The following is a 72,089-nucleotide window of genomic DNA, read 5'->3' as shown; positions in this document are numbered from 1 at the left end:
CAAACACAGTTTCAAATGCTTCTATCTATCTCTACCAAAACTAGTTAAATGTGTGGCCTAATAAAATCGGGTCGACAAAGTCGTTTTTAATTAAAGCAATTGGCCATATCGCGCAAAATAATTTAGTTACATGCAAAAATAGTGAGCTCATGGCTGGGTCTCAGTTTCCCCAGACCATCATCTAACTCCTAAAAACCAGGTTACGACTTATTTATATTATTACGATTGTTTTTATTCGGTAGATAAAAATCATCTTATCTATCGGAGTTGTATAAATCCTTTCCCTCAACTCCTAGGTTCTCAGTATCTGAAAGTGACTTTGATGTTATTTAATTCAATTCAGGACTTACCAGGAAGCTAAAAGTTGTTAAAATTCAGTTCCCAGTTTCTTCCCAAGACTCTTCAGGACTCCGTCGAAGAGCGGCCTTGTTGTGGTCAAGAAAGGGTAGTAAAATCCTCCCAATACCCCTCCGAGTTTTCAGGATCTACTCCGTAACGATTGTAGCTGTACAATCGTTACAATTTGGAAATCCTCCAATGTAATGTTAATCTTTGTCACTATAGCTTGTACGTTTATTTTTCTTTGTCGAAAATCTTTGTTGTTGTTTTTAGCGACGTTTTTCGCGCTTTTTCATAACTGTGAAAATTCAAGGTCGTGACCTGTCTTTTTTTTCGAACGAATTTTTAAAAATGGCCTAATCACTGCAAATTTAATCTTCCCGTTTCTTTCAATTGAACTATTAACACCGTTAACTATTCGAAACTACCAATTTACTCACTCAGCTGCTGCCAATAACAATTCGTTAGAACTTACAAAAAGCATGAAAAGAACTTTTATCTGAATCATATCTACTCACTGCGAGCTACAAATGGCATCATACTACTTCGATATAGCCCTCTAACATTATTCATTAATCTGCACATTGAGAATATGAAACTAACGATACAATTCAAATACCTTTTCTGACTTTTAGTGCCATCATCTCGGTTTAAAACTTCTTCTAATAGGTTTGAAAAGTGTTGGGAGGCAGGACAGTCCTGCCAACCAACAAACTGAAATAGACCTACTAGGCTTCCTCCCTTCGGAAACTTAATTATTATTGGTACTGAATAATATAACTAAAAATTTCGGTGGCCAGAAGAAACAATGAAGTAATCTCCCTCTACAAAAGATTACTCAAAACATTTATGTCACCATAAAGCGAGCAATCATCTTAGTTGATTAAAACAATCATGCAGAGTAGAATCTTTTGATATGTTTTTCACTCAAGCCTCTCTGAATAAATAGTGAGTCTCTCTAAAAACAATAACTAAAATCGCAATGTAAATTTATAAATGCAAGAAATCTTAAATTCAAAAGTACCTAAAATTTTTTTTCCTTCAGTTTTAATTTCAAGCTTAGTTATTTGGTTTCTCATTTGACTTTTTCTCGCACAAAATCAATTCTAAGTTTCAATTTCCCCATCTTTGTTACTCCTTCGTTCTTTCCTTTCTTTTATTTTTGTCGTTTAGAAATTCTAAAACTTCTAAATTCTTCTAGTTTTTCTAGTTCTTGCATCTTGTGATTCCGCTTTCTGTCACTGCTCTTTCTCTTTCTCCTCCTGTGACATCGACTCCGCTTTCTCGGTTTTAGTGTCTTGCAACATACCGGTAGCCATTATGACGTTGTTGGAGGCAGTCCTCCAACACCTCTGCTCTTCCACCCTTTGTTTGCGACAAGGTAGAGGTCCATATTAGTTTGCCTATTCCTAAAAGCTGTTGTGGCGGCCCAACGTCACATTCCTAGTCGTTCCGATCGCTCCTTATATTCCTGCCTCGTTTTCTTTCCTTTATATATGTTTTACAATACCATACTACTTCAGCTATGTTTTAGTAATCAGTGTCTGATATATATCCTCTTTTAGCCAAATTATAATTGCCAAAATATGCCAAATTTTTTTTTCTTTTTAAAAAAAAACATCTCAAAACTCAGCAATAACTCCTAAATCTCATGTAATTCAAGTTAAATCTTAAAAAAAGCTAAACATATTTTGAAAATCGAAATTGTGAAAAGAAAGCGAACCCTAAAAGTCTTCTATATTACCAAATAAATGAGAAAAATCTAATTGAAAGTTAATTCATAAAATTAAACAACTATTCCGAAATAAAAATTTCTGGACTTCCGAGAAATTATATGATCTACACTCATTCTGATAATTTCTGATTACGAACTTCTGGTTACTACTTAAACTCTAACTCTGCACTTTCCAGTGCATAAGTTATTTGATTGACTATTTAAACTAGTCTAGCCATAATTAAGTCTAGCCATAAATTAGCAATTGAGGAGTTTGACAAGTTAATAGGAATTCTCTATACAAAGTTTATGCAGATCTGTACGACCAGAAGGAGGTCTTTGACAGATTATCAACATCATTAATCAAACAGGGGGAAGTCCGAGTGGAACTTCGGGCAGATTCAGGAATCAAGCACCCAAAACGTCAGTACCAGGACCCCAATTATACGTGAGTTTGAGCCCTTCAAAATTTCCGACGATACTCAAAACTTCCCCTATATGAATGCAAAAATTTATACCTGAAACATTGGCGATATGCAAAAAACCACCAATTTTGAATAACGTAGAGACAAAAAGTACAAAAACAAGTACAAAAACAAAAATATGGACTTGTAAAAAGAACAATAGTTTTACATACGGATTTAAATCTGGTTATCAGGTGCTGAAATTAAATACGTCTTAAATTCCGTAAATCGGATCCATCCTTATCAACGGTCATGCAGTAATTTCAATAACCTTGCTGTGCCTCTAAACCCTTCATATATTTTTATTTAGAGTTACTATCGCTAAAGTTAATTAAGAAGAATTTGGTATAAGTCTGGTAGTTTTGTTTTGGAGTTCCCAAAAATGTCATTGTTAACAAATAACCCCTTAACTAGCTTCTTTGTGCTTATGCTCATCGATTGCAACAAAGTAATCAATTTTTGAAAATTGAACAAATTCGAAAAAAGTATTAACTTTAATTTTCCATGGGTTGCCTATTTTTTTCCCATTAGGTTAAACTGGGTGCCTCTGCAGCACACTATACCTTCATCATTCTTATTACAAAACTTATTTTTTACTAATGTTAATATTTCTTGTATTATTTTTATTGTCAAAATTACTTTTATGCTGTGGCGACATCAAACCAAATCCAGGTCCAATTGTGCAATTTAATGACATAACGGAGAGACTAAACGATTACAATAATAACATAAAATTCTACACCTAAACTACAGAAAATTCAGCAAAAAAAGATCAATTATAAAAAAAAACTATTTAAAAAAATGTGGATTAAACACAATTTATGGGTTCTCTGGGACATGGTTTTAAGAAACTAATGATAACAGTTTATGGACTCTAGATAGAGATCATTTTGTCTCCTTTCAATGTGATAGGATCAGCAATCACAAGCGAAAGAACAAAACGAGGCGACTCATGATACTCAGTCCTAAAATCTAACACCATATACTACGCACAGATCTAAAATTAGTTCATCAAAAGTATGACAGCATCTGAGTAGAAGTTAAAACATCCAAGAACAAAACTGGAAGATCATCACATTAAAATATTTCCTACAATCCAAACAAATCTAACAAAACAGAGTTTGTCGATGAACTTGCTCTGTCAGTTGACTCCGCACAATCCTATAAAAAAAACTTTGTTCTCATGGACGACTACAACCTTAGCTAATTGCATGCTGAAGAAAAAGAATCCTTGGATACAGTTTTAATGCTCTATGATTTAGAAAATGTCATTAAATCAATACCAACTCATTCAAAAACACTGAGTGAATATATTATCACAGATCTAAACTCAACCGAATTGCAGAAAAATGTTTTTAATTTCACTCCACCAATTATAACCGTTCACTTAGCTACAATTTTTGTATCTGATCTGGAGTTAGTTGATAAAACTGTGCCGTTTAAGCGCACCTTCTACGATAGATCAAAATTTTCAGAAGAAGAATTTAAAACTGCCCTTACAAGGATTAATTGGGATTCTTTCTAGAGGCAAAAAAACCCTGAAAAAAAGTTCAACGTTTTAAATTCCAATATAGTAAGCTCTCTGAAAAGTTTCGAGAGAAATAGTCTACATTCGTAATGACAAACCAAAAATCAACGATCATAGACGATAGTTTCATATCGAATTCAATTGATCCTAAAACAACTAAGCGACAGAAATGGAGTATAATGAATGACACAAGAAACTCAAAAAAATCAGCAAACAAAATCACACTACTAGAAAAGTCATTTGGTGAAGCGCTAACAAACAACTCCAGAACGACAAATTTTTTGAATTACATTTTTTCTAGACTCGGAATTTTTTTGACGAAAAAATAGTAAAAACGTAATTGATTTAACCCTCAAAAACACAAAGACTAAAAGGAACTCAAACAAAATTTTGTCTCCGGTTTGTAGGTGAATTTCAATGTAAAAAATAAATAACAAATTCAAACGCAAGTAAACCATCCGGACCTTCTGAACTTCCAGCCTGGGCTCTGAACGATGGGTGCAATTAAATATATCCAACCCTTACATTGCTTACAATTGAATTCATTACAATTTTTTTCCAACTAGACTCAAAAGAGCGATTGCTACCACAACATAATTAAAAGATGACCGAAAAATAGCAGAGAACTATAAACCAATCTCCATAATAGGTACACTCTCTATAGTTTTTGAGAAACTTCATATTTGGTTTTAGAAGCTCATATTCAACAAAAAACGCCATTTTTTTTGCACTCAGTTCTTCCGCAAATCAATGGATAAAAAAGTATATGTTGCCGTATCTTAAAGAATAACTTGAATGATTTATGATTCTCTGAATCAGTAAACGAAATGATTCATAGCTTTATAAGTTATAGACAGCAGAAAACTGTAGAGATTATTACTGAATCCATTTAGATCTCACTTCATCAACACGCATCTCAAAGTAAATTATTGGGACCCCTAGTTTTCAACCAATACATAAAAACTTGAACAAAAAATTAACTGAATCTTGCAAAGTGGTACAAAATAAAGTTGATACACTACTATTTTGTGACTATATTGACATCAAAAATGCTCTACAGCTACTGCAAGAATCCTGTCAAATTTTTTGTCCGTTCTTCGCAAAAACATTCTCTAAAACTCAAGACAAAGAAAACTGAGTTGATAATATTCAGCGAAAAACATCAAGCCAGAAACCACAATTCAAAGTTCAGTATGAAATTAGATGATAACAAAGTAGAAATAAAGCAAGAAGAAAATTTAAAAATTTATTGAGAAAAATGGCTTGCATAATCAAAACATTACAACCGATAAAAACAACCACTGACAAACAAAAGCCGATTCTTATTACTGAACGCTTTAGTCATAAGCCATCTGCACTACCCAGCAATACTATTATGCAGTTTGACATCCAATCTAAATATTTCGCTTAAAAGCAACTGAGTTGGCCAATCAAGACCTACTGTGACAGAAGAAAAATTGATTCTTCATCCGATCTTAAGCTGGAACTCGAGGTACTTCCGGTTTCTTTGTTTCTCGGTTGGAAAATAGTTTGCCACCTATGGAAAATCAAACAAAAATTAATAACGGCATACACAAAAATCAATTACGTGAACAACACAATTGACGAGAACAAATTACCTAAAGAACTACACTATCAAGCAAGATTCAGCAGGTATTATGTCGAAAACTGTTTTCTCAGAATACCAGTTCTTATTTGGAACCAAATTCAAATATGAACAGCAGCAGTTTTACTTATAAGACTATGAAAGTTGTTTTCAGAAATATTTTCTATTCCATTTTCGTGAAGATCTTTTTATGGAAAAACAACATTGAAAGATTTTAATGTTGATGGATGATAAATTTGTAACCATTATTTTATTGCTTTGTAAATATTATATTATATAATATGATTCATTTTTTTAGTAACTGGTTTTAGAGTTTCATTTTCAACAATGAACGCCATTGTTTATGGTACTGAGTTCTTCCGTAGATCAATCGATGAAAAAAAAATGTTGCCGTATCTTATTTAGATCTATCAAAAGCTTTCAATTCTATCAAACACGAACATTTAAAGAACAAATTGAATAATTGGGTCTTCTCTGAATCAGCAATTGAAATATTTCATAGCTTTATAATTAAAAAAAAGCTGAAAACTGTACAAAATAAAACTGAATTCAATTCGATCTCACTTCACCACGGCGTATCTCAAGGTACAAACTTGAACCTATACATGAAGGACTTGAACAAAAGTTTAACTGAATCTTGCAAAGTGGTACAATATGCAGATGATACATTTTTATTTGGTGATGACAATGACATCAAAAAAACTCTACAACTACTGCAAAAATCCAGTCAGAGTTTGTCTCTGGACGTCACAAAACATTGAGCAAAATATTTAGCAAAAAAACATCAAAGCAGAAATCACATTCCAAAGTCCAGTATTTTATTAGATGATACCAAAATAGAAGAAAAAGCCAGAAGTTAAATATTTAGGGGTAATTCTAGATCAACTTTTAAAATTTCAGGGAGAATTTAAAAAAATGTTAAGAAAAATGGCTGGCGGGATCAAAAATTTACAATCGATAAAAAACCACTGACAATCAAAAACCGATTACTATTATTGAACGCTTTACTCATAAGCCATCTGCACTACCCAGCAATCTAATACATCCAATCTAATATTGTCGCTTGAAAAACAACTGAGTTGGGCAATAAAGACCTGCTGCGACAGAAAAAACTTTGATACTTCATCCGATCTTAAACTGGAGTACGAGGTACTTCCGGTTTCCTTGTTTCTCGATTGGACAAAGTACTCCCGGCGTGCACAAAAAATAAGTACGTGAAAAACACAATTGACGACAACGAATGAACTAAGAAACAAACTTTCAAGTAAGATTCAGCTGTGACATTCGACCAAAATGGAGCCAAAATGCATGGCAACATCCAATTTTGTTGGAGCATCCGAGTGGGAAAATTGGCAGTTCCGATAGATTAACAGTGCTATTGTGCAATTTGACGAAATAAGGGAGGTTAATCTGAGGTGACGAACTAATTTTCAAAAATTCCTTGAAATTTCGCGAACACAGAAAACCGCGAAAATCAGAACCGACCAATTTTCGCTAAAGAACAGCAACATTGACTCTCGATAGTGAAGACATACTTGAATGTCATATTGAAATTATGATCAAGACTGTCTGAATTGTAACGAATGTACAGCTACAATTGTTACCGAGCAATTACCGAGAATCAGCAAGGGTATTGGTAGGGTTCCACTCATCAGAAGGACAACAAGACCGCGTTTCGTCCGGTTTCCAGTATCCGAAAGGGTCTCGGGCAGAATACTGAAACTTCCTTTTAACAACTTTTAGCTTCCGGATATGTCCTGAATTGAGTTAACTAATATTAAAAGTCTTTCTCCGATGGATATGTTGATTTTTATCTACTGAACAAAAACAATAGTAATATAATAAATAAGTAGTAGCCTAATTTTTAGGAGTGGCCTCGTGGTCTGGGGATCCTGAGACCCAGCCATGAGCTCAGTCTTTTGCATGCAACTAATTTAATCTGCGCGCTCTGGCCGATAGCCTAAAAACAGTAATGATTTTGTCGACCTGATGATTAAGAACCAGACATAGAACTGGCTTTGGTAGAGACTGTTAAAAGCATATGAAGTTGTGTTAAGACGCTAGCCAGTCGTTTCATAACCTAGCTTCGTTTACCGTCAATATGTACTTCCGGGCGAATGTTACAAGCAGTCATTATATCGAAAAAAAAATTTTTTTCTCCAGGAAATCAGTTCTTTTTTGGAAATTCAAAATGCTAATTCAAACATAGACAGAAGCAGCTTAACTTACAAGGTTATGAAACATGAATTAAAGGAATATTTTTGCATCTATTTCTCGTGAAGATCCTGCTTTGGCAACCTATGGAAAAACAACCTGGAAACAATTTAAATTTATTTGATGGTAAAGTTCTAAACATTAATTTATGATTTTGTAATAAATAAATAACCCAGTAAAGTTGTGTGACTTATACTTGCTTAATAATATTGATTATCATTTTGCAATTAAAGTGTTCATTTTATTTTATTTATTTGAATTGCCACCTAGGCAACAATTGGTTCGCGGAACTTTCTCGCTTGAAAACCTAATAACATCAGGCACTAAATGCCTAAGATATAAAAACCGGAAGACATACATTGCTCACAACGGATTCAGCAACAATAATCTCATTCTCACTAATCTTTTCGTGGTAAAAGCTCAGTAAACCAATAAGTAAACAATCGAAGATTACTATTCGAAATGGCATTTTTGTCCATTCTGGTCGAATGTCACACAAGTCGGTACCTATGTTTTTTGCGAACTGGATATTTTCGGCTATCTCAGACAAACGGCTGTCTGCTTATGTTTGTCGGATCAGTTTCCGCAGAAAGGATAGAAGGTCTTGCTTCTGTCTAGATTTGTTGAAGTTTTTTTTATATTTTTGATTTGTATTTTTCGTTTGCTTTTAGCGATAGTCATTCATTTTGTATCGCAAGTGATACGAAGCTCAGCTTCCCTTGTGCTAAAAATCTTCAAAGAAGCCTTTTTAATTAAAAAGCACTTTTCTAAAGCAGACAATTTATTGTTCGTATGTTTTTGTAATTATGGGTACACAAAATTTTTCTATAAAAAAACATTCAAAGTTTGAGTGCAATTTAAAAAATGTATCAATTAATGCATATCTCTCATCTTAGTTCGGTGATCGGAGCCTTCTGCTACATTAACAGCAATTGGCTATATTTGCTCTCTCTTTTTTCATGTAGTGGAAAATACCTATAAATAAAAAGCAATCGCTAAGAAGAAATGATTTTCGACGGAGCCAATTTTTGACAGCGAAATTGCAGACTTGATTTTACGACTCGAACCAACGGACGTAAAAAAATTCAACGCGTTCCAAGATAGATTTGTCTCCCAATAGTTGAATGTCATCCCGTGCAAAAATTTAAGGCTAAAACTGTCAAACCAACAACTCAGAATTGCGATCGGACTTCGATTAGGCTCAAAAATATGCGAACGGCATAAATGCGTGTGCGGAAAAGACGTTACCGAGGATGGTTGTGTGACATTCGACCAGAATGTGAAAAATGCAATCTCTGCAGAATCCGAATTTTTAGCAGCGAGCCTTCCGGATTGGTGATTATTAAGAATTAAGAACAGAACAACATTAGCTGCGCTAACAACAACTACGAAATCGAGATTGGAAAACGACAACGAGTTACAGAGTAACAGAGAACACTCCGAGTTGCAACTATTGTGCCGCTACAATAGTTGCAAGGCCGTTGCGAACAACGGTGAAGGTTGAAAGACGGCCTTCCGGATTAAGAAGAAATCAGGATTAACAAGCTTGATCCAGCGGATTCATCAATCCGGAAGGGTAAAGGAACTGAAACTTTTATCCTGTTACATAAACTTTTAGCTCCTATCATGTCCTGACTTGAATTTAATTAACATCTAGATTCATTTTGATGAGAATGAGAAGCTAGGAGTTGGGGGAAAGGGTTGATCCATCTTCGATGGAGATGATGATTTTTATCTACTGAACAAAAACAATAGTAATATAATAAGTAGTAGCCCTGTTTTTAGGAGTGACCTCGTGGTCTGGGGATACTGAGACCCAGCCATGAGCTCACTATTTCTGCATGTAATCTAGTTAATTTGAGTGTTTTGACCGAAGCCGAAAGCAGTAACGTTTTTGTCGACCCGATGTTAGAAAGACCACCGAAAAGTACTGGCTTGGTAGAGACGGTGAAAAGCATGCAAAGCTCTGTTTAGACGTTAGCCAGTCGTCTTAAGACTTAGTTTTGTCTTCCGTCGATATGTATCTTCCGGGCGAATGTTACATAGATGTTTTTATGGCGCTCCTGGGTGTTTTTCTTTTTAACATCATGACCGGCGGAACCGTTAACGAGCACTCCGCGCCGAGCGGATGCTCACATTAACGCCCTTAATAGGCCTAAACCGCCGGGGCGGAAGGGTAGTTCGGAACGCGGAAGCCTTCCGGATTGCCGTGAATAGCTTTTTAACTTAGTTAAGACCGAAAATTGCATCGGAGAACGTATCCGGAGGGGTATAGGTTGAAAGTAGGAAATCTCCGAAAAGCTACTTTTACAAAACCGGAGGGTTCCCAATCCGGAGGGGTTAAAATTTTTTTCAAGTTAGGAGGGTTCCGAATCCGGAGGGGTCTAATAGTTGCTAATTCGGAGGGGTCCAAATCCGGAGGGGTCTTATATTAACTAACTCAGAGGGGTCCCAATCCGGAGGGGTCTAGATTCTGCCAGTCCGGAAGGGTCCTATTTGTGCCAATCCGGAGGGGTATTATTTTATTAAAGGACTTAGGTAAACGAAAGAAAGACTAAAAAGTGAGAGGTATTAGGTTATTAGCACACAGGCTAGCTATCAGTGACTGCACTGGTAACTTGCCTTCCAATAAGAACCAGATCAAAACAAAACAGGTCCGAACTCGGATATTCGCGACACTAAGTCTAAATTAAAAAGAGCGTGATTCATTGGTGTGGATTGTAACATAATACGTTTTTGGGAAAAGTGACTGCCCTGAGGATTTTAGTAGGTCTAGCTCGGGCAGTCCGAAGGCAGATAGGTAACACAGTACTCGGTGGGTGCAATAGACGCCCACTTGAGAAAATTACTGCCTTCAAAGTTTTGTCTGTTTGGTGCAGCACCGAGCAGGGAAAGCTTTTTCTTTAAAAGACAGGTTCGACTATTGTACTGCGACCGACTAAGAGTACATTACACATACGTTTTTTTCATAGAGGTATTCATAGTTTGACATTAAATATATATATATTTTTTATTTTTTATTTTAAATCAACATAAACTGTGCTTGATTGGGTAGTGAGTACACTATCTTTTAAATTGACTGATAACATCATATTGTGCTAGTTTTCAAATCTTACCACCGATAATCGGTTAGTGTGAATAAATTTTATACAAACTGTACTCTGATAACATACAGGGATTCGTGGTCACTATTTAATAGAATCTTGTGAAACTTATTATGTTGTGTCATTATTATTGTCAACAAAAATATAAGGTCTCTAGCAATCGAGTTAAGTGTATAGGCATTAAAAAGTGACAAATAGAGAATGAGTCTAGACAAGTCAAGGATACCAAAACGAGGTAATAGCTCTAGGAAATTCATACCTGAAAAGCAAAGAAAAACGATGACCGATCCTTTTGTGGATTGGATCAAGCGATCCCGGTCCGACAAAGGGGAGACGGTTTCAGGCAGAATGGTTGAAACGAGAAGTCAGAAGACCTCAGAAGAGCGTAAAGAACTGTTAGAAGTGGAGGTCAATACGGACCATGCCTTGAACGACGACCAGGAAGTACAGGGACTGGAAGGGAGAGGCAGAAGGCTGGCGAGTGAATCTACTCCGGTAGAACAAGGCCATGATTTTGCCACTTCCACCGGGACATTGGATCGAGAAGAGATGTCGGAACTGTCCGACATCTCAACTGAAGTAGCGGCGACGAGAATATCTCCGACAGACAACACTATGATGGCAGGCGGAACTGGGAAACAAACAACGTCATCATCGTTCTCAGAAAGAATGAAGAACACCTTCGGAAACATCTTTCCATTCACCATGGGAGGAGGCGCAGGGAACGAAGTTGAAACCCAGGAGGAAGAGGATGAAGAGGAGCAAGGGGACTTTGGATCTCATGTCAGCCTCAATAATTCAATCCAGGAGAATGAGGCATACGTCGGAAGAGAGACTGGAACCATGGACAAATTTGGTGTAGTGACAACGATAAGCAAAGAGGCAAACACACCGGGCCAGTCAAAAGACTTCGCGATTATGACGAGTTCAGAGCCACAAACTGGAGAGAGTAGAACCAGAGGGCTAGGCAACGCGTTAGCGGATCCTGAAATAGATAATGGGAAGACGTCGAGACAGAGAGTCAAGGCCCGGATCTCGACCAGCACGAAGCTACCTGGGACCGACAGGGTTACACCGCCACTAGTGACGCCACTCATGGATAACGGGGCAGCACTAGAAGAAGCCTTAAACAACATAGTGGACAGTTTAGGGGAACAAAATGAACAGATGTCAATAAGAATGGGTGAACTAGAAAGGGCAGTTCACATTGAAAGAGAAAGTCTGCGGGAAGAAATAAACCGCAATAGACAAGAAGTTGGCAGGAGCAAAAAACGCTTGAAAGAAAGAACGGACGAACATATGGCGAGGAACTTGTCGCGAATGACAAGAGAGGCGGAACAGCGAGAGTTACGCTTAAGAGACGACATGGAGAAGTTAAGAATTCAACAAGAGCAGTCTCTTGGGACTCTTGACACAGAGATAGACGCGATGATGGAGAGGCGAACTCAGGCTATCATGGATAGGTTGGACGGGCTACTAAGCAGCAAGAGTGGACCAAAAGAAGGAGAACCGAACTCCGGAGGTCCCAGCAGGGAACCGAGGGTGAACTTCAATGAACATCAAAAGAGGAAGACGTATGGATCCACAAGAGGCAGGGGCAGTTCATCAGGCTATGCCACAAGGGGTAATGGAGCATGGGGCCCGAACATTAGAGCAAGTTCAACGGGGAACAGACGAACCTCTAACGAACGACCAACGCAAGGCACACATGCGACTGGGAGAAATGATTCCGGCAACAGGGGGCATGCAAGCCCGAGGAGGAGTCATGTGGGCCAAGCAGGAAACACTCACGGTGATTCGGATTGCAGGGATGCACCGCACACAGAGCCTTCGACGAGGTGTGAGGACACTCAAGCGGGACACTCAAGGGATGCTACGGCAATGACCACAGCATTTGAACCCCTAAACAGGTCTTTGGAGACATTCCTGACAAGGTTATCTAGAACCAATGAACGCAGTGAGAAGTCCAGAAGAGTCTTTAAGAAACCAAGATGCTACAAAGACGAATCTGATGGCTGTATTGATACCTGGATAGAGGTAATGAAGTTGCATTTTGAGGAAGAGGACTTGTCGGAGAGTCAGGAATGCAGTGCGCTCACCAGCATCTTGGAAGGGACAGCCCTGAACTGTGTCATGGCCAAGAAGCAATACCAACGTGACACTGCTGAGAAAATCTTCGAAATCTTGTTAAACCGTTTCGGATCAGTGGTGCAGGGGCACCAGGCGATGATGCGCTTCGAGAAACGGAGGCAACGAGAAGATGAAACGATAGACAAGTTTCTCGATGATTTGGAAATGCTGAGGAGACGCAGCCAACCGGACGAGTCAAACCGAAGGATGAACTTGGCCGTAGCCTCGAAATTTATCGATGGTGTGAAGAATGATGAACTTCGTACGATGCTAGCAACGCATTACACACCACTATCAACCAATGCGCCAACACCGGAGGAGTTCAGGCTCAAATCAAAAGAGTATCTTTTGTTGAAACCTCCTTCGAGATCTGGATATTACAAGAACAATTATGGCAATTTTAACAACGGACCAGCAAACCAAGGGAACAATTGGTACAAACCGAGGGATGATATGGACAAGAGACGCTCTTGTGCTAATTGCAGTTCAACGGACCATCATGTGTCAGCATGCCCAGCTTACAAACAAGGCATGAAAGCAATAGGCTTTAGCCTCGAGGACGAAGATGCGTCAGAGTTGGACCATGAGGATTTCATGAGAGGAGTAATTGCGAAATTCGGCTCGAGGTGTTTCTTTTGCAACTTGAAGGTCATTTTAAATCAGATTGTCCGCAATTCTGGGATGCAGTGGCAGACATCAAGCATCCAAGACATGAAGAAGCTTTGTCAGGAGTGAAAGCCAGCAAGGCTCGACTTTTGAGTGAAGCGGAGGCACGCAGAAAGGATAAACCTTAAGAGCTGGCGGCAAAGAAGATGCAAGCGGTAACAGAGGAGGCACGTGAGCCGGAACCAGCAACTGCGGCTGACGATTTCAAGATTGATTATAAGGCAGCCGCAAGGGATGCTCTGAATAGAGTACAGCAGGAATTGGTGACCAAAGAGATCGAACAAAAAGTGAAACTTGAACTGGAAAATGAGAAGCTTCAGGAGCAACTCAATACCTTCGAAGCAACGGAGCTCGAAGAAACGAAAGCACCAAGCAGTTTAGACATGAAACTTAAAGTGATCTCCGGTAAGAGGTTCGGCATGGTGCCGCAAGGAAATAAGATACAGTCGATAATCTCAGTGGCTGGACACCAGGTAATAAGAAATCTGAGTGAACCATCCGAGTTCACTTTAATGCATTTGGACACATATGCGGATTATCTGAGGCAGGTGGAGCCACGCACCGAGTCGAGAGCTGTGCGAGCACTACTAACGACGGGTGGCCCTCGCATGAAGAAAATTCATGGACGCTACCTGGAAGTCTATGGGCCGTATCAAATAATGCTGAACGTGGATGGAATCAGTATCTACACCAGGACTTATGTAACAACAGATGATGACCAAATGGGGCAGATCTATTTGGGAGAAGAGTAACTCAAGGTCCGCAGGATAGGCCATGACGCCATGATGGAACAAGACGCAGTACACATTGGGTATGAAGCAGATGTGACAGCACATCTGCTCGACACCAACGGAACAAAAATCGGAGTCACAGGGCTTCTGGACACAGGAGCGGTAGTGAGTGTGATTCCGATAAAAACTTGGGAAAGAATAGGCTTCACGCGGGAAAATCTAATTCCTACGAATCTCCGACTGGCCGCCGCCAATCGAGGAGCTATCTACGTAGCCGGAAGAACACCAATAACGGTCCTTCACATGGGAGGACGAGATCTTTGGATGAGCTTCCTGGTGGTAGAGAATCTGGTCGACGCCGACCAATTCATCTTGGGCAGAGATTTTGTCAGGAATTTTGACGTGATGATTGACTTGAACAACGGTCTAATACGGATTAGAAACCCGGACCGAAAGTATGTTAAGAGACCAATTAATAGGATAATAACAGACGAAAACAAGGTACCAATTTTTTTGGATAGAAAAGTAAAATTACAACCAGGACAAGCTGTGGTAGCAATTTTTAGAATGAGAAATTTGAATTCGTTAAGTGATAGTAAACAGGTTTGATTAGTACCGAATCCAAATAGTCAGAATTCGGTGATTTTATGCCGGAGCTTCTCGGTAACGCGAAACGGACTGTGTGTCAGGGTGTTGTTGAACACACTGGACACCACGGTTTCAATCCAGCGTGGAAAGAAGCTTGGCTACGCTTTGCCGATGAGGACCGACTATGAGGAGACACAAAACTTGAAGAAATATAGTGTGAAAGACTGTCCTTATCATGCCAATAAAGATAAAATTTTAAAGAGGATTAATGACTTAAAATCTATTCATAAATTGTTTTCAATGAGATCCGAAACGGACGACGGCTTATCAAGCTGCTCGAATTTTCCGGAACGCCCCTCGTCATATGAACTGGAATCTGACAAACCGGTTTTGCCAGAGATAGAACATTTAAAAGGGAAAATAGGTGAGGGAGATTTCGAAAAATTGCGGGACCTCCTAAATCGGAATGCAGATGTATTTTCAAAACATAAGGCGGATATCGGTTGCTGTAATTTCGTCGAACACGAAATCGAACTAGAAGAGGGCGCCGTTCCCCATAGGGAAGGCGCAAGGCGAATGACGCCACACAAATCGGAAGCGTGCCGAGCGGAAATAGAAATGTTGCTTGAATACGACACGATAGAACCTTCGAAATTGCCATAGGCTTGCGGAGTACTAATGGCGAAAAAGAAAGGGGGGCAGCTTAGATTTTGTTGCGACTTTCGTTACTTGAACGCGGTAACGATAAAAGATGCGTACCCGATACCGCGAATAGACGAGAGCCTATCTAAACTTGGTGATGCCAAGTTCTTCACCACATTGGACTTAGGTTCTGCCTTCTGGCAGGTCCCTCTGCGAAAGAAGGACAGAGAGAAGACCGGATTCGCGTGCGAGTTGGGATTGTACCAGTGGAAGAGGATGCCCTTCGGCTTGTGCAATGCAACGGCCACTTTTCAAAGACTGATGGCTCAGGCTTTGACGAGAGTGACCAAGAAGTATGGGAATCTCGTGATGTGTTACGTGGATGACGTAGTCATAGCGACACCGACCCTGGAAGACCACATTGATAGGCTCGATGAGGTCTTTGGATGCATGAAAAGAGCAGGATTAAAGTGCAAACCATCGAAACGTGAAATCCTTAGGGACTCGATTAAGTACCTAGGACGAATGGTGGATAGGCATGGTGTGAGGCCGGACCCGGAAGCAGTGGAAGCAGTGTTGACATGGAAAGCTCCCAGAACGGACACACAGCTCATGAGCTTCCTAGGGTTTGCCAATTACTACCGAGAATTCATAAAAGGATATGCGGACAAGGTGTACCCGATGCAGAAGCTGATGCGCAACAAAGGGAAAAAGTTCGAATGGAACGATGAGTCACAGGTTGCTTTCGAGAACAAAAAGCAGGAACTGTGCGAAGCGCCAGTGCTGGGCATGCCTACAGAAAAGGGCATGTATGTTCTCGACACAGACGCATCGGTGGTGGCCATCTCAGGAATCTTGCATCAAGAGCAAGAATGGAACGGAAGAACAGTTCTCCGTCCCATTGCATACGGCAGCAAAGTCTTGAGTGACACAGAGATGAAATCTGGCGCACCAAAAGCAGAAATGTTTGCAGTAGTCACCTTCGTGGAGAAGTACCGGGCATACTTGGCGAGCGCTCCCTTCAAGTTACGCGTGGACAACAGAGCGTTATCCTGGTTGAAAACCTACTCGATGGATCAGAGTTATATTGGTAGATGGATAGTAAGACTGGATGGCTACCATATGATAATCGAACATAAGATGCGTGATAAACACCAGAATGCTGACAGCCTCAGCAAGAAAACTGAGTTCTATGAAAGATTGGAGCAGAAGCAGGCCAATCAGGCGGAAATAAAGGAGGGATTCTCGTTTCTGGACAAAGAAACTTATGAAGCGCTTCCCTTAACGAGATAGTTGGATAAGTCTGGACATCCAATTCCAGGGCACCCTGAGTTACCTGTAGAGAAAGCAGCCGAGATAAAGATCCTGTCCAAGGAGGACCCGGTCCCCTTGGATTTGATGCTGCGCTCGAACCTGGTCCAGCAAGAACTCTCTCGCATGAATATAAACAGCCTCTCATTATTGGATAAAACGGTGCAAGTCACACCACAAATGATGCGGATGCTGGGTGGATTGTTAGAAAGAGAAGTGACCAGAGATGACCCCGAGTGGACAGCAGCAGTGGCATCGCTAACAGTCAGGGAGAAGGTGAAGATCATGCCGTCCAGACGACAACACGAAGAGAACGAGAGGGATTGTAGGACAATAGTTCAGCAACTAGTATCCTCAATACCCCAACCAGTACTTCTTACGGACAGAAAGAACAGGGGAGCAGCAAGCGTAAGAAAACCGTCACCTTTGTAGACCGAGATAAAGAGGGTGAAGAGGTAGAACAAAATCTGCTGCAAGACTATTTGTCCGGGGAGAAGGACGATGAGAGGAACGATCACAAGATCAACACCCGGGACAAGAAAATTTGTCCGGGGAGTCTGAGATAGACGAGAAAACTCCTGATGAGAAACAGGACCTAGAGAACAAGGTTTTGTCCGGGGAGTTCAGATGGATGCGAAGAAGGCTCAGACATGATCTGGAGGAGCGTGCAGTCTCCAGCACAACCTCTTCGACGGATGATAATTCAGGAAACTCAGGAATGGACACCTATTCAGACAGGAATTCGAACTCGGGATCAGAACTGTCAGAACTGGCGATACACACGCTACTAGTGGAAACTCGGGCGAGGGATCTGGACAGAGAGGTGTACCAGGATCCTGACAGTGATCGCTACCTTATACCGAGCGAAAGAGTCTTCGACAACGCAGCGGATGACTTGGAGACAATAGCGGTATCGAAACGCTCGATAAGCCTGTTGCCTCAGAAAGCGGTAGTCAAGGACTGATCTTCTGCCGTTTGAACAAGAAACACAACCGTTGGCGAAGATTTGGTGCGTTAAGATGGAAGAAGAAACACATCAGCCCAACGAGCTGAATAGTCAGATGAGGGTCATGAAGACGTACTTGAAGGCGAGATACAGACTCTCGGACCTTCTAAGGGCGCAGAGAAATGATCGCATGACAAGCAACCTGAAAAGGTGGATCGAGAATGGTTCTCCGGATAAAAGGGACCTCGAGGAAGATAGTTATCGCATCCTGAGACAATACTTCATGCAGAAGGAAGGGAGGTTATATTTGAACAAGGACGGGATTGTGGCTTGCAAAAGAAGGGAGGAAGACAGAGTCCTATACAAGTATAACGCGATAGTGTTACCGCAACTCTATCAGACAGAACTATTATTCAGGTCACATGATCAGATGGGCCATCAGGGGATCGACAAAGTATATCAGAGGATCCTGAAGCGCTTTGAGTGGCCTGGGATGAAAAAGGCATGCGAGAAATGGGTAACAGCATGTCTGTCATGCCAACAGGTCAAGGATCCAAGGAAGTTGCGATTTCCTTTACCATCGATCGAGTCGTCTGAATTCAACGAGGTGGTGCAAATAGATCACCAAAAGATATGCATGACAGACAATGGTTATAATCAGGTGCTGGTCATGATAGATCATTTCACGAAGTATGCAGAGGCCGTGCCCTGCATAACTGCCTCGGCGGAAGAGACATGCGACCACCTGATCAATACGTGGATAGCAAGACATGGTTGTCCGATGACGTTTCAATCGGATAATGGAACAGCTTTCGTAGGAGAGCTTACGAAAGAGCTTATGAGACGCTCACAGGTCGCTCAGGCTCACTCCACGACATACCACCCTCAGACGAATGGCTTAGTGGAAAGACAGAACAGGACGTTAGTGTCGATGCTGAGAATATATTGTTCCAGGTACATGACTGATTGGGACAGATACCTTCCACAGGTGATGGGAGCATATAACAGCACGCAACACTCCACCACTGGAGTCAGTCCACACATGATGCTAACTGGACACGAAAAGTCTTTACCCTTAACCTTCTTCTATCCAGAATATGAGGGAAAGAAAACGTCCCCACAGGTCTACGTGAGGGATGTGATCAGACGCCAACAGGAGCTGAACGATTTGTGTAGACGAAACACTCAGCAGGCACAGGCAAGGCAGAGGAAAAAATTCGACAAGAAAGCAGCTGGTGCAAAGGCTTACTCGGTGGGAGACTACGTATGGGTATTTCAGAACGTTATACCACCGAAAGGGACAAAGAAGCTCCTAAAAAAGTGGAGGGGACCCTTCATGATTACAGAGGTGCACCAGGAGGGACGCTTTTATAGACTGAGTACTGGCCGAGCCGCCCACTACGAGAACATCAAGCCACACAATCCATCGACAGAAGACTGGTGTATACCTGCAGACATGGAAGAAGGGGATTATCTAATGATGGATCCTGCTTGTGAGGTCAATGAAAAAGGCACCAGGGAGAAGAACGATGGAAACGAAGTCGTAGAGGAAGGTACGGATACACCGCTGGACCTGGATCCAAACGAACAGATCGAAGCGGACGATGAAACCTTACCCTACGCAGAGGAAGATTGGCAGGATCCGGAACAGATAGAGGTTCCTAAGAACTTGGAACCGGATCTTCCGTTCACCATACAGACTCGTCAGAAGGATGGGATGAGACCAAGAAAGAAATACAATCCTTACGGTGACTACTTTGTAGTGGATAGGATAGATCTAAAGAAGATAGTGGAGGAAGTAGTGGGTCTAGAGGAAATAACTGTGTCACAAGACATTGACATAGTCGATGATCACGACGATGAGTGGGTTGACGACTGGTCAAAAACCGAGGCAGAATTCGACGACGAGCAACAGCAGTCTTACGAACAAGACTTGACGAACCTGCGTGTTTTAGAGTGGCTGAATGAAACGACCTCGGATCCAGAGGAGACCATCGTCAGGATTCAAGACGTAGATCGTGAAAGCATGAAATACATCAAGACCGAACGAGATGATCCTTCCTGGGCTGCCCAGGAAGGACGACTTCTAATTCCAGCTTCTAACCTTGACTTGATACCCGGTATGCGATCGACGGGGACGTCGATGGATATTTTTGTCCGGGGAGTGGGGGTAGGACTTACCCACACTGAAAACTTGATAATAAAAAAAATAAGAATAGCAAGAGAAACAGGAGACTTAGAAGCAGAAACAGGCGAAGAACTTAAGAAACCTGACATAGGCAGGGTAGTTGAGTCATATTTTAACTTACCAAATGAATATTCTAGTAACATAGTACTAACAGACAGTGATTTCATACTCACAAACAGAACATGTGCGATAGCAATCACCGCAGACATGAGTTTTAGGACAGCGTTAGCGGCAGATTTTAAGAGAGAATACAAAAACGTGGAATTCCGTTGGAAGCAAAGACCAGGGATAGGGGGCGTAGCAGCCTTACCTCCGGCGGTGTCGCAGATACCGGGAAAATACTTATGCTTCTTGGTAACGAGGGCGACAGAGAAGCAGCACTTGGACCCAGAAAACCTAGTCTTGTCTTTGACGAGGCTGAGGGACTTCCTTGTGGAAATGGACGTGAAGGAGCTCTCGCTTCCAGTGTACGATCCAAACAGAGGAAGACTGCATCCTCGGGAATTGTACGCGCTTGTACACGTGATATTCTCTGATACGAACATACAAGTATATATACACAAGAAATATTACTTAAGTATAGGCTGAGTGATGTGCGAGAGAGTGTTAGGCCAAAGACTAAGTTGTATGTAATATGTGATATGTGTGTTATGTTAAGTTATGTTATGTGTTAGGTTATTAAGATCATGGGTAAGTAGGGGTTAGTGACCATGAACAACTAAATGACGATCTTGGGAATAGATCCAAAGTTTGGACTGTCCAATCTTAGGTCGAATTCCAAAATTTTAGAAACCAATTGATTTTAATAAATTTTAGGATAAATATTTTTTTATCTGAATTGTTTTTAAGCAAATTTTAACGATATATGTTAAGGTGAAACAGATGAGTGTGATATTCGTGATTTCTTTTCTAGATCCTGATTGATCATTAAATTACTCACTTGAGTCAAATAATCGAATTAAATCAAATCAAACTTGAAAAGAATAGAATGGACAACTTCAACCTGGATGAATTGATGGACCTGGCAGAGGCATATGTAGGACCGATGATAGATGCGATCTATCGTCGGCTGATCGATCGAGACTTCGCTCTGGAGGACCCAGAGGTAGTCATGTTGCTGACCGCCCTGATCAACATCTTAGGGCACGACAACCGTGAGGACCGCCCCACGGAAGTCCTGTTGATGGCAGCATATGGAGAAAGAGGAGTACTAGACCGCCCAAACATGAGAGTGATGAGGTGGAGAAACGGGGCTCTCTCAGGGAGTGACTTGGCGAATGAGCCTGGATTGGGAAGTTCTAGGACTTACCAACCAGGTGAGATGCCAATGCCCTCCAAGCCCAAACCTGGGTTGACGAGAATGCATCGGGAGATGAACAGCAAGGCGACCTCGTCTGGTTCACCACTGAGAGCAGCTGTGCCACCAAAAAGGGGCGAAAGTAGCACAGAAGGTTCAGACGAATCAAACCATACAAGATCTGGACGAGATGAACGATCAGCTGAGAAGTACGAAGAAGGAGCTGGACGAGATGACCAGAAGCATGCTCCAGATGGAGGAAGATCGGGACATGTGGAGAAAGTTGTTTGAAGACTGCAACAAAAAGCAGGGTCAAGAGATTGAGCGCTTAAGGCAGGAATACAAAGAGCTATCGGAGCAGGTGGCGTTGACAACGGCCGTGGAGAAAGTGATACCTGCAAGGGATATTCCTCGTGGGCAGTCCCCGATGGAGCTCTTGACGCCTCGAGAAATGAGTCAAACAACGGAGACACGGCTCCCAGCAGAGACAAATCGACTAACAATCCCGGATCCTAGTGACACCTTGGGTGATCCCGTCGTAGAACAGACAGTGAGGAAACTGATAGAGACAGCTGGACGACTGGTCGCTAACAAGAATGCGCCAGGTTCAGGGGTGACTGCACCCTATGGAACGATTGACGATACGGGCAGAGTACAACTCTCCCAGACCGTGATCAGACAAGGGATAAGTAACGTGACACCACTCATGGGAAGTTCGAGAATCCCAGAGAGGAAAGCACGAAAGATGCCAGCGAAGAAAGTGTCTCGCATAATAGACGTGCATAAGAATAATCAATTGAAATACAATTTCACGAGAGTTCCGGAGACAGATCCGAGGGCCTGCTTCAATCGAGCTACCTGGAGCCCGGCTGTGAACCTGCAGCAACCACCACTCGGGACATCTCATCTGATATTGGGAGACAGCTTAGTCAGAGTGCTGTCGAATTTGAGGACCTCGTGGGTCACCACGGTGATGGCCTTTGGAGGCGCGACGATAGCCCAATTATATCGGATGGTGGAACTCATGAATCCAGGGAAGATTCCCAATGTGATGATCTTAGTTGGGACGAATGACATCTCCAGAGGTTCAGACGAGCAGGAAGCACTGTGGGAGTCAATGATGGTGTGTTTGTTTACGACCCTCTGGCAGAAATTCAGTTGCGCGGTACTGACAGTTTGCACTGTGCCAATGAATACGAGAAGCCTGACAGCATCAGGAAGAAGGCACAACGAGGGAGTCATAAGATGGAACAACATCTTGAGGAACCTAGCAAGTCGAAATGCCGGAAGAATGATCCTCATGGACATCGAACATGAGTTGAGAGTCATGGATCAGGCCAGACTGACCACGGATGGCATCCACTTCGACAGTATGGAAGGACAAGCTTGGTTGAATCGAGTCTTCCAAGAGCGGTTGGACGAGCTGGAAGCAGAACTCTTTGACACAGGAGTGCTGAAGGAAGAAGGAACAGTGAGTGACGCGGTGATTACCACCTTTGTGCCTCCTAGCTTGGAAACACGCTTGGGTACGGTCCCGGCCGTCACGAATTACCGGCAACAAAGCTCCAGCGAGCCAGGTCGAAGAACAGACGTACAGGATCGATTGGGAGAAGCACCGATGAGGAGGACTATTCATCCTAGGAGAAGAATAGGACCTGTCAACCCAATCGAAGAGACAGCAGGCACATCTAGATCGGACACTAGATCGGAGACGACGAGTACCAGTCGAGAGGAGAGACCGAGCAGAGACTCATTGATGTGGTCGCGATCCATACCGTCTCCCTGGCATATATACAAAGACGAACTAATGAAGCTGGATCTCCAGAGAGTAAGCTTCATCGAAGATGCAAGGAGGATGCTGAATGGAGCGATGCTATCCGTCAGCAGATTGTACTCAATAACCGGCGTAGACTGGTTGATAGCCGCTAGCATAAATTTCAGCTCCACGACGGCCTTGAGATTTGCTGACTTGGAGGGACTGCCCTCTAACAATACGATGGGACCAGTGAATGCGAGACCGTTGCAAGATGTGAGGTTGAACCATGATGAGGGGAATCGTGAAGAGAGACCAGGAAGATTCCTGACGACGAGAGCGCCGATTGGACAACACGTGAAGATATTCAGGCAGCTGACGACACCCCCTGGTCATGTGAAGGAAAGAGTGTACCCAAAACTAGTGAACCAAGATGGTGATGCCCAGAGATATGGCGGATTGACAGCGATAAAGAAAGATGAAACCATCTTCGCCGCCTATGACAAAGCAGAGATGAGGAAGGCCAAGATTATGGTAGTAGCGAATTCAGAGTTCGTGTACACTTCCAAGTTTTTGTTTTGGCCGGACGTCATAATGTTGGCAGCGGTCGACCTAGACCTATTGCAATCAGTATCTTTGGCTATAGGGGTACAAAGGCAGACGGACATGAACCCAATTACGATTGTGTTTGCTGGCATCAATGACCATCTACACAGCAGAGGTTTTCTGAGCAGGCTCAGAGATCCTACAACAGCAGAGAATGCAGTATGGCCAGCGATAAAAGACATCCTGGAGTCGATGGGTGAAGTGGTGGATGCAACGAAGGAGGGGTCATTCAATAAAGTGGCATTGAGAGTAGTATTTGCGTTGTCTCCGGGATATGCACATCTCCCGGATGGACTGAAATTCGTGTATGCAATTGTGGCCTTACTCTCGGAAGGAAAATATGATGTGATCATATCAGCCATGAATCGCATGATAGAAATGGAGAACCTGAGGCCACTTAAGGCTGAACTGCCTGCAGTATGGTCAGATATCTCAAACGCGATGAGAGGATTCAAGGACCACGCGCTACACATGTTAGTGTTGGACGAAGTGCTGGGGTTGGAACTGTCCAATTTCAGTCGACAACTCAAACTGAAACCGGGAATAGACGACGACCATCGAGTGATCACGGCGATGTCTAACGACTTATGGTTCCGAGCAATGGAAGTGGCAAGTGAAGACACCAGAAGAAAAAATTCACTAGAGACGAGAGCTCATCTGGAGGCGATGGTTCTGAGAACCAAGCCGGAAGCCAACCAGTGGCTACACCTGAACCCTAGAGTAGCGGCATTGGGTGCAGATGCTTTTCAGCAAGGCCCCGCAATGATCACGAAGATACATGCCTACTTGTTGAAGGAGGTGAACCTGGCGGAAAATGCCGGAGAAAAGACCGCTGAGTTTGTGAACAGAATGTGTCAGATTACTCTGGAAACCTTCTGGGCCCAGGAAGTGAAAGGACAGGAGGGCTTTGAAAGGACAGACAGCATGCTAGAAGGGTTGGGAGCCGGATGGACCGCGTCCTTCTTGGCAAAAGTTTACCCGAAAGTCTCGCACTATTTGATAAAGGAATTCCTCCAAGCAGTAGTGAGAGTATCGATAGTGGAACTAATAGCCTTGTTCGTGACATTCGGAGCGGAGAGCTTCGTGAAAGGACCGGTGATACTGCTCACCGATGGAATACAGAACCTGCGGCTAGATGGACTTCTGACATTGATCGCAATTACCCACGGAAACTTGGGAGGAGTAATGGAACTGGCACGTTGTCCAGAGAAGATGAAAGAGAGAGTGAGGAACTTGGATATGAAGAAATCCACGGACTCGTGGAACAAGATAAGAGACCTGAGACACACTCTTATCCAATATCTCTTACAGCAAAATCGCTTTGGAACGGGAGAAGACGAGACGATTGAAAGAGAGGAAGATGTTAGACGACATGTTGGAGGCATGCCGCTATTAACGGATCTGAGCTTGGCTATGAGAACCGATCCCTTGGCGCTGATCAGAGGAGTCACGGAGTTCGTGACAGTGATCTATGGATCAGCAATCACGTTTGCGTTCGCTGACGTTAAAGTGGAAGCATATAGGAGGTCGGTGCTGCACCTGAACCTCATATCGGCAGTGGACGGTAGTACACTGAACTGGTGTGAGCAGCACACATTGCGGGAGCTCATGAGTGAAGATCTGTTATTTGCGAAAATATCGGAGCCAGAGATGACAGTCATCAATATTGACGATCACTTCCGTGACCGCATGGGAGAAGTAGAAAGAGGACACATCGAGGTGTTTCCAAAGCTTTGGAATCTGAGACCCTATGACAAAACGAATGGTGAAATAACCAGAGTACCTCGTCTCACTGCAGCATATCACAAAGTGAGAGAAGAGACGAAGGACTGGGGCGATTACAAGAAGCTACCGTAGGCAATCCCTGAATTCCCTCTGATAAGAAGGATGTTGCTCGGAGCAGTCTCCGTGGTACAAACTCCTAGGTTGAGAGCATTCGAAACCAATGAAAGGAGAGTAGAGAATTTCGTGGGAACGATGGATCCATACTTCGTAGGGAGAAATGCCGCCGTGTTACAGTACACACGATTTGCATACACGGATCAAGCGACGAGAAGGCGAATAAGCAACGCCGCGACTCCCAAGCCTGGAAGATTTGATGAGGAATGGAAGGAATTAGGCTTAGCTCCGATGAGGATGAGAGGCAGGACCGAATTGCCTGAAGCCTCATTAATCCTGACCAGTGTGAAAAAGGAGATGAAAGTGGGAGGAATATTGCAGACGAGAACTTTCCTAGCACCCTTCGGCTGCGAAGAAATCAAAGTGGTCCATGGAGAAGAGGAAGATAAATCGGCCGGTACATTGCTCATACCGAGATTCCAGGAAGAAGCCGACAATGACGAACAAGGACCATCGAGCTCGAACAAGGATAAGTCAGAAGGAGATGACGGACAGGGTGGAAGCCGTCAAACCGAAGAACCCATGCAACAAGATCAAGCTGGTGGGGAAGACGACAGGGCATCGACAGGAGGAACATCCAGCCTGGATTTCAATATCTTCAGTGACCTTGAGAATAATGCAGACACGTTGGAAACGACTGAGCCAGCGGATGAAGGCATCTCGACACTGGAGCCTCCGTCAGCCTTTGTGGAAATGAAACGGAATTTGCCGGAGAGCAGCCCTCCTGGCAATTCAAGAAATGACGACCAGAGAAACCTCATGGAATCACCTCGGAGGAGAAGAATAGAGGCCTCAGCCAGAGTACCTTTCTTGGGAACGCTGCCCGAAGAAGAATGGGAAGTACATCACCGAGACCACGAGAGTAGGGCGGGATGCAAGCTGGACAGAGTGGCGTTTATGGAAGAAGTCTGGACCATGGTTCAAAGCTATGGGACCCAGTCTATTCTAAAAACGGGTCTCAACCAACCCTTGATGAGAGAAGTGCTTGACAAGCTTGATGAGTGTGAAGGGAGACTGAGTGAGTTGTTGATCGACTCAGCCACTGATGAGAGTGAAGCGAATTCTCCCATCAAGATGACACCGCAGGACGATGAAGGAGAGGTGGTGTATCTGTCAAGAACGAGGAGAGGGACGATGCGATCAAAAATGAGGATTGATAAAATCAATGCGATGAAAATGAAGTTAGGCAGCAGAGTGATGCCGAGGAGAGTTGGAAAGACGAAGGTGGATTCAGAGATATCGATGAAAGCTGGTAACTTAGCGAAAAGGAAACGAGTTGAGGAGGTCATGGATTTGGGGCAAGGTGATTATCAATTGTCTGGCACAGATAGAATATTAACTGATATAGCGATGGTGCCACCCATTCTCATGGCGGGGATAAAGTCAACCGGTTATAAATCCAAAAGGAGTGACCGCACTCTGACTGGAGCAACCTTAGAAATGGAAATTATCAGCCAATGTGGAGAGAGCAGAATGAAAGACTTCAAGCCATCTCCCATGAATCATGGAAAGGGAAGTGTCGCAGGACAACTAACACCAGTGGAATTAAACCGACTGACAGTGTCGGAGAACAGACGTACAGGATCGATTGGGAGAAGCACCGATGAGGAGGACTATTCATCCTAGGAGAAGAATAGGACCTGTCAACCCAATCGAAGAGACAGCAGGCACATCTAGATCGGACACTAGATCGGAGACGACGAGTACCAGTCGAGAGGAGAGACCGAGCAGAGACTCATTGATGTGGTCGCGATCCATACCGTCTCCCTGGCATATATACAAAGACGAACTAATGAAGCTGGATCTCCAGAGAGTAAGCTTCATCGAAGATGCAAGGAGGATGCTGAATGGAGCGATGCTATCCGTCAGCAGATTGTACTCAATAACCGGCGTAGACTGGTTGATAGCCGCTAGCATAAATTTCAGCTCCACGACGGCCTTGAGATTTGCTGACTTGGAGGGACTGCCCTCTAACAATACGATGGGACCAGTGAATGCGAGACCGTTGCAAGATGTGAGGTTGAACCATGATGAGGGGAATCGTGAAGAGAGACCAGGAAGATTCCTGACGACGAGAGCGCCGATTGGACAACACGTGAAGATATTCAGGCAGCTGACGACACCCCCTGGTCATGTGAAGGAAAGAGTGTACCCAAAACTAGTGAACCAAGATGGTGATGCCCAGAGATATGGCGGATTGACAGCGATAAAGAAAGATGAAACCATCTTCGCCGCCTATGACAAAGCAGAGATGAGGAAGGCCAAGATTATGGTAGTAGCGAATTCAGAGTTCGTGTACACTTCCAAGTTTTTGTTTTGGCCGGACGTCATAATGTTGGCAGCGGTCGACCTAGACCTATTGCAATCAGTATCTTTGGCTATAGGGGTACAAAGGCAGACGGACATGAACCCAATTACGATTGTGTTTGCTGGCATCAATGACCATCTACACAGCAGAGGTTTTCTGAGCAGGCTCAGAGATCCTACAACAGCAGAGAATGCAGTATGGCCAGCGATAAAAGACATCCTGGAGTCGATGGGTGAAGTGGTGGATGCAACGAAGGAGGGGTCATTCAATAAAGTGGCATTGAGAGTAGTATTTGCGTTGTCTCCGGGATATGCACATCTCCCGGATGGACTGAAATTCGTGTATGCAATTGTGGCCTTACTCTCGGAAGGAAAATATGATGTGATCATATCAGCCATGAATCGCATGATAGAAATGGAGAACCTGAGGCCACTTAAGGCTGAACTGCCTGCAGTATGGTCAGATATCTCAAACGCGATGAGAGGATTCAAGGACCACGCGCTACACATGTTAGTGTTGGACGAAGTGCTGGGGTTGGAACTGTCCAATTTCAGTCGACAACTCAAACTGAAACCGGGAATAGACGACGACCATCGAGTGATCACGGCGATGTCTAACGACTTATGGTTCCGAGCAATGGAAGTGGCAAGTGAAGACACCAGAAGAAAAAATTCACTAGAGACGAGAGCTCATCTGGAGGCGATGGTTCTGAGAACCAAGCCGGAAGCCAACCAGTGGCTACACCTGAACCCTAGAGTAGCGGCATTGGGTGCAGATGCTTTTCAGCAAGGCCCCGCAATGATCACGAAGATACATGCCTACTTGTTGAAGGAGGTGAACCTGGCGGAAAATGCCGGAGAAAAGACCGCTGAGTTTGTGAACAGAATGTGTCAGATTACTCTGGAAACCTTCTGGGCCCAGGAAGTGAAAGGACAGGAGGGCTTTGAAAGGACAGACAGCATGCTAGAAGGGTTGGGAGCCGGATGGACCGCGTCCTTCTTGGCAAAAGTTTACCCGAAAGTCTCGCACTATTTGATAAAGGAATTCCTCCAAGCAGTAGTGAGAGTATCGATAGTGGAACTAATAGCCTTGTTCGTGACATTCGGAGCGGAGAGCTTCGTGAAAGGACCGGTGATACTGCTCACCGATGGAATACAGAACCTGCGGCTAGATGGACTTCTGACATTGATCGCAATTACCCACGGAAACTTGGGAGGAGTAATGGAACTGGCACGTTGTCCAGAGAAGATGAAAGAGAGAGTGAGGAACTTGGATATGAAGAAATCCACGGACTCGTGGAACAAGATAAGAGACCTGAGACACACTCTTATCCAATATCTCTTACAGCAAAATCGCTTTGGAACGGGAGAAGACGAGACGATTGAAAGAGAGGAAGATGTTAGACGACATGTTGGAGGCATGCCGCTATTAACGGATCTGAGCTTGGCTATGAGAACCGATCCCTTGGCGCTGATCAGAGGAGTCACGGAGTTCGTGACAGTGATCTATGGATCAGCAATCACGTTTGCGTTCGCTGACGTTAAAGTGGAAGCATATAGGAGGTCGGTGCTGCACCTGAACCTCATATCGGCAGTGGACGGTAGTACACTGAACTGGTGTGAGCAGCACACATTGCGGGAGCTCATGAGTGAAGATCTGTTATTTGCGAAAATATCGGAGCCAGAGATGACAGTCATCAATATTGACGATCACTTCCGTGACCGCATGGGAGAAGTAGAAAGAGGACACATCGAGGTGTTTCCAAAGCTTTGGAATCTGAGACCCTATGACAAAACGAATGGTGAAATAACCAGAGTACCTCGTCTCACTGCAGCATATCACAAAGTGAGAGAAGAGACGAAGGACTGGGGCGATTACAAGAAGCTACCGTAGGCAATCCCTGAATTCCCTCTGATAAGAAGGATGTTGCTCGGAGCAGTCTCCGTGGTACAAACTCCTAGGTTGAGAGCATTCGAAACCAATGAAAGGAGAGTAGAGAATTTCGTGGGAACGATGGATCCATACTTCGTAGGGAGAAATGCCGCCGTGTTACAGTACACACGATTTGCATACACGGATCAAGCGACGAGAAGGCGAATAAGCAACGCCGCGACTCCCAAGCCTGGAAGATTTGATGAGGAATGGAAGGAATTAGGCTTAGCTCCGATGAGGATGAGAGGCAGGACCGAATTGCCTGAAGCCTCATTAATCCTGACCAGTGTGAAAAAGGAGATGAAAGTGGGAGGAATATTGCAGACGAGAACTTTCCTAGCACCCTTCGGCTGCGAAGAAATCAAAGTGGTCCATGGAGAAGAGGAAGATAAATCGGCCGGTACATTGCTCATACCGAGATTCCAGGAAGAAGCCGACAATGACGAACAAGGACCATCGAGCTCGAACAAGGATAAGTCAGAAGGAGATGACGGACAGGGTGGAAGCCGTCAAACCGAAGAACCCATGCAACAAGATCAAGCTGGTGGGGAAGACGACAGGGCATCGACAGGAGGAACATCCAGCCTGGATTTCAATATCTTCAGTGACCTTGAGAATAATGCAGACACGTTGGAAACGACTGAGCCAGCGGATGAAGGCATCTCGACACTGGAGCCTCCGTCAGCCTTTGTGGAAATGAAACGGAATTTGCCGGAGAGCAGCCCTCCTGGCAATTCAAGAAATGACGACCAGAGAAACCTCATGGAATCACCTCGGAGGAGAAGAATAGAGGCCTCAGCCAGAGTACCTTTCTTGGGAACGCTGCCCGAAGAAGAATGGGAAGTACATCACCGAGACCACGAGAGTAGGGCGGGATGCAAGCTGGACAGAGTGGCGTTTATGGAAGAAGTCTGGACCATGGTTCAAAGCTATGGGACCCAGTCTATTCTAAAAACGGGTCTCAACCAACCCTTGATGAGAGAAGTGCTTGACAAGCTTGATGAGTGTGAAGGGAGACTGAGTGAGTTGTTGATCGACTCAGCCACTGATGAGAGTGAAGCGAATTCTCCCATCAAGATGACACCGCAGGACGATGAAGGAGAGGTGGTGTATCTGTCAAGAACGAGGAGAGGGACGATGCGATCAAAAATGAGGATTGATAAAATCAATGCGATGAAAATGAAGTTAGGCAGCAGAGTGATGCCGAGGAGAGTTGGAAAGACGAAGGTGGATTCAGAGATATCGATGAAAGCTGGTAACTTAGCGAAAAGGAAACGAGTTGAGGAGGTCATGGATTTGGGGCAAGGTGATTATCAATTGTCTGGCACAGATAGAATATTAACTGATATAGCGATGGTGCCACCCATTCTCATGGCGGGGATAAAGTCAACCGGTTATAAATCCAAAAGGAGTGACCGCACTCTGACTGGAGCAACCTTAGAAATGGAAATTATCAGCCAATGTGGAGAGAGCAGAATGAAAGACTTCAAGCCATCTCCCATGAATCATGGAAAGGGAAGTGTCGCAGGACAACTAACACCAGTGGAATACAACCGACTGACAGTGTCGGAGACTGTGTCGATAGATGAACCCACCGGTGGATACATGGAGATGTTAGAATACCGAAACTCGGCTAGAGGGTATGTGATGGCCCTGGAAGACGAAAAAGCCATGGAGGGTTATCTGGAAACGATGTTGCAAGGCACCACCCTCAAGCAGAAGGCGTACGGGACTTTGACGTCGTCTGACATACAGGCGGAAGCGATCGAGCAGTTAGTGAGCCTACCATGGAAAGCAGTAGTGTTGAGGTATTTCGATGAAGAAATGAGGACTACACCAAGAATACATGCTCTCGTGGCAGTACCTTACGTAAGAACAGAGTTACAACTCAGGTTCGCCTGGTGCATGATGGGACTGACTCGCGAAGAATATGATTCAGAAGAAAGGAAGAGATCAAAAGAGGAAAAGGTTTTCCTTATGACGAATCTGAGGGATCTGATAGTCCAGGAGGGAGCAGCAGTAGCGTGTGCGAAGCGGAGAGACGCTCTCTGTTTCATTCGACCCTGATAGAGCAGATTTCAGTACCTGCATTAAACACTTGTGTTAAAATGTTGAGGGAAGGCGATGAGCGAACGAAAGCCTTATTCTTGCTAGCCCTGCTGGATATGCAGCAAAGTAAACCGATGAGGGTGAACATGAAAGAACCTGAGGAGTTGGAACCCATGAAAAATATAGACGAAATCAGGAGATTCTCAAACAAGGAGCTGAGAATCACTAAAGAATCTATGGGAGCATTGCCGAAATCCAGTGAATACTGTGGACCGATCAAGAAGAAATTGTATGGCTACGTATCCGGGATCATAGGGATTGCGTACAATCCTTTCCTGAGTGAAGACATACGCGATTGCTTCTTCGATTATGAGCAGGCGGTGTTGCTAAGATTCTGGACGTCCAGAATTGTAACGATTAAGAGCATTAACAATCCACAGGCCAAATTGGGACTGGTCTTGGAAGAAGAGGTGACTGCACCTTCAGTACCAAAATCCGACAAAAGAGTGGAGTTTGGGTTGGGATTCTCAGATGAATTACTGAGAACGAGCTTGATGACAGTGTGGGAATTGATGAGGCCATCATGGTGTCCTAGTCCCAACGCTGACTCAATATTACGGGAGACACAAGACGTACAGAGGGAACTGAATGCAGACTGTAACCTGCGTGACCTCAACATCATATATAATGTGATGATAACAGCCTCTAAGAGCAACGGAGAAGATAAAGTGGAGTTGCCTGGCTGGGGACCAGAAGACTGGGTCAAACTTGGTAGCTGTCTGGCGGAAGTCTGTGGACTGGAGGGTCACGTTTGTGAAGGTCTGGACTGTGTGAGGACCCTGGAGAAACAACACAAGCAATTGACGGTATTGTTTGGAAATGTAGTGATGAAAGCTAGAACAGAAACGGAACTGATAGCAGATTGCCATGGAGGAACCGATGTGAATCTAGTGACTGCACTAGGATTCTACAGCATGTTTGGTTCTTTAGAGTCACTATTGAATCTAGAACAGAAACATGAGGTGGTCACAGCCATCAGTGTAGAAGTATTCCCAGGAGTTCTACAGACTGAACAGAAATACATAGGGAAATGGAGGGAAGCAATTGAGACAGAAATGAACATCAGACACAGCGAGACTTATTGTAGACCATCAGGAGCACGATATTTGGTGGGTTCAACGTTGGCTCCAATGTGCAAGAGCAGATATCCTGTACATTTCGTAGCTGTGGACGTGAAGAGTACAAGAACGATTGTGGATCAAGCCTTCTCAGTGCCGAAGTGTGTGAGATTGGCGAGAATGTCTGAAAAGTCTTACGAGTTACTATGTAAGATGTTCTCAGCAGTTCCAGAGAGAACCAAAGAAGAATTGGAGTCAATACTAGGAAAGAAGTTCATGGGATATGTGAGTGGGAACTTCAGTGACTTTGAGAGACAGAAACAGAGAGGATCAACTGTCACAGATTACAATGCAGTAGATGAGAATGATGAAGTCCACCGAGTGATGATGGAAGTAGAACCATTGCTGGAAGCTTCGGGAAAACGTAATTGGAGGAGCATCATGTTGACGCATGACGAGTTTCCTTGCCACTGCTTGCTGCAGACCTGGTGGTATCCCAAGCGTAGTAATCTGATGTTGATCTGGGACTCTGGAGAGCTGCTCTCCATGGGTTTACCAGATTCATCACAGCCCGTAACAATAGTGATAGTGGGAGTTATGATGGCGATACGATGGCTGGAAGCTCATGTGAGAGAGAATAATAGACAGGAGGCACCGACGAGAGAACAGTTGCGGAAGTTAGATTGTCTAAAAGATTTAGATCTTTTTGAGACAATATGCAAAATTCTAAATATTCCGATGGAAGTGAAGAAGATATGGGCAAGAAAACGCTTGATGCCATGGTTCAGAGCTAACATGACTGCATGGTTGTACGAGTATGCGAAGAAGCATATGTTGAAGCATGGCAGAGTGTACAGTGAATATCAGCTAGATATTGGGGCAGGAGCTTTCAAGCGAGCTCTCGTGACTCATCGGAATAAAGTGACCACCGCTGTGAAAAGATTTTCCAGGACGAGTGAGCGTAGTGGAAATGAGAAGGCAGAGATGCTGAAAGAAGTTTTGGAGAGAAACGTGACGTTGTGTCTCCACAATAGCTTCTGCAGGAACAGAGAATCTAACGTGGATCCTCTACCTTGCTGCAAACAGAGGGTAGAAGAGCAGAAGTGTTGGAGGACGGCTTCCAGCAGCGTCAGGATAGCTAACGACGTGTTACTAGATACGGAGACTGAGAGTGCAGAGTCAGTATCACAGGAGGAAGATATGGAGCATTGATGAATGACCGAAAGACAAGATGAAAAAAGAGACGAAAATTAGAAGAATTTAGAAGTTTTAGAACTTCTGAACGACGAAAAAAGAAGAAAACAAAGGAGTGATGAAGAAAAGGTAAAACTCAGAATTGTTTATGTGTGTGAAAAACTCAAGTGAGAAACCAAGCAACCAAGTTGTAATTGAAAACTGCAACATTTAGTTGAGTTTTGAAATTGTTGCATTTATAAATTTGCATTTTGATTTTAGTTGAAGTGGCTTTAGAGACACTCTTTACTATTTATTTAGAAAGGCTTAAGTGAAGGAGTATATTTAAATATTCCAGCCTGCATGACTGTTTTTAACCAGCTAGGAGAACTGATCACTTTGTGGTGACATGGAAGGCTTGAGTAATCTCTCGAAGAGGGAGATTGTTTCATTGTTCTTTCTAACCACAGAGTTTCTTAGTTTTAGTATTCAGGACAATAACAAGCAAGATTTCCGAAGGGAAAAGCGTAGTAGGATAATTTTAGCTTGTTGGTTGGCAGGACTGTCCTGCAAGCCAACACCTTTTAAATCTAAGAGAAAAAGTTTTAATCGGGACATTGACACTGGAAGTCAGAAAATATGTTTTTATCTTAGGTCGTATCCTCAATGTGCAGATTAATGAGAGAATTTGAAGGCTGTAGTGATGTAGTATGATGCCATTTATATTCTGCAGTGAGTCGATGTGACGTGGGTAAAAGTAGATTCGTGCATTTTGTAAATTCTGTTCGATGACACTGTATCTATTTTACGAACATTGCGCGATTCAATGAGGACATTGACCGGACTGTCCGGGGAGTATGTGACATTCGACCAGAATGTGAAAAATGCAATCTCTGCAGAATTCGAATTTTTAGCAGCGAGCCTTCCGGATTGGTGATTATTAAGAATTAAGAACGTTATTGGAACGAGTGGCCAAACGGTGAGGGCTGGAATATTCTGGTATTTTAAAATTTCAAAAATTCGAATTTTGACGTCATATTTCTGAGAAACGTCAGAAACGGCCATTTTGGCTAAAACGAGAAAGAAGAACAGAACAACATTAGCTGCGCTAACAACAACTACGAAATCGAGATTGGAAAACGACAACGAGTTACAGAGTAACAGAGAACACTCCGAGTTGCAACTATTGTGCCGCTACAATAGTTGCAAGGCCGTTGCGAACAACGGTGAAGGGTGAAAGACGGCCTTCCGGATTAAGAAGAAATCAGGATTAACAAGCTTGATCCAGCGGATTCATCAATCCGGAAGGGTAAAGGAACTGAAACTTTTATCCTGTTATTTTAGCTTCCTTTTAGCTTCCTATCATGTCCTGACTTGAATTTAATTAACATCTAGATTCATTTTGATGAGGATGAGAAGCTAGGAGTTGGGGGAAAGGGTTGATCCATCTTCGATGGAGATGATGATTTTTATCTACTGAACAAAAACAATAGTAATATAATAAGTAGTAGCCCTGTTTTTAGGAGTGACCTCGTGGTCTGGGGATACTGAGACCCAGCCATGAGCTCACTACTTCTGCATGTAATCTAGTTAATTTGAGTGTTTTGACCGAAGCCGAAAGCAGTAACGTTTTTGTCGACCCGATGTTAGAAAGACCACCGAAAAGTACTGGCTTGGTAGAGACGGTGAAAAGCATGCAAAACTCTGTTTAGACGTTAGCCAGTCGTCTTAAGACTTAGTTTTGTCTTCCGTCAATATGTATCTTCCGGGCGAATGTTACATTGGTATGGTCTTTCTTGCCTCAAAAGTGCAGGGAGATTCTCTAGGCATTCAAACCTGAATGCCCTTATAAAGCAGAGTTTATCCTCTACTCACATTCCGTCTGTTTTAGAACCACGACACCTCTACAGGACCGATCAGAAGCGACCAGACGGTTTGACGCTCGTTCCATGGGCTGTTGGTAAGCAGCTCTCGTGGGATGTAACGGTAGTAGACTCCGTAGCTCCTTGTAGGGTTAATGCCGGGTCTGTTTGTAACCCTGGTACGGCTGCCGCTGAAGCCGAAGAGCGAAAAATTGACAAGTATAAAGATCTTGTAAATGGTGGATATCTTTTTCAACCGCTAGCTTTTTGAAATTCAGGGCGCGGCCGGCCCCAGCACAGAAAGTTTTTTGAGCAAGCTTTGTATGAACCGAAGCATATGCACTGAGGAACCCAGAGCAGGCAGTTTTTTAAAACATTGTACTAGGAACAATAAATGACAAAATAACTTTCGACGAAATTTTTTATTTGTAACACTTGTATATTATATTTTCTCGTGTCGAGTTGCGTGCTCTTATTGAAGAAACGTAACCCGTATCGATTTTAATTGAAAAGGACTTAAACACTTGTCATCTTCTTTTATCATTATCACTTCCATATCTAGAAAATTCCAAGGATTTTGACTGAAATACGTGATGAAGGGACTCCTGACTGTAACCTCGGTTACTATGATACTTTTGACCTTCAGAAGAAATAAATAAAATATTTTTAGAATTTTTTTTTCAGGCTAAGTATGAGTGCGCGTTTTTTACAGAAAGTGTTTACCCGTTCAATCAGCGTGAACAGAAACAGTCGCTTACTGAGTGAAAAGCTAGCTGTTCACAGAGATACGCCCGAAAACAATCCCAATACACCATTTAAATTCACACCAGAGAATGAGAAACGCATTCAAACTATACTCGCAAATTATCCTGAGGGACACAAAGTGGCTGCTGTGATCCCAATTTTGGACCTAGCTCAAAGGCAAAATAGATGGCTGCCGATATCGGCGATGAACGAAGTTGCTCGCATTTTGGATATGCCTAAAATGCGAGTATACGAGGTAGCCACGTTTTACACGATGTTTCAGCGCGAGCCAGTCGGAAAGTTCCACCTTCAGCTATGTGGAACCACGCCTTGTGAGCTCTGTGGGGCGAACGATATCTTGGCAACCATTGAGACGAAGCTGGGAATAAAGCCAGGTCAAATGACGAAAGACAAACTGTTCTCCCTCGAGATTGTCGAATGTCTCGGAGCTTGTGTGAATGCGCCTATGATTCAAATTAATGACGATTATTACGAGGATCTTAAATGCTCAGATATGGAAAGAATTTTAGACGAGCTGGCTGCTGGAAAGAAGCCATTGAGTGGTCCTCAAAACGGAAGATACGCAGCAGAACCATTAACTGGCCTAACCAGTCTTACGAATCCGCCGACTGGACCTGGTTTTGGAGTGAGAGACGATTTGTGAAGTATAAATGTAGAGATGTTAACAAAACTAACTGAAATAATTTAGAAATCGATAATCTGAAGTGACGTTTTAGTGAGAAAAAGAGTTAATTGACTATCTGAGTGGTAAATTGAGCCTTTGCGATAGTAGAAGTTCTGAGACCTGAAACAATTCTCAATGTTTGTGTTTCATGTTGTCGTTAAATCCAGAATAGGCAAATTATATTGGTTACTATTGTACCAAAAAAGTATTGCTTGTTTTAACAAAAATGGGGATTGTTCTTTTCATTTATTTTTTTTTTGACCAGAATTTTTTCTTTTGCCCAGCATGATTTTTATCGAGTTAATACAAAATTGAGCTCCAGGTTATCTGTCTTAACTTGTATGGGGCAGTTGCTCTGAATGCTTGCAACCAGAGTAAGACATTTTATTCACAGCTCTGTAGCATAGCAGTATCAGTATCAGTTTATTTACCAGTTCATTCAAGGTATACCAGTTTCTGTTTGGCGAGGTAATGTATGTACTTGGGATGACACGAGTCTGGGATGAAATACAGTTTGCAATTTTAAATTTTTTGCTAGGAAAACTCGCAGCATTGTATGTCAGCCTTTTGTTTGTCGTCCTAGCTTCCACAGCATGGACTTTCCTTCTGTTTCAAGAAAAGTTTTTTAGAAAGCAATCAATGGAGCCTCATAAATTTTTTTGAAATCAAAAAGTGTTTTAGAGAATGAATGGATTGTGATTACTCTTGAACAACGTCAAGGAAAATTTGTTTTCGCAAAGAAGGAATCATGTTGCAGCTTTATTACACTTGCGATTAGCAAGCGTTATCAAATCGGAATATACACTTTTTTGTCGGGTTAACAGCTTGTTTAACGGAATCACTTGGTATCTTGGTTCATAATGAATTCTATTTCTTAGCATCTCCGGAACACTTAATTTGGAGGTAAAGAATACTCCGGGTACTGCAAAAGTCCCGGGGTTAAATTTCACCAGGACCTGTTTGTTTTTCAAAGGGGAAGTTTTCCGTTTCAAAAAAATTGGCGGCTTATTATTTGCCAGCTTAATTGATCCATCTTAGAATTTTTTGCTTTATGCAGTTTTCATGGTAGTGGTTTTTCGGTTTCATTTACTCCTGGAATTTGTAATGCTACTAATCTTGACTTCGGATATTTTCCTTTTTTTGTTTTTTTTTCGCTGAAATTTTTGGCCTTATTGATTTCGGCTTATATTTTATGGGCTTACGAACATAATTTTAGGTAGTTTTGGTGGAAAAATAGTTTATTTTGTTTATTAGTGCCGGATCGCACTAAACATAAAAATGTAACTTTACGTATTTTTTTGAATTTTTTTTAACGACGTCGAATGTGTTTCTTGACGCGTTTTCCGAAGTACAACCCCAGTCCAGACCGCATTTTGAAGTTTTTTAGTTATGGTTTTGTCGAAAATATTTTTGTCGAAAACTAAGTGGCTTTCATTCCTGTCTTCTAGCTTGCAATGTTATTGCTTGTTTTCCTTGTGTTTATAAAGCTTAGCTTCTCTGTAGAGGTTATGCAAAAAAATAGATCCAATGTTCGTGCGTAGTAAAAAAAAGGTACATTTTCTTAGCAGAAATTTTCTTAACAAGTCGTGTCAATTGACGTCGCGCCCGTTCGGTCTTCTGTCTCGGAAGTGTTTTAAGCCTGTTCAGTAGGTGCTTATAACATTTCGGTTCCTTCTTGCATACTAAATCAATTTTGATTTTTTAATCAATGTTTTTGATTTTCTGAGTTTTGTCCAAGATTTGTTAGCATAATCTTTGACGTTTTATGATTATAAATTCACTTGATAATTTGTATGTGGGTATTAGCACTTCAAACGGTACAGTGGTACTTCTGGTGGTATAATCAATTCTTCTGACAGGCTCATTCTCTTGAACATTCAAATTTAAATACTGACCGGCTGTTTTTGAATTATCTTTCAAGAATTCTAACCATTGTGTGTATTATTGTAGAGTTATTATATAGTTTTGTTGCTGATAAATTTTTCGCTTCATGGTTGTCGGCTAAAGCACTGTTGGTTCAGTTTCCGAATTATGTACCCGAGTTATGAAACTTCCTTGGCAAAAATTGCATATACCGCCCACATAGAATTCACAAATGATATATATGTAGTTGAGCGAATTGTGCCAAATATGTTTCTTTGACTTTCAGCCTGTTGGCTGTCGGCTTTAACTCTGTTGGCTTACTTGAGCAATTTTTGAAATCACTTCGGTTAATTTAAAGTCAAAACTAGGAAACTTATCCGCACATACTTCTAGAGGTAGTGCACATGCCTGCGAAGACTGGTAGTGTACATGCCTGCGAAGACAAAGGTCCGTGGTTTGAATCCGAACAGGACCTGTTTTTTTTTTTCAACTAAAAAAATTTCCGCATAACTCAAAAATCATTGCCGCACTTTTCTTTGTCTGCTTATTTTTTACCGGTTTAGTTACCACTGCCGAACTTTTTTATGCGTTAACCATTTTTCACTTTTTAATTGAAAATATCTCCAAGTTTTCCAGATTTGCGCAAGCAATCGCGTGCGAATAATTTAAGCTAATTTTTTTTCTGACATTTTTGAAATTTTTTCATATACAATATTATAAAGCTTTTTTGATCAGAACTAATCAACGAGATGATTTGAAGGGTAATTTTCGATGAGAATTTTTCTCACCTGAAAAATTTTTTGAGTGTCATTGAATATAGTGAGGTTACTTTTTAATGCTTTGTTGTTGTTTTTTTTTTTTTCAATTTTTTTTCCAGGAAAAAGATGTTCAGGATCAAATTCGGTTTTGCTTTCGCGGAAATGGCTCCAAAAACTTGACTAAATTGTAGGATAAATGATTATCGGAACTCTTAACCAGTTTTTGTCAATTTGGTTGATTTTTTATCAGAAACTATTCTGAAGTAGTTTTCTAAAATGGCACAGCTTCCCACGCAATCTGTGTTTCTGTTTGCAGAACTTTGATAAAGTCTTATGCGTCCTAGTTAGAATTATCACCAGTTAATCACAAGAAGGGAGATTCTAACGAAGTTTTTTATCGAAATTAAGTTGCACCTTTGATTCTGGAAGTTCAGGTCACATGTTTTTTCTTTGAAGCATAAAAATAATTTCTTAAAGAAAAATATCATTTTTTCGGTCTCCTTGAGCTTTCCACATACTTTCCTAAATGTATATTGGCTGTATTTACACAAGCAAAGCCTGTGTTATAGTATGAGCTATCTATTTTTCTCAACCTAAGTCGCATATATTGTTGCGACGCAAATGATGTTGCGGCGAAATGTGTTCATTTTGAAAGTGTTCATTTTGATCAATAACGAGCTATTAGGTACAGCCAATGCTAAGGATGTTAACACAGAGTATTATATAACAAATAACTTTTAAGCTTCAAGCTATCATGGATCTGTAGCGTAGAGGTAGGGAAGGAGACCTGCGACAAAAGAAGAGGGTTCGAATCTGGGCAGGGTTGGAGGTTTGTAATGAAATTTTTCGCATACTAATTAAAATGCGTCAGCTCTATAAATTGAGGCATGTTAGTTGGTAAATTTGTTTTTTTTTCGAAAGTGGCTGTTACTGCTAATGCGTCATAATTGGTTTGTGTCACTCAGCAATTATGTAGACTAGAAATTGGCGTGCGTCTATTAAGAAATTTTGTAGACTCAAAGTTTTACTCATTCAGTTTTTCCAAGTAGCGTTATCGGTAATATTTTTGCATGTGTATGCGAAGTGCAACTTCGCCTGTGTATTAATGTTTTGATTTTCAAGTTTGCGTTTATATTCTTTTTTTTTTGCGCGTGAAGTTGAAGCTAGCCAGCAAATATTGCGCACATCAAAAATGATTTTCATAAATGATTCCTTTACTTGGACTTATATCGTAGGCTTTCTTATTTTCGTTATATATTTTATCGTGGCGTATTTTATCTTTTCAACTATTGTGTACATTACTCTGCAAATGAAAAGGACAACAGCCGAAAAAAAAGATTTATGTGGTTTCCACGTTTCTTCTGTCGTTCATTTTGTCGTTTCATTATATCGTTGGATACAAACATGTATATCTTAAATGCGATAGTCGTTTTTTTTCCACTAAGGCCTCTTAAAATTCGTATTACGACAACTCGCAATAAAAGACCACTCGCAATAAGAAACAACGAGCAAAAAAGGACGGTCCAAACAGAAACGCGCCAACTTGTTGAGAGCTTGCCAACAGAGTAGGATTCTCTTTGAAGTTAAGTTCCGGTTACTAGGGTCCCCTTAACTTTTAGTAGGCTGTCGCGGTAGCCCACCCACACTGACACACGCACAAATCCATGCTACTGAAAATTTTCAAAATCTGAAATTGAGATAAATGAAGAACCCCTAGTCAGTAACGCTTCTTCTCTAAGCCTAATCAAATCAATTTGTCATTTTTGAAGAATGGATTGTTTCAATTAGACGGTCTGATTCATTAAGACGCTAGAATATTCATAAAGGTTTTTCAATTGTTAACATTAAAAGCTAATTCAAATAAAGAAATTGATATTCAATTGCATTTTATGCTCCGACTATTGAAAATGAAATGACGAAATCAAATTGAGTTTCAGTTAATAGGGGAAGCGAAATACAAACATTGGGTGATCCAATAGGGGCCAACCAATTTTTTGTCAAACTGCAATTAAGCTCATGATATGGGTATGAACAGTGAACAATCATCTAAGTCTGTATGGCAGAAACTGACACTTATTTTAGTTCCCTCTGGCATGTTTTCAAGCAATGGCGCATGACTCGAAATCTCTTTCAGAAGACTTTCTCTCAAACTAGCAAGTGTAGCTAGTTGATTCTTATCTTCAATTGCGTCGCGTATATTCCTGTAAATGTTTTCATTCATCAACTCTTCCGCAATTTCGAGAACTGAGTTAACAGTGTATATTTGGGAGTAATCGTGCACTCGACATGAGAAGAGAATATAGTTGAAAAATGATATGCAACTCTTGACTAGATCTGTGAGCCTGAATTTGGCTTTGATGGGTAGGCTTTCGTTGTAGCTTTCGAGAAGTAGTCGCATGTGTTCGAAAGTGTCTGTTTCGATGATGAGGTTGATGCATGCTTTCAGTTCCCTCATTTTGCACAGACTGATCATGATATAGAGACTGTCCCAGTATGTGCACTCTGCAAATTTAAAATTCATTTGATTGGCCTAACCGAAACAACCTCAACCGAAACAACCATATACAACTTGTCTTATATTGATTTTCCCCAGCTCTACTTATGCAAAACATCAATCGTGAGGTCTGATTCGAGACAAAAAAAGTTAACAATTCTAATCTTAGATGTCGTTATTTCAAAGCTAACCAAAAACTCAAATGCTACCATTCAAAACATATCGAAATTTTGATATTTTCCCCTATTTTTCATCGGTTTATGGTTGTTTAACTGTTTGATGGTATTAGATGCTTGAATTCAAAATTTCAAAACCTTTTTGATCCATGCTGCACCGAAACAAAGACAAGCTCAGCACTTTCAAAGTGGGGTCCTCAAGTTGCTCTGACTGCCGAGGCATAGACAACCGATCCTCCTCTGAAATCATACTTGACGTCTCAGCATAAGACTCAATCAGTGTGCTTTTAGACTGCCGAGTGTTGGCCGCTGAGCTATTTTTCTTTTTAATCTTGCGTTTTTTTGGAGTGGAGTTCGGATTTGGAGGAATTTCCAGACCCAATGATGAAGTTGAGTTGCGATTGTTCAAGTCGCTGTTCGAATTTTCAATGTTGGTAACAAAAACTGAAGCTCTTGACAATTTTTGGAATATGCTCTTTCGTTTTTCGGGTTGGTTTGTGGGAGATTGGGCCATTTTTGGGTCTGATTGTGCTGGGTGCGCTGGAATTAAGCCAGTAAGCTTGTTCAATAGTCCAGGAGATGGAGGAACGTCAAGTTGGCCCTCGAATGAGATTTTTTTGACTGGCTCGGGTGACTTCGTTTCCTAAAAATCAACCGCTCTCATAGAAAGGATAATACAGAAAACTTATCGAAGTGCGTTGAAGTTAGAATAAATTTCCACAACTTTTTTTTCAATTTTTTCTAGCTTGTGCAAATGATTTTCCAGCTCTTTAAAAACACTTAAAGGCTCTATTGCTCATAAAAACTTAAGCAGGAAAACATCTAAAACTCTTTCTATATTTTAAAAAAAGATTTGCACCACTAATCGCGTTTTCCACTGATCGATTGTTGAAATTTTTTTTGGTTGATTAAAAAAATCACAAAAATTGAAATTTTGAAAAATTACAAAAAGGAATACCATTTATGTGGCGCGGCATAGCGAGTCAAATTCTTCATGAAAAAATATGCGTGGTTTTTTATCAGTTCAAATAGAAATTTTATAACGTTCAAATAGCAATGCTGGAATAAATTGCTAAAACTCTGGGATTTTCAGAGTTAAAAATTTCGCAGAATAAAATTGCGTTTTTGTTTCTCCTTGTTTTTTATTTATGATTTATCTATAGTAGTAGCTTAGTGGCGTGCTCCGAAGTTTTTCTAGGGGGATTGCAGCCCCTTATAAATTAATTTGAGATGCCTTCAGCATGTTTTAAGTGTTAGTCAGCCAGAATCAATTGTCGTAGAACAAACTCACGTGACACAGTTTCAACTTTTGATTTTAAATCGATGAATAGAACGAACATTTATTTTCTTCGCGTTTTTGCCAATTTCTCTGTAAATTGGTGATATTCATGGCTAAAAGGGACTTAAAGGGATTTCACTAAGCCACGAGAAAAAAAAATTGTTTTCGAGGCGTTGTTTGGCCTCTTAAAGGAAGCTCGTCAGAGAGCTCTTTTGTAAACAGCACTAAGATTTTGAATTTTGGGCTCAAAAGTGTTCATTGTAAGGCTTAGGACCTTGGCCAGACTCTCACATAATTTATTTTAATATAAAAAGGATTTGGAAAAAACTAAATAGCTACAAATGATAAACTCAGGTTTTGCTGATTACCAAATAGATTGATGAATGTTCAGGCGAAATTTTTCTGATTAGGTCTGATTTTTTTTTTTGCTTTTTATCAGCGTCTCACGTCAGCTTGCTTGAATCCTATCCTTCTCAAAGCGCCAGAAAATAGCAGAAAAATTGAAAAAAAGAGCTAATTAAAGACACCGTTTTCCGTCGTGCGCTGTTTGATTTTTATTTTAAAACTCATTTCAAATTCGTTTGCTAAATGAAAGACAAATTATGAAAAGTGAAGAAAAGTTATGGATTTAACTTTAAGATTTCCCATTAGAAAATAATGTATACCTAAGGATCTAGTTTTCTTAAATTGGATTAGTTTTATCAATTAAATGACAATCTTAAAGATATCAATCTAATTTTGTAAAAGGCAAAGAGTTTTGAGTTTTTTTTAACCTCAACAGTTGAAAAATGTTTTCTCTAGAACGAATAACTTTTTTGGTGTCCGTGAGTTCAATCACATTTTTCCAACTATCTGTCTGCTGTCTTAGAAGTTTTTTTTTGCCGAAATATTGTGGTCGTAATAATCTGTGCTATTTGCATAGCAACCAGGATTTGATATTTATGTTCGTTGTTAAAACAGTGTTAACCAAACTTCAAAACAGTGTTAACCAAACTTGCTGTACGAGGGTGCTCAATAGTGCCGAAGCACAAGTGCAAAAAAAAATGAAAACAGCAAGTTGTCAAAAATGTGCAAGTTGCCTATGATTTGCAAGATCTTTTGTTGCTTTAGTTGCCACATCATGGAGCCGTCTTTTTGTTGCTGCGCACGTTTTTAGTTTTCATTTAATCCTGAAATTCGTAATTTTATAATACTTAACTTGACCTCGTATTTCTCTTTTTGTTTCGCTTAAATACTCGGCCCAAATTCGGCCCAAATTATTTCGGACGTTTTTTATCGGCTTAGTGACCTAACTTTGGGTCGTTTCAAGAGAAACACAATTTTAACGCTCCCCTCCGCACTTTTTATAATGGTTGCATTTTTACCACTCGGTTTGTTAAAATTTCATAATTTCATTTTTTTCTGCTTTATAGGTTTCGGCTTGTTTTATATCGACCTAATAGCCTCTTTTTGCTTTGTCTGCTGCGGGAGAAAAGTTTTTTTCAGGTTTGTGTAATATGTAGAAATGGGGCATAAAATTTTTAAATTAGTTTTGAATTGAAAAAAAAAATCGGTTTCGACTCAGATATTTTCGGCTTTGTCACCGCTTGGTTAATTTTGGCTTCGTATGTCGTTTTTTTGTTTGCCTTAAACACTGTATTCAGCCCAAATTGTTTCAAACGATTTTTTGTCGGCTTAGTGACCTGACTGTGGGTCGTTTCAAGAGAAACACAATTTTCACGCTCCTCTCCGCACGTTTTAAGTTGGTTGTTTTTTTTGCCACTCGGTTTTTTGGCCTAATTGGTTTCGGCTTATAATATATCGGTTTAGAGGCCTCTTTTTCAGTCGTTTGAAAAGGTTTTATCTAAACAGTTTGATATAGGACTTGGAAATTTTTTAAAAAGTTTTGAGTGTTTCTAATAAAACTATTGTTTTTTGGCGCAATGTGTGTCTGCTCAAGAATTGTTAGCCTTTTAAATTCATTTCGATGCTTATTTTACCTTCAGTTGTTGTATTTATCTTTTTGAGAAGAGTTTTCATTGATGATAAACTTACGACAAATGTAGGACAGTTTTTGGTAGATCAATTTTTTCGGTATTTGTTTCTACGGTTTGTATCTCCATTTCTGTCGGTTAATTTGTCATGCTGGGTATGCGTTGTTTTACAAACCAAGCAGAGATTGGCTTCGCCTGTGTTTGTAAAGTTTGTAAAGGTGCAGGTAATTCTCACCAAGATTTTAGATTTTTTGCAATTTTGAAATCGTTTTTTGTTTTTGAAATTTTTTTTTGGATTGTCGCTTCATCTGCAAGTACTGATAGTCGCTTCATTTTTGTATCGCATTGGTGCGAAGTTCTGCTTAGCCTCTGTGTATTCGATTAAGTGTTCGTTTTTTCTCGCCAGTGACTAAGTATCTATAGCTTAACTCTGCTTTCGGCAAACCTGTATTTCGGCACTCAGCCAATTGCACACATAGGAACCAAAAAAATTAGAGCTGGGAAATCCTAAGTTTCAGGTTGAATGTCACATTTTTTGTTTGAGCATTACCCTTAAGTACAGTGCAAGATTTAGTTTTCGAAAATAAGTTTGGGTTAATTCAACAAAGTATCTTGTTTTTGTTTTACCTGTATGAAAGCTCTGTCATTGTACATGGATAAGTCGCACATACTGGTATTTGTGTATGATCTAGGTTTCACGGGAGTGCCATCCTCCCACGTTTCACTCATTTCATCACAGAATAAGTGCAGCTTCCTCGCTTTTTCACTCACTGGGGTCTCATTGTCTCTCAGCACATCAAGAATTGCTTCCATTTCAGGCTTCCTGAACAGAATTTATTATTCATACCAAGTCAAATAACTTGAAATAATAGGCTATCGGAAACTACGTTTCGATGTTTTTGACCTTTATTCTAGATTGAGAACATCGAATTACAGCTCGTAAATAGCATGTTGTAAGGGTCTTAGTTTCGATTTTGGTAATCGAAATTTCTATATACATGAATGGAACGAAGTTTTGATTTTAAACATGGCAAATTGTTAAGACGAATTAGTGAGTTAATAAATAAGTTCAGATGGTTTTGAAATTTACGACATGCCAGAAAAAGAGACACTGTTAGTTCAAGTTCTTACATTTTATTAAGCTAGCTGCCAAACCATTAAAGTGAAGCTAGCTGTTTCAGCAATGAAAATTCTGGGATGGCTACTGCTTTTTTGAATATAACTGTAGTGGACCAATATTTGTTCACGTGTCTGAAGACTGAAAGCTAATATTGGTCTTAAAGGTCTTATTTCAGAATCAAGTCCTTTTTAGCGTGGAGTTGAGAGAAAAATGGGACAACTTATTGCATCAGTGGAAATATTAATCGTTCAGTTATTCGTGGAAATAAATGTTAAAATGTTTCACTAATAATTTTGGTTCCTGCACAATTTTGTTTGCATCTAACGTTTTCGATTTGGTCGCTGCAATAGCGTAATTTTTAATTCAATTTGTCGAAGTTTTTGATTGAGGTGACTTTCCTTGTTGGTCGAGTGAGCTCGATTCTCGGGATTGTGAACTCTTGCGTCTTCTCAAAATAGCTGAATGTGAAACTGTGTCTGTCCAAAGATTGTCGGAGCCCCAAGTGCGATTCTAATGACTCGTAACCTCCGTAGTCTTGCGGGTCAAATCAGGGATGGCATTGTTAGATTGGGGAATCTATAGTGTAAACTAGCGTTTATTACAGTTTGAAGATTTTAGTTAAATCGAAACAAAGTGCTTAAATCAAAACATTTCGTCAATTACATTTGGAAAATATTTAATTTTACATTTAAGTTAAGTTGGCTGAAAACGTGGTGCGGTCAAAAAGGAGACAGTTATAAAGTAGAAAAAGTCGTAAGCCAATCAGAATCGAGAAAAGAAAATTTTTCGTACCTTCGTTTTCTTATCTCGATTCTGATTGGCTCATCACTTTTTCTACCTTATGTCTTTCTACTTTTTGCTACGTAACCCTTATCACGTTGAGTATTATACAGTTCCAAATGTTTGAAACTTTAAGTATTAAATGTATTTTTTTCTCTTAATTTACACCTTGTTTGCCAACCCTGTTCACAGTCCGTCCCCTCTTCTTCCTCTTCTGAATTAGACTCTTTGATCCGGAATGAAGAATCGAATAAGGATTGGTGGCTGGAATAGCGACCCGTTTTTAAGAAGTTTTGATGGGCTATGGGGGGATGGGATCGCCACCTGGAAGTGGTTCGGGACCGAGGGCGGAATTGACCGGGGGTTAAGAAAGAGTTGCGTAATTTTGATTCCATTTGTGTGAATCAGTTTTTTGGAAATAGCAATGGAAATATTTCAAAATGATAACAAAACAATATTGAATGTTTAGCTAAGATCAAATGTATGTTTTTAAGGCAATTGACGCGTGGAGAGAAAAACGTCACTTTAATTTAATGAAATTTGCGATTGAGGCAAATTTTCGGGTGAATCATTTTGGGCGTGAAAAAAGGATTTCTTGTTTATAGATCGATTAAGGAATAATTTGCAACTTGATGGTATTTTTTCTTTATGCTTCTTGGTTGTTCATGTTGGAGCTTTAATATGATGCCGTAGTTGAGACTTCAATAATAATCTTTATTTAGACAGAATCGGTTCTAAGTATAGTCGATAGTATGCGAATTCGTGTGCGCCTTGAAACCCAATGCCTCAAAAGGGTCATAGGGCTATTGGTTCGAATAAATGAAAGTATTAAATATAATAGGGTTAGTTAAACTTCGAAGTTATATCACAGCTTTGATATAAATGTCAGAAAATGATTAGCCTGTAATTCACATATGTCTGAACTTGATCTTCAGATATATTTCTCCATATTTGCTAACTCCTTTATTTCAGCTTCAAATTACCTATTATACTGTTTGAAAGAATAATAATGAAGGAGATTTGAAATTTAACGCGTTTGGAGCAATATAATAAAACAGAATTCTTTTTTCCCTGAAGTATTAATTGGATCATTCATCTTTTGTTCAAAATACCCCCGGTATTAATTTGAAGTCGAAGTAGAACGGAATCTAAGTCCCGAAGCAGAAAATTTTGCAACGCTGGTGTTTTGTTCCTTTGCAGTTGAGCAAGTGCTGATAATCAGTGAGCTATTTTGTTTTGTTAATTTGCAATTTGACGTTTTTCTGCAATTAAGTTGGTGGCAACAACAGAAGTCGATAATTAATTTATTTTTAAAAATTAAGCTTTGCGCAATACAATAGAATGAACTAGCTGTTTTGTTTTAAATATTTTTGAAGTTGCTGAGTAAAGACGATCCTATTATATGCGTATTTATACACTGGTGTTTTTTTCATGTTTGCAAATTTTTGGGGTATCATCATTTTCATTAAGGCTTTTAAATAGTTGTTATGGAGATAGTTTATCAGAAAAAATTTTTTAAACTTGAGAGAGCAATTGTCTTATCAAAGTTATATCCAAAAATTCGCGCTTTTATTTTTGGTTTTTAATTTTTCGCGCTGCTTAAGGCTGCTAGTTTAGCCTGGTATCATGATGCTCATTAACTTCTCAATTTGTATGATTCAAGTTGCTATAATATTACACATAGCCGTAAACGAATAGCAAAAAAAGAATGAATATCGTTCAGTGATTTGTTGTAATATCGAAACTACGCAGTCTTAAAACCTAAAACATCGAATGTTTTGTTGCGATGTTATCGGTGATGTCCATTTAAAAAAATTGATGAAAATTCAAATTAAACACTTCAAAAGTATTATAAAAATTACTGGACTCAATTTAAAATTTTTCGAAATGATATGATTTTTCATCAACGACTCAACTGTTTTTTCGTGAGGACTCAGATTCTGTGCTTTTTCCTCTGAAATAAGAAATTATATGACGCAAGCAAAGTGTGTACTTGGCGTTAGATCGTATTGGCTCGCGTAAGTTATATTTTTTCAAATTACATGGCTTGATTTGAATTAGAGTTTTTCTTTCAAATTGCGTGGGCTCATACAGTTGCGCCTTTAATCAAATTTAAGTTAATGTGCATTTTCTAATTGGAAATCACTGGATGCTATTTTTTATGCTTGTTTATTACTCAAGCATAGCTTGTGTTATAGTATGAACTTTATTTTTGTTCCAACCTAAGTCGCAAATATTGTTGCGATGCAATTGTTGCGACAAAATGTGTTCATTTTGATCCAGCGATTAAGTACAACCAATGCTAAGGATATTAACAGAGACTATTATATTACAAATAGCACTTTAGCTTCAAGGCATCATGGATCTGTAGCGTAGAGGTAGATAAGGAGTCCAGCAGCAAAATAAGAGGGTTCGAACCTGGGCAGGGTCGGATGTTTTTAATGAAGTTTTTCGTATACTAGTTAAAATGCGTCCGCTCTATAAATTGAGGCATGATAATTGGTAAGTTTCTTTTTTTTTCAAAATGAATGGTACTGCTAATGCGTCTTAATTGGCTTGCGTCACATAGCAATTATGTAGACTCATAATTGGCGTGCGTCACTTGTGAAATTTTGTTGACTCAAAGTTTTACTCATTCAATTTTTCCCAGTAGCGTTATCGGTCATATTTTTGCTTGTGTGTAGAAAATTTATTTTAGAAGAAAATTTTCACGTTTTTGAAGCAGTCTTGCCTTTTGATACACACTAATGTTGTTTTTTTCCTAGGTTCATTTGAGAATCCATACCGCAGGATTGATTTTTTGATGAATGATTTCAATAGTTGTATAAAAAGTTTCAATTTATTAAGAGTAATGAACGTATCGAGGACTTTTATAAAGGTCTTGCTGATTTTTTGTTGGTTTTTTTTTCAGGAAAAAGGTTCTGGGCTGTTGGGAAATAATTACAACCATCCGTAAATGGGCTTGAGAGACTATGCTTAGTCAGGCTACCAGACTTGAATAGCTGTGCGTCTAGATGAATCCATATAATGACAAGATTGTTAGTTACTGTTCAAGTAGCACAGAATGTTCCGACCATAGTCTGAAAAAATACGATTTGTTTTCAAAATAGTGTCCTTTCTGCTTGGTGTGATTAAAGGATCTGGACGAAAAACTAGAACTCAGACATATTCGCATATTCGTCAGTCATAGTAAAACAGGCAATTTGGAAAACATTTTTTGTAGAAAAATTACTTGAAAAACGAAAAAAAAATCGTATATAAATGCCTAAGAAATTTTTGATTCCTTATATGGCCCTAAAAACTAAAAAAACTAACTTTGCTTGAGTAAAACTAAACTTTCAAGGCTTGAATTAAGCATAAATAAGCTAATTTAAGCCTGCACCGGGTTTCTCGACTTTGGGGACTATCTTTGAATTTTTTTATTATCGTTCAAATCACGACCTAAGGGGCTTTAATATGATATATCACTCGATCCTTTCCGAAAACAAAAGTTTGCAAAAAAAAGAAAAACTAAAACAACCGAATACACAAAGTTCTTCCCCATTTTCAGTGGTCGGAACAATAATTAAACTCGGGACAATAATAATAAAATGAGTTCGTTATGATAACAATTTTGAACAGCGTTGAACCCTAACCTTTCCGAACTATTAGTGTGATGCTGTTGTTTGAGTTTTAATTTTTTTAGTTTTTGAAGAAAAAGTCTTGAATAAGGGTTTAATTGCTAACTTTTGCAAAGTATTTATGTTTTGTTATCCTTGCTAGACTTGAGAATGATTGATCGCTAAACGGCAGACTGAATCTGGAAAGCAATTTTTTTCGTGCTATCTTATTGTATATGTTTATAGTAGTTAGACTCTACGCTAGGTTACGCCAGATCGTCTTCAATTTTTTCTGATTTTACTAATGATTAAGATAAAGTTTTTATAAATTTAAGGAATGGAAGCAGATTCAACTAGTGAAAAAAGCCGAGTACATTTTGATAGGTATAGTTTTTTCAACATATTCGATTTTTTTATTTCGGTTCGCCTCTGTTTATGCTTGCGATTAGCAAGCGCCATCAAATCTGAATCTACAATTTTTTCGGGTTAACAAATATTTAACAAAATTAGTTGAATCTTTTTTTATGTTGCTATGCTGCTGACATGCTCAATTTCATGAGACTTCAATTTTGATAATTGTCGGCTTGAGTTCTGTCGGTTTCGTTTCTAAAGTTTGTATTCCACTTTGCTTACGCTATTTATATAGCTATCGTGTATCCTTTTGGGCCTTAAATGCAATTTTTCCAATATGGTTTTATGACGAAAATTTTTGGCTGAGCTTCAGCTTATTGGCTGTCGGCTTTAATTTAGTCGGCTTATTCATCGATTTTTTTCTTAAAATGCCCGGTAGTACTTTTGGCCTCGATAAGACTCTGGCACATGTTTTTGAATGTCAACTCCAGTAGAAACTTTGACAAACTTAAATAAATGAAAATGAAAAGAAAAAATACTTCGTTTTATAATTTGTTTTTCGTTTATCACATTGTAACTTCTTTTGTAGTTGTTTGCTTTTTTTGAGTGTCATTTTGCTTTCATCTGATAATTGTTGTATCGCAAGTGGTGCGAAGCTCAGCTTCGCCTCTATGTAAAAACTCAATTTGAAAACTATAAATTAGCCACTTTTGTTTGAATGCATTTCAAGCTGTGAAATATATAAGTTTCTTTTCAACGCAAATTTCGTTTTTTTTTGCATTATCTGTTAAGGTTTCCATTGTTTTACTTCGGCACAATTCTGCTCCTCATATGAGAATAGAATTGAAAATTCTCGCAACTGATTGGCTGATTTCAATTGTTTTTTGAATTCGGGATATTTCACATAGTTTTTTATATTTGAATATATTGGGTCGTAAAAATATGACCCCAAAATTTCCTGAAATCGATTACCTGAAATTTATTTGTAAATTAGTTATTGAAAATTACTTACGCTAGCGTGGGCGATGAAAGCGAATACTTTGTCCAGTGTAATCTACCTGATAATATTTTTAATGCTTTTCAAATCTAAATTGAAACATGGTTTGAAACAAATTATCTTCAATTTAGAAAACTAGGCCCCGAAGTAATATTGAAAAGTAGTATTGCATTAGTGATTGTCCAGTTTGTTGTGCCAACATCACAACAGAGCTGTACAATAATAAACAACTGAGCCTTTCAGTGCTATTCGGTACTCTACAGTACGGATATATTCACTAAACCATTATTACCATGCAAGCCACGAGCTTCCAAGTTATTGATGTGATTTGCCCTTATGTGATCTCTCCTTGTTAGATACTTTGGGCTTAATGCTTAAATTACTTTGAACTTTGCCGTCTAAGTCATAATGTTAGCAGAGTGCAGGGTAGTATGGATACAATATGTCAACTCCTCAGTTGATAAAAAGATGCATAGGTTATTAATTAGCTCATAAAGCTTACGCAAGAAAACGGTTATAACATCGCTTTGAAGTAGTGAGATGAAGTTAATGTAGGGAACACGAATTACGCTCTCGAATAACCACAGCTCAAATGGCGCGAAAAAGTGTGAATTACCCAAAAATTGAATGAGTTTGAAAATGGAATTTCAGAATCCTAGGGTAATAAAAATTCATCTTTTGATCTTGTTTCCTCGACTTGGTTAAGTTTTATAAGAAAGTGTCAGTAATACAAAGTTCTGGAAATTCAAAGAGATTTATATTTTTTGAAACTTGGTTGGTTTTTTTTAAAAGAGTTCGCTTTTTCGGTCTTGTTTCTGTTGTTGCTGCTGCTGATGTTGTAGCTGCACGGATCTATGTTTCGAGCTTTTGGTTGATTATGTTTGAGGGAGAGAGAGAGAGAGACGTTAAAATTTCGTTGATGTCCGTTCAGGGTGTTGTCTCGTCTATTCTATCACTTAAATCGCCCAGGGTCTCTTGCGGCAAAACCGACACAGATGGGGAAACAAATTTTCTTGTGAAAGCGTCTTCGTGTTGGTGTTGGTGCCTCATCTTTGTAGCGCGCTCAAGAGGCAGATTTGTTTTGGGTTGATTTAACCTGTTCGAGGGGCCAAGTTATCGGTGTGCAGAGAACCGAGAGAAAATCCATGCCCAGCTTAAGCACTCCCATAGTGCTGGGTTGCGATAAGCGTGGCACGTTCTTTGAAAATTCTCCCACAAGCTCTCGATGGCGAGAGAGGTAGTGTGTACTCGGCAGTTGAGGAGATGCTAGGTGGTTTATGATCCTATGGAACAATTTGGCAGTCGTCGGGTTGTTACTGTGCAATCTATGTTCGTAGTTATCAAGTAAAGCTAGTTACCCGGATCGGAGTTGTGGGAGTTTACGTCTGGTTTTCGGTCACGGTCGCTTACGTTTTCTGATGGTGATCGAAGTAATCTACGGAGTTGTTTGAGTTTTTCATCTGGTTGTCATTAAGTAAGTGTTCATGTCTGGTTTGAACTTAAAGATCGAGTGTGGGTCTGATGAACCCTTTGTAGTCAATAGTAGGATGGTTGACTCTGTTGTGACAGCACCCGAGGTGAAATTGTTTGGCGAGCACTTCCATATACATTTAAAGCGGAAGGACTTCTCTATCGCTCTGTAGTTGTTTTCAATCTGTTGTTCTTTTTTATTGCAAGACTCTGCCAGTTGGTTTTAATCAAGGTGGAGGTTCAATTGGTGGATGTATAGTTCAGAAAAATCTTTCCAATGGTCTTTCAGGTAACATTGAGTGTTTCTTTGGAACAACCCCTCGTAGTGCCTGCTAGTTTTTCGAGAACTGTTTTGTCACAGGTCTTATTGCAATGTCCAGGGAAAAAGAACTGGATTGTATTTTTCGTCTCGGTTTTACATCCGAAACTGCCGCTCAATTTTTGACGGTTGCTGAGGGCCGATGTCAGTAGGATAGGGAAGTGGTTGTGTAAATTTCAACGATGATCTATTTGTCCAAACGGGTCCTTTGCATTTACTGTGCGCCACACTACGAAAGGGAGTTATCCCACAGCGTTCGATGTTAACAATATTTGTATTCTTCGCACTTAATAGCCCAGAGTTTTTGGCAATAAGAATTGATAGTAAGTGAATTGTAAAAGTATTGACCGTTGCCAAGTGGTTGAAATTTGATCAAACTGAAGATTTTTTTTCAGTTGTTGAAAATATCGTCCATTTTTTGTGTTGATTTAATTGATTCGCCATTTTAGTTTCATAACATAATATTTTGATGATTCTGTTATCTAGTAGGTTTTCTGCATCACTTAACTTTCACTATCCTATAAATAAGAAGAAAATAAATTGTTTACTGTTAGAATAAACTCGATAACATTTTTATCAGCTGATGACTTAATTGTCACTTCGATCAATGCAAACTTTTTTTTGGACTGGGATTGTTTTTTCAGACAAATTTGTATCCAACAAATTTGTATGGGAGGTAATTTTGTTTATGGGAACTACATGAATCGTAATGTTCAATTTCGAAAGTTGTTTGTAAGAAAAGGGAATCGTTGTGCCAGAAAGATCGAATGCCCGTAAACTTGATAGTGAGTCGTAGCTCAGCATTCGAAATTTGAAAAGATCCAATTGAAAGATCAGTCACTTTTCCACTGTTTGAAGGGCGTTGATTACTGAGATAATTACTCTTGCGATAAACAAGGGTATTACAATCGGCGGGTACTAGACTTTTTTCCCCGTAAACAAATTTGTTCACAGGACAGATTTCATATCTGGACTCCTTCGTCTTCTGACACGCTCAGTTTGTTAGAATTGAAATAAAACTAACAAAGTTTAAGTTGTAATTAGGTAAAGCCCGTTTCAATAAGTAATTTTTCATAATATTTTTTCAATTTTTCGGGTTCGTAGTTTTCTTCCTAGTTTCAGTCGGTTCAATTTCTGTTTTTTTTTTTAAACTATTTTTTAACTGATTGATTTTTTATTGGCTTATTTTCTAGAGAATGTGTTTTGTTCCAATTGAAACACTTTTTAATACTACTGAAAGCTCAGTTATTTGTAACTTTACCAAGTCTGATATTGGTTTTTTTTTCATTGCTTAATTTCGAGAGCAAATATATTCGCATGCGATGATGTGTTTCAGATTGGATGGGTCGTTAAAATGTTTAAAACATGATGTTTTTGATGGCAACAGTTTTGTTTTCGTCTAAAACAGGTTTCGACCAAAAATTTGTTGGCGCTTGTGATTGATTTTTAATTCTTTTTCAGACTGTTTATGAACTTCTTTCTATACAGCCATGAAGTTTTTGTTGCAATATTTTTTTCAACTTTCTGAGTTATTATCCAAGTAATTTTTTCAACTTAATTTTTCAGAAATATCAAGTGAATTTTTCAACTTCATGTTTCAGTTTTTTTATTTGCATTCCAAGTGTTGCGAAACTCCGCTTCACCTTTCGGTATGACATCATGATTTATTTCCAAGTAAAATCATCGGTCTTATCTCCATTTCAAGTTGATGCAAAGAGCTGATCTGTTCCTTTGATTCGAAAGGTGGAAAATGAGACGGAATGATTTACTATGGAATAATTGCTTTTCCACCATATTTCAAAAAGTAATTTTAGCTTCTTTGGAAGAAAAAAGTAATTATGTCCGAAGAATTATTAGATGATGCAATTATGGACTTTTAGAAATAAAAGTCTTTGTTAAATAAGACAATATTTAATTTTAGATTTTAAGGATCTGTAAAAAGCTCACGATGCTGTAAACTATGATTTACTGTTCCAAAAATCTTCTTCAATCTATGGAATACCTACTACACTCTTTTTTCAAAAAATCAATTACCTTGGTTCAGCCGATTAAGAGAGGTAGCGTAGCCAACGGGTTCACGCTCACGTAACTCACGAGAGACTTATTGTTGTGACCACTGAAAGGAACTATGGGCTTCAGGTGTTTTGTCTTAGTTTTTTGAAAACTGTATTTTCCACGAAAAATTAGGTCCTATAAATCATCATCAGAATGCTCCGATAATATATCATATTAAATCAGTCGTGAGTCGGATGACATCCAAAAAAAATCAAAAGTGTTGTCGAGAAAAACCGGTCTGATGTTTTTGCTTTTGATTTTGAGTGAATAAAGCGAGTAAGGAGGCTTATGATCGGAGCATGAGCTTTGATTTAAGCCGTGAAAACGTAGTTTTCGTTTATCTACTATGAAATAACCTTTCAAAAATTTTTTAGCGCCTTGTTTATATAAATTTGTTCTAAGTTGTTCTAAAAAATGGCTGAAATTTGAAAAAAGTGCTATCAATTTTTTCGTTTGTTTTTCTATTCATTTTCGACAAAAAATAATGTCGAATATGCCTGATTTACTACGACTATCGAATATGCCTTAGCCATTGGCTATTGTTCATATACTCTCATCACATCACTGACAAAAAATGACATAATTTGAAAAAAAAGGAACTTTTTTTATTGTTATGGTCGGAACTTGTGTGCTACCTGTACAGCAACTGGCTATCTATGTAATTGTATGTTTTATATAAATACGTGTTGTGTTTTTGTGTATAGGTCATAGGGATTTTTTAAAGTATGGATTTCTTTATTTGTTGCTTTTTTTTTCTCTGCGTTTTGTGGCATCATAACAAACTGTTTTTTTTGCTATGTTTTACGCGCTATGCTATGATCGTTCAGTTAAACGTATTGTAACCTGTAATCAATACCTTTGGAAAGGTAGGCACTAATTTATTATCAAAGCGCAATCTTTTTGCAAAGCGAACAAACTGTGTTTGCCAATTTGCTTAAGATAAGATGAAAATGCTGTTGACCTCTTGGTCGTAACAACTTTCGTTCTCAAAATGCTCTTTTACGAACTGAAAATAGTTTGCCGTAATTTTTTTTGCATATTCTTAATCACGGCTGACTAGTTGTTATTAACCATGTCATTATGTTTCAGTTAAAATTGTTATAAAATGTGCCTTTTGTCTGTCTGACGGTGTCATTTCTGTGCAGATTCATCGACAGAAGTATTATAAGTCATCAATATAATGGCAGAGGAGCAAAATGAGATTTTGTTTGAAGTTGTGCCTCTGAATAGTTCTAATTTATCGTCCGAGATTTTATCCGAATTATGCAACGTTGCAGCCATATCAAAAATATCGAATGGAATAGCTTTCATTTTCCCGGAAAAAGTGAACCCAGCACCAACTACACTGCTACCATCGCCAATGCCTCGATACATGTTTAACAGACTGAAAGAACTGCAGACTGACTTCAATGATTTGTATCATAACGTGGCAATGGACTCCGAGTTCCTAGCAACCAGCCTGGAAAAGGTCAGAGTTGGTTTTTATAGGTGATTTTGATTTCGAAACAGCCGTATAATCGTGCGAAGATAGGTGCTATGTACTTGATTCTTAAATGGGTTAAGTATGCAGCTCAAACTGAGTTTAATATTTCACGTTCGTTTTTTATGCAATGCTGACTGATGATGACTAAGCACCATTTGAATTTTGATTAATCTTCTTAAAAATTGTATTACTTTTGGATTTAACTGAGCTATAAATGGTATTCAAATTTTCCGGATCTGTTTCAGGGACGGATTTAGGGGGGGGGGGGACTGTTTAGGCCTGTTTTTTCAAAATTTTGCCTTCAAAGTTTTTTCAAAATTTTGCGGCGCGAAAAATTTGACTAAGACGGTCTTTTTAATGTTTTGGGAGATGCTCGGAAAATCAGTTTGGTCGACCTAAAAAAAAGGTCGACAAAATGTTCGAAAGAAGTTTTTTAGAAAATCCGCCCCGCCTCGAGAAAATCCTTGAGCCGCCCCTGATCTGTTTCACAAACCTCTGTTTTAACTTTGTTTTTTATTATTATTCGCATAGAGTGGGAAAGGTCTATGGCAAGATGTCGGCTGGAAAAAAAAGAACTGAAACCCTCGCTGATTAACAGCCGATTTTAATTATATAAAAATCTGCTTTATGAAGCGTAATTTAAACGTCTTTTCCATTCGTCGTCCCAACAAAAACGTGGTAGAAAGTTAAAAAATTTTTAAAAAGTTTTTGAAAAATGTCAATTTTTTTGCTCTGTTTCAGTCATTTGGTGTCTCTGGTTTCGAAAGTGATTTCTGTATCGAACATGCTTAGGTCGTGAATGTAGACCCTTTCTGTGGAAAATTGATGAATATCATGAAGAAACGAGAACTACTGGAGAATGAAGGGCGACTGCACAAGTGTCAGCTGGGTCTGTTCAGAGCAGATTACATGTTCGAAGAAGTAGGTTTTTACTTGGGCGCTTAATTTAAAGTTTATTTGATTTTTAAGAGCTTGGAATTCTTCCAATGATAAAAGTTTGGTTTTTACCTTTAATAGATATTTTTAAGGTGCTAGGGATATTAGCAGACCAGTTTTTCAGCAGATCAATCTTTTAGCAGACTCAGCATAGTTATCAAGTCAGAACGCTAACTTCAAACCCGGCATTGGCGATTAGCGACCGCTTGCTCCGCAACGCTTTCATTCGGCAATTATTATTGTGCGCTTAAATCTCTGCTTTGCCGCTAATTTAGACTTGAAATTTTTGAAATAGATAGTTGTGTTTGAGTTTATTCTCATGGGCGAAGGACTGAATCGGCGAAGAACTCATGGGCGAAGTACCGATATAAAAAGCCCAAAGTCAATTATTAAATGAATCAATTGCCGTTCAACTAAAAGGAATTAAACGAAGCAATACTTCGCTTTTTTTATACCGCAACCCTTGAAATATAAAATTTGTTCCGATTTGCCGGCGGTCAGTGACAATTCGAAAATTTTGCATATTTCTGCGTTTTTATATTCGGCCGATATTATTATAAAGTCCCTGGAAATGTTTACTGTCTCTGAATTTTTTGCGCTTCCTTTCCAAAATTTGGAATATTTAAATCTGATTGGCAGATTTTTTTTTTTCGCCTATTCGGTCGTTCGCCTAATAGTGATTTTACCAATTTTGAGGAATTCCACCAGGTTTATGATGCCCTTGATGAAATTGTTTCATACAACTACGAGCACTGCCACGATTTCAACCTCGGCCGTGCAGAATAAAGAATGACGAAAACTAAATCAACCGTGTTGTCAAACAGTTAATGGCAGCCAGCCCCAAGACAGTTAACATTGATCGAGCTGTTCAAATTTCACTGCCCTCACATGCAACTTTAACGAGAACCTAATATCGGAACAAAACAGCGATACCACGCGAAATGATTTCAACGAATGGTCGTCATCTCGACAGTCCCGAAAATAATCTGCCTTTTGTCTGTATTGTAGTGAAGACGATGACAGGAGAGTTTTTATCTTTGTGTTTATCGAAAACTAGAACCTCCTTGGTTAGTCATCAATTTTGCAAGATGTAAGCATTACATATCCAAGTTGGCGGATTTTATACGTCAGAGTCTACGTTATGCTCAGGAACAAAAAATAACATACTTACAACAGGTCCATAAAAACCCTGATTACTCTCAACAAGGCGCCATACCAGATCCCATATATACTACAACTACGACCATGAGCATTTTGCTTTTTTTCAAATTTTTGTTCCCGAATTGTACGTCTAATTCATGACCTTTTATTTCTTTGTATATATGCGAACATTGACTGAGTATTGTCCGGGATTGTTAGAAAATTAGTTAGTGATAATTTTGCTAAGTGCCCTAAATTTCTTCATGATGCAAGAAAAAAAATAGCTCACACCATTTAACGAAATGGAGGGACTCTTGACATTGCCTGTTGCGTGAGCCCTGCGTTCCAGCGAAGCGTAAATAACCCAGCGTAGCGTCAATTATCCAGTGAAGCGTCAATTATGCAGTCAAGCGTCAACTTGTGTTAAATTTTGCCGTGTTCAATTTTTTCACTGGTTATGGTAAATTGTATAGTAATGATAGAAGTTGATTGACGAAACCTATTGAGGGATTTTTAACACTTCGTGTTCTAGATTGGAAACGTGGGTGGCTCTGATGGCCATAAGTGGAGGGCGAAGCAAATAGAGGTGAACACAATAGCATCAAGTTTCCTCGGCTTAGCTCCCGAAGTCGCCTCCTTGCACAAGTAAGGTAAATTTAGTGTCAATTCATCTAAATTCCTCGTTCAATTGGTTAAGCTTGATGTTGGGTTGACAAGTTCCCGAACTCTTAAGTGCAGTTTTAATCAAAATAGCCATACATAGATGTTAAAAGACACGCTAGAGATTGGCTTTTATTAAAACAGGCTTTTTTGTTTGAATGTTATTTTTTTGCATGAAATATCTTTGGTGAAGTCAGCTGAATAATTGTAAACTGGAAGCAGAAAGGAACATGTAAAGTTTTGCATAATTAATAGCGCTTATACAAACGAGAGCTGAATTTTTAGAAGTGTCATTAGTCATCTGGCCGGTTGCAGTGTACAGCGAAGTCGTAGTGAACCTCTTCAAACTATTTCACTGCCAAGAATTAACAGCAGCCTCGAAGGTATAACTCAAGGTCTAATCAGCGCACACAATTACTACTGCGAATCAATTTCACCTTCAGCCTCATCAGATAATAGAGCCAATATTAGTGAAGCCGTTGCTAAGTGTATTGTGATGGTGGTCAGTGAGACAGAGAACAACCATATTGATCAGATCAAGCTCAAAGATAACATCACAAACACCAGGTGAGTTGCAATCTATAAACAACAATACCCGTCATCAATAGCACGTTCAGCTCCGTTTTCTTGTTTTGATAGTTTGGAGAGAATGTGTTTATAGCAGAATGAAAATAGCTTTTTGAAGCTTCCTGAAAGTTTATTTCTGAAATCGATCGTAATTGTTGTGATAAACTTATTGAGAGTCGATGGACATAGTCTCAAATGTCTTAATAGACATGCAAAGATTGTGCTATAGCATGAACTCTCTTTTTTTTCCAACCTAAGTCGCAAATTTTGTTGCGACGCAAATATTGTTGCGATAAAATGTGTTCATTTTGAAAGTGTTCATTTGGATCAATAACCAGCTATTAAGTACAGCCAATGCTAAGGATATTAACACAGAGTATTTTATAACAAAAAGCACTTTAGCTTCAAGTTATCGTAGATCTGTAGCGTAAAGGTAGGGAAGGAGACCCGCGAGAAAAGAAGATGGTTCAAATCTGGGCAGTGTCGGATGTTTTTAATGAACTTTTTCGCATACTAGTTAAAATGCGTCCGCTCTATAAATTGAGGCATGTTAGTTGGTAATGTTTTTTTCAAAGTTACTGCTAATGCGTCATAATTGGCCTGCGTCACATAGCAATTATGTAGACTCATAATTGGTGTGCGTCACTTAAGAAATTTTGTAGACTCAGAGTTTACTCATTCAGTTTTTCCCAGTTGCGTTATTGGTCTTATTTTTGCTTGTGTATGCAAAGTGCAACTTCGCCTCTGTGTGTAGGTCGCGATGATTTTTTTTCATTTTTTTTCAGGAAAAGTGTTAAATGTTGTTCAGGCTCAAGTTTACTTTTTCGCGGTTTGACTTTGATTTTTTAAAAGTTCAGTTCTTTTCTTTTGTTAAACGAGAGGCAAACTCCATTATCGAGCAGCAAAACTGTTAAGGTCACGAAAAATGTGATCGACCTCTATTTTCGAAAGCGGATATAATTATCCGAAGTCTCTGCAAAATAACAAATTTTTTATCTTTAGGTCCAGTTTTCTGAAATTGGGCTGATTGTATCAATAAAGTGTCTATTTTTTTTTCTGGGAATCTTCAAAGTTGAGATTTTTTTTCCGTTTACTTGCGTTCATTGACTTTTTTTCCCACTGTCGATTGGCTTTGTTTAAAAAGAATCAGAGAAGAATCATAGAAACAGATGCTAATTATAACGTTGACAACAAAACAAATGTGCGTGAAACAGAAATGCCCTCTCTGAAATTCTTGAAACGATAAACAAGTCATGAAACTTATAGGTGAAAATGTTCAGTTTGATGAGCAGATGAGAACCCTCCTTAACGAATTAGGCATTAGGCTTGCTGCTTGAAATTTACGGTATGAAGCTAATTTTTGTCGTAGTTTATTTTAATCGAATACCATTAAATGAAATGTTAGTCAAAACGCCTACGAGAGTCCAGATGGCAGAGATTCTTGCTTAACCATGTGATTGCCCGCAATTTTTTTTAACCCAATCGTTTCCGTTAGGGGTACCGAATGTTTTTCTGAACATTACCGAGTTAGCCTTGAACTAAATTTGCAACAAGGTATAATACTGAAAAGTTAAGCTTTTCTTGAAAAAAAATTTAAATTGCCTCGTACTCAGTTATTCTGAAAAATAAATCTGTGCTTTCACAGCTAATGTTTATTAAGTTAATAAGAACTACAAAAAGCTCAATTATTGCATTGGTGACTCGAGACATGTTTTTAATTTTGAAAATGAAATAATGAAATAACCGGTAAAAGCCTGGAAACGTCTGGAATTTCAAGTGTAGTTGTAGGTGGAAACTGATAAGCGACCCAACTGCGATAGCAAACTCTTTTCATGAGTTTTTCCTTACGGCGTACCGAAAAAAACTCTGTGGTTTTTTTCGAAGTTGTGGAATTCGAAGTTTTGGACTCTTCGAATTCCTCCCTTGAAGTTTTGGATATTCTAACAGCCCTAAACCTAAACAGTCAAAGTCTTCCGATACCTTAAAGCCCTATCCTAAAAACTTCATCCTGAGCCTTATCCTGAAATCGCTATCCTAAATGCCCTATTCCTAAAAGCATTTTCCGTTGTTATAGGCACGTTTCTAACTTTCTTAGTAAATCTTTCTTTTCAATAAGGCATAAACCTATGAAAAAATTTTTGCGAAATTTTCAAAAGTTTCATGATTTCATAGAGAGGGAAGCAATTAAATCTTTTTGTCTACCTTCCGATGGCTCTCTCAAGTAGTTGCAGTAAAATTTTTGAGAAGGTTATGGAATCAAAAGGTGAACTAATTCAAAAGTTTAACTTTCTCTGTTGTAAACAGTCTCGCCTCGAGAAGAATTTACTATAGATGTTCTTACAAAAAAAAAAAACAGGAAGAATTCAGTGCAAGTTTGATTAATATTTTGGGTTGCAGTTTTTGTTAATGTAACAAAGCCTTCGATACCTTGGATCACAAAGCCATCGTTGATCAGCTTGAATTTTACGGACTCAGGGGAGTTTGTCTCCATTGGTTCGCAAGCTATTTTTTAACATAGATATCAAAGTTTTGAAGTGAAGAATGTTTCTTCCCACTGAACACCTCAAAAGGTAGATGTGCTCCAAAGATCTGTTTTGGGTCCACTCTTGTTTTTGGTGTGTATCAATGATATGCCCCAAATTGCAAAAACATCAGACATGTTTCATTTGCGGATGATACTAATGTAATTGCTCTTAAATCGTGTCTGGTTGAGTACCAGTGAGACCTTAAAAACATTCAAGTTTTGACAGACTTATAAATAAAAAAACTTTAAAAACTGATAAAACTACTTCAATAAGTTGCTGCAGATGATTTAAGTATCGTGAAGTTTGATTTCATATGCTGATGAGACAGTTGAGTTTGTATTGTTTTGGTTGAAAATGGTGTAAAAGTTTGATGGAAAGCTAATGTAATCTAGTTTATTGTTTGTGGAATATTAATTAGCTAAATTAGCTTGTCACCCAATCAATACTGCGCCAAAAATTAATCCAGATATTGGTATTGACATGCGTTAAACTTACCGATTTATTATTGGAATTGAACAAACAATTTCAAATGACCCTGCTAGTAGACTATGTAACTATAGAGTTATATAGTCTGCTACCAGGGGAATGCAGAACTTGTTTTTGGAATTACTACTTCAGTAAGAGAAAAAACTTTTCTAATTCTATGAGTTTGTTGAATTATCTTGAAAAAACTATACGATGTCTCTCGTACTTACAGGGCCGGTTTTTTGATCAAATCTAAAATAGATTTCTTATGGAAGTGATCCGAAACATTTGAATTGATTGCCATATCAACTATTTGTCAAATTATTCAAAATAATTTGTCTAATTTTGTTCACTACTTATATTTTTCTGTAGAAATTACCCTATATAACTATATAGTTATATAGGGGAATTTTTATAGAAATATATAGCTATATATTTCTGTTATATGGGGGATATTTCTGTTATATAAGGTAGTGATATAGGGTAATTTCTACAGGGAATTTCATCAAAAAACCTGCGATGTGTTCTCTGCACCTCCTATCATTGAGTTAGAATTTTGCAAACCACCCTGGCTAACTCGCGCTGAAGCGAGTCTTGGGTAGTGGTATCAAACGTTTTAAGTCTGTCAGATACTTGTGAGTCAGGCTTCCGATAGTTTAAATTTTGTAAGAAAGCACCTGAAAGCAAGTAAAATTTAAAAAATCAAACACTAAAAGCACCATTCGAAACATGCGCGCAGCAAAAAAAAAACGATTTCAAGATGAGGCAACTAAGTCGACAAAAGATCAGCAGATAAATAATTGGCTCTTTTTTCAACTTAGAGGTTATGATTAAGTAAACATTACATACAAGTTGAAAAAAAGCCAGTTATTTATCTGCTGATCTTTTGTCGACTTAGTTGCCTCATCTTGAAATCGTTTTTTTTTGCTGCGCGCATGTTTCGAATGGTGCTTTTAGTGTTTGATTTTTTAAATTTTACTTGTTTTCAGGGGCGTATTTCGGGGGGGGGGATGACGCCTGTTCACTCCCTCAGGAACTCGACCCCCTCATCAACCAAATGGTCCCCCTTTGGTATAATTTTATATGACATCGATTTTCAGCCGACCAACCCTAAAATTTTTTAGTCAATACTTTTCAAAAAAATGCCTAAAACGTCAATTTTGACCCGTTCTTTCATAAATTTGCCTGCGGTGCTTTTTTGTCAAAATACGGCCCCTAAAGTGTTCTGATAGGGCTTGGAAAAGAAAATCTATTTGGGCGACCTAAAAAAAGGTCAACAAAATTTTAAGAATTTTTTGAAAATCCGCCCCCTCCCTCGAGACAATCCTAGGTCCACCCCTGCTTACTTTGACTTCGTATTCCCTTTTTGATTTGGTTAAAAACTTTATTCGGCCTAAAATATTTCGGCTTCTTTTTTATCTGCTTATTAACCTAATTTTGGATAGTTTCATGGGAAACACAATTTTTATTTTCTCCGCACTTTTTATGTTGGTTGCATTTTTACCACTCGGTTTGTTGAAATTTCATTATTTTTTCATTTTTTGGGCATAATAGTTTCGGCTTTTTTTATATCGACCTAGTAGTCTTTTTTTGTGTCGTCTGATGCGCGAAAAAAGTTTTTTGTTTGCCTGTGTGTGTAATGAGGGGAAGGGGCATACAATTTTTAAGTTAGTTTTGAATTGAAAAAAAAATCGGTTTCAAGAGTTTTTGCTCAGATATTTTAGGCTTTGTCACCGCTTGCTTAATTTTTTTCCGATGGTGATTTTGCATTCAATTGTTTCGGCATTTTTTTTTCACAATTATCTTCATTCATTTTGATAGATCTAATTGTATCGCAAGTGGTGCGAAGCTCAGCTTCGCCTCCTTGTAAAAGTTTGCTGCCAGTACAGGTTATTTATGGTCCTTAATAATGTTTTGCAAGAGCGCAGAAAATCAAATTGATCAACCTAAAAAAGGTCGAAGTTTTCATATTTTTGGATTTGATAATCTGGTCGTTGAAAGATAGTTAGATCCGCCCCTAAATAAAGCAGTCTGCCTCTGAAAATAATGTCATTATGTCAACCGTTTTTAATTGTCTCTGAATGTTTCAAGGTTGAATCTTTTGACTTATCACTACCCCACTGAAAACAAAAGAGGAATTCGTTGGCAGGCAAAAAATTTGGAAATACGTGGCTGCTTGACTAATTTTTTTATGTAGATGGAGTTTCTTCACCCTGTACCCTGTTTTGTATTGCTCCTGAAAACAAATGAGGAATTATTTAATAGGCAGAAAACTTGTATTTGCTTAACCGTTCGACTAGTTTTTTTGCATGGATGGAGATTATTTACTCCCCTGAACCCCTGAAGTTTTGTATTGCTGATACTTAGTTTCCCCTCAAAAATGTTGCTGTTGTCTGTGTTAACAGTGGCGTGCTGGTATATCGGATGACGTTAGCTCAGTTGGGAAATAAAGAGGAGTGTTGGGTGGATGAAGAGAATGGAACATTTCTAATGCACCGTGGATGCGCAGAAGTGTCGGTGTTCTACTTTCGAACTGCATACAGTCCGGAGCAACTAAAGACCCAACAAGTGAATAAATTAATTAAAATCACGTGTGGGGAATCGAATGTTAATGATTCTATTATGGGTACTTCCAAAAGTTGTTGATGCCTGTTGATTTTCATAAAGAGGGTTTTTTTCTACATCAGAGCAGTAGCATGCACAGTAATTTTTTAACGGGAGCTTGAAAAATGCCGTCAGCTTTATCTATTATTTAGGTCAGCTGCGCTGCAGGTTGTTTTTGGCCGAAAGTCGTGGTTGTGAGCACGTTCTCGTTCAAGTGACCGAACTCGGCTTAAAAATTGATTGTGAAAAAAGAGTTCGGTCACTTGAACGAGAACGTGCTCACAACCACGACTTTCGGCCAAAAACAACCTGCAGCGCAGCTGACCTAAATAATAGATAAAGCTGACGGCATTTTTCAAGCTCCCGTTAAAAAACTACTGTGTATGCTACTGCTCTGATGTAAAAAAAACCCTCTTTATGAAATTCAACAGGCTGATTGTGAAAAAAGACTGCTGTCAATTTCTTCGTACTTACTCTAATTTCCATCGATAAAGAGAAAAAGTACTTTTGTTTAATTGGGAATTGCAATCTGGTACTAGACTTTTTTTTCCTGTAAACAACTTTGTCCACAGGACTCGTTGCACTCCTGGTGGTACCTTGGTTCAATTCAAATTTTGTAGTGTATTATGCACACTTAGCCTGGTAGTTACAAATACGCCTGGGTAGGCAAAGGTCGTGGGTTCAAATCTGACCAGGACCAGTTTTTTCAAACGGTAAATATTCCGGTTCAAAAAAATTTCGGTTTCTTATTTGTCTGCTTATGTTTTGTCGGCTTAGTTGCCACATCTAAGAGTCGTTTGTTTCAGCTTTAAACATTTTTCACTGCAGTAGCTTTTAGCTTTTTAGAAATCCGGCTGAATCGAACTGTGCTGTTCACATTAGTTGTAATGTTACCAGCTCGATTTGTTGAAGTTTCACCTTTTCATTTTTTGTCTTTTAGTATTTTTCGGATTCATTAATATCGATTTAGCGGCCTCTAATTGCGTCGTTATGGCAGAGAAAAAATTCAGCGTGCGTGTGCTCTGAGGGTAAAAGGGACTTACCATTTTTTAAAAGTTTACAATTTTAAGAATTTTTGTTTCGTTATGAAGGGGGGTTTCTGCTCAGGTTTTTCGTCTTTGTTACCTCTTGGTTATTAGAAATTCTATTCCGATCATCCATCCGGCGTATTTGGCGTAGAGGTGAAACAACAGCTTGAGACGGCAAAGGCCAGCGGTTCGAAGCCGGCAGTGCCTTTTTTTTACAATAGAGATGTTTGCTTTTTCGGAATATCGTCTGTCTGGTTATTTTTGTCGGCTAAATTTCCATATATCGATGGCTGAGCTTTATTCCAAGTTGCGATTTTTTGACATGTTTTTTCTTTTTTTTTCCGTTTGATTTTAAACAGTTATTCATAAGTGTATCGCAAGTGGTGCGAAGCTCAGCTTCGCCTCTGTGTAAAAAGTTACTTTTAGGAGTGGGCAGTGCGTGAAAACATGGAGCTTAGTTTGGCCATCAACTGTCCTTCAGTTCGATATCAACTAGCTGGCACGAAGAAGGTTCAGCAAGTGTTGGCGTGTAAAGACTCAGTGGAGAAATTTGTAAAGGATGCCGAAATTGCACAAAATATCAGATCCACTTTTGCACAGTTTCTCCCGTTGGAATCAGACGATAAAGCTACAACTGAATTATCAGTAAAAACTGCCTTAAAGGTTAGTCAGTACTTTTTACATATCCAACAAGTTTCGCACCATATCAAATGGTCGCGATTTCGATATCAAAAAAATATATATCGGAGTACAATTCAAACTTTTTCAAAGTAAAGACAATTTGGTTAGAGGATGACCTCCAAATTAATTCTACTGCAGTTCTAACGTTATCTTAGTCGATAATACTAATCATTCTAGCAATTTTTGCCTTATAGAATTGCTTTTTTTTTAAAAAAAAACATTTAATAACAATATTTTAAACAAAGTAACATTCAAATATTTCTTCTTTTGGTTTTCAAAATTTTTATAAAATTTATTTCCTTCAATCAGTGTGGTCCAAACATTTTGTGCTGTTTGCTGAGCTACCGGCTATCCTTGTTTTAGGGAAGCAAATATTGGTGCCACTTTAGGGGCAGCCTTACTGCTTTTCATTGCATGGGCTTTGACATTCGAATAGTAATAAGTTAACACAGTTAATGCATTTTTAATTCATCAAATGAACCGAAAGAAGTGATTTGTTTCAAACAACAATAATGGAAACTCGATTTCGGAAATTTCCTAACTCAAAATATATCGCATTTTTTTGAAAAACATAATTTATATGTGGCTTTATGCTTTGCAATTTAATACATGCAAAGTTAGTGTGGATGCCTTCAGTTTGATATAATCCAAATTATTACTTGCACTATTGAGTCTATTTGTATTTTGTGTCAACTTTTGCTGAATAGAATTGGCAATTTATTAGCATATGTTTTTGCTTCATTCGTGACTATTGTTTGTCGGTTGTGAAGCTTGCGTGGTTGAGTGGATAGTGCGTGAGACTCAAAATCTCTTGATTGCAGTAGGTCGCCGATTGAATTCTAGACCTAGTCGAGTTTTTGCTAATTCGAGGCTTGTTTCTGTTTTTCTTATTGCACTTTCTAGAGTTGCTTTTTGGTCGTGTTCTTGCAAAGCTAGGGGATGATCCTTCTTTGGTTTTGTTAACTTATGTATTGATGAATATGTGTCACAGAGACAAAAACCTCATTGAAAGGTGCTTCCATTTAGTCACGCTCGAAAGTTTTGTTTGATTTTCAGAACCCGTCAAAATACGTCCTGAAGCCTCAAAGAGAGGGTGGAGGCAACAACTACTTCGACCAAGACTTAGTCGACATGCTGAACAAGTTCGAACACTCAGACGAACTAAACGCCTACATACTCATGGAACGAGTATTTCCAGTCACCAATCAAAATATCATGGCATGCTGCAACTATGGAGGATTTGGGTCAGAAGATACGACATGGTCTCGTGTTGTCAGTGAACTGGGGATTTACGGAGTTATTTTATCAGATAAAGAAGGAAAGGTCATAATAAATAAAGAATCTGGTCACCTTTTGAGGTCAAAAGATGTCTCCAAAAAAGACGGAGGTGTCGTGGCTGGCAATGCATGTTTAGATAGTCCATATTTTGTCTGATTTTAAAAGCAGTAGATTCCAATAACTATCAGTACTCCGTACAAAAAAACTATATATCAGAGTTTTTGTAATTTTAAGTTGAATGTAAAAGTTTCAATTAGATCGCAATTTTCATCAACATGTGCATTATGAAATAGGAATTAAATCTGTTAATCAATCTCAATGTATCGCACTACCTTAGAGTGTCTAAAAGTGACCGAGTTAAGGTCATTTATTTCAGCAACATCTGTTAATACATGAAACAATTTTGTTCACGCTGTCCATCAATAATGAAGTTTAGCACAAACATTATCTGTCGCTGATATTTTTTAATATCGAGGATATGTTTTACGATTAGTTGGAAGATTATTTTTTGTAGATTGACATTCCATTTATCAAATTCAGTCGGCTTCTTCAAAATCTTAAAAAATGATTTTAGATCCACTGCGTCGACTGCGATGTGTTTGGCAGTTTGATCCTTCAATTTTTTATAGTTTACTAGCTATGTTTAATTATGGAATCCGATAAAGAAGCTCAGCCCACCTCGAGCAGCAGCAAATATGTCGCAACATGCGATTTATGCTCGCTGCCCATAAGAGACGTGAAACTGAAATACAAATGCTCGACCTGTGAAGAAACCACTTCTTCGGCTGATCCAACCGTGAACTTTTGTATGTGTGAAATGTGCATCATTTCACATACTAGGAGAAAACACGATGTTTTGGATTATAAACAAATGAAAGTGGTGGTTTGTGAACAACACTTTGTATGTTGCAGTTCTTTCTGCGAAGATTGTGATCGGCTGATTTGTACCATGTGTGTTCAGCAGCACGCCGTCGTTGAAAAGCATGAAGTTATTCCTATAGAGTTGAAGGCTAATGCAATTAAATGGGACATTCACGAAGCCATCAGTGAAGTTGATGAGGAATACAAGCCGATTGTGAAAAGGTTGGAAAACGCAGAACAGTTTTCAGATCAGGTTGCAAAGATCAGTTCAAGTTCAAAATCAGGTCAACAGAATATCAATGATCAAATGCTTGAAATCTTCAATGAAAGTCTTGGAGAGTCAGGTGAAAAAATGAAAACAGTTTGTGACGTCGCAGCATCTGTTGAAAAAACGTTAGAAGATACGGTGAAAATGTATGAAGGTATCCGTGATTCCCTCGAGTCCAAGCAAAGTAAGATGCGTGATTTATTGAGTCTTTCAGATGCTCGTTTAGTGAAACAATTTAACCCCGCTTACCTGAACACATCAAAACACGAGTTATCGCATTGTAACGATAGTGCAGTTCGCTGTTTATACGATGCGAACACGTTACTTGTGAGAGCTCGACTAAATCTGAAGAATTCATTTCGAAGAGTTATTGACGATTTTACAGAAGAATTAGTTGGCGTGTTAGACTCAATTGTTGAAAATGGTAAAATCACCGGCGTACAACCACAAAATCTGCCGGAAGATAGCAGCTTTTTCGTCGCGTATCGAAATTGCCATGTTCAGTTAGCCTCATCCGATTCTCATTTATGCATTGCTCACTCTAAAGAGATCGACAGACATGTTTTGTTCGAACTCTTTGACAGAAATGGTCAAAAGTCGACAACGCAGCTGGTTGAAAAAGTTGATATGAAGTTTTTCAGAATGTTCTCCTGTTTCGCTGGCATTGTTTTTCAAGTCGATGAAAAGGGATTCAGTGCTTTCAAGACTATAAATGAGAAAGTTGAACATTTAAATCGATGGGAAGTTTGCGTATCGAGTATT

General features: G+C 39.5%; 3 protein-coding genes across 3 annotated transcripts; 2 read left to right on the top strand and 1 right to left on the bottom strand.

Moving 5' to 3' along the window:
* The first annotated feature begins 36,841 nt into the window (after positions 1-36,841).
* LOC134846027 (NADH dehydrogenase [ubiquinone] flavoprotein 2, mitochondrial-like) lies at positions 36,842-37,685 on the top strand. The gene has a single exon (XM_063863196.1). The coding sequence runs from the start codon at positions 36,860-36,862 to the stop codon at positions 37,574-37,576; it is 717 nt and encodes a 238-aa protein (XP_063719266.1). The 5' UTR covers positions 36,842-36,859; the 3' UTR covers positions 37,577-37,685.
* A 4,346-nt stretch (positions 37,686-42,031) lies between these two features.
* Positions 42,032-53,016, bottom strand: LOC134845738 (uncharacterized). The gene is made up of 6 exons (XM_063862798.1): positions 53,003-53,016; positions 48,222-48,304; positions 47,655-47,794; positions 46,768-46,959; positions 43,027-43,531; positions 42,032-42,720 (listed from the first exon to the last, which is right to left on the bottom strand). The coding sequence occupies exons 4-6, from the start codon at positions 46,951-46,953 to the stop codon at positions 42,233-42,235; spliced, it is 1,179 nt and encodes a 392-aa protein (XP_063718868.1). The 5' UTR covers positions 46,954-46,959; positions 47,655-47,794; positions 48,222-48,304; positions 53,003-53,016; the 3' UTR covers positions 42,032-42,232.
* Positions 53,017-57,749: 4,733 nt separating this feature from the next.
* Positions 57,750-70,586, top strand: LOC134846369 (glutathione synthetase-like). The gene is made up of 7 exons (XM_063863689.1): positions 57,750-58,299; positions 59,107-59,235; positions 60,923-61,035; positions 61,336-61,617; positions 67,013-67,175; positions 68,666-68,902; positions 69,977-70,586. The coding sequence occupies exons 1-7, from the start codon at positions 58,012-58,014 to the stop codon at positions 70,352-70,354; spliced, it is 1,590 nt and encodes a 529-aa protein (XP_063719759.1). The 5' UTR covers positions 57,750-58,011; the 3' UTR covers positions 70,355-70,586.
* Positions 70,587-72,089: the final 1,503 nt, after the last annotated feature.

Source organism: Symsagittifera roscoffensis, chromosome 5 (genome assembly GCF_963678635.1).
Source record: "Symsagittifera roscoffensis chromosome 5, txSymRosc1.1, whole genome shotgun sequence".
In the NCBI taxonomy this organism is placed as follows: Eukaryota; Metazoa; Xenacoelomorpha; order Acoela; family Convolutidae; genus Symsagittifera; species Symsagittifera roscoffensis.
This window is presented reverse-complemented; position numbering and strand designations above follow the sequence as displayed.

Coding starts and splice junctions, on each gene's coding strand:
- LOC134846027 (XM_063863196.1), top strand. CDS start 36,860: ATGAGTGCGCGTTTTTTACAGAAAGTGTTTACCCGTTCAATCAGCGTG.
- LOC134845738 (XM_063862798.1), bottom strand. CDS start 46,953: ATGGAAGCAATTCTTGATGTGCTGAGAGACAATGAGACCCCAGTGAGT. Junction 43,532..46,767: donor ATGACAGAGCTTTCATACAG/GTAAAACAAAAA, acceptor GTTGATTTTTAG/GAAACGAAGTCACCCGAGCC. Junction 42,721..43,026: donor GTGCAGCATGGATCAAAAAG/GTTTTGAAATTT, acceptor TTAAATTTGCAG/AGTGCACATACTGGGACAGT.
- LOC134846369 (XM_063863689.1), top strand. CDS start 58,012: ATGGCAGAGGAGCAAAATGAGATTTTGTTTGAAGTTGTGCCTCTGAAT. Junction 61,036..61,335: donor GAAGTCGCCTCCTTGCACAA/GTAAGGTAAATT, acceptor CTGAATTTTTAG/AAGTGTCATTAGTCATCTGG. Junction 61,618..67,012: donor GATAACATCACAAACACCAG/GTGAGTTGCAAT, acceptor CTGTGTTAACAG/TGGCGTGCTGGTATATCGGA.